At 42.6% G+C, this 72089-nt stretch overlaps 1 protein-coding gene across 1 annotated transcript; it reads right to left on the reverse strand.

Moving 5' to 3' along the window:
* Positions 1-381: 381 nt before the first annotated feature.
* On the reverse strand, positions 382-16467 carry LOC139416137 (ETS homologous factor-like). Its single transcript, XM_071164465.1, has 9 exons — positions 16318-16467; positions 6857-6962; positions 6404-6661; positions 6008-6064; positions 3402-3443; positions 3234-3296; positions 2666-2695; positions 2317-2512; positions 382-642 (listed from the first exon to the last, which is right to left on the reverse strand). Exons 2-9 carry the CDS (start codon positions 6951-6953, stop codon positions 543-545), a joined length of 843 nt encoding a protein of 280 aa, XP_071020566.1. The 5' UTR covers positions 6954-6962; positions 16318-16467; the 3' UTR covers positions 382-542.
* Between the last annotated feature and the right edge of the window lie 55622 nt (positions 16468-72089).

A 72089-nucleotide genomic window follows, 5' to 3' on the forward strand; every position in this document is an offset into this window, starting at 1 on the left:
ACATTCTCTGAACTATTTGAGAACATTCCCAATGTCAAAGTAGTTGGAGAACATTCCTAGAACATTACCAAAATTGACATTAAATCCAACCATGTTTGAACTTTTAGGAAACATTCAGTTAAAGTAATGAAATACCAAGATTATAAAAAAAAAAAATCAAAGTTCCTTTAAATGTGCCGAGAATGTTCCACAGTCACGCAACTATCCTGCACCATTCCCAGAAAGTTGTAGGAAGGTTGTATGCAAAATAACCATATGACAACCCCGCTGTCACCAAGCTCTAAGAAACATTTGGTTCTCAGAACATTTATGTGCTAGCTGGGTAAGCAATTAAATGTAAAATGTAGTCTTGCTTAACCAAATGTAAACATATCATACAAAAACTCCTACAAATGTCAAGAGTTGCAACAAGGCATTCTGCTCCTCTTTGTAAAACAACAACATAGTAACACATCACAGTGACACATTAAAATAAAAAACAAACATAAATAGACAGGCAAAAAAAAGGCACAAAATAGTGGAGAGGTGTGCTCCAGACTCTTTTACTTTTCTGACTCCCTCCATCCTTGTGCATTTTTCCCAAACTTGTAGACCAGCCTTCGGCCATCCACGTGTTCCAGGATTTCCCGTTTGTAGTAATATCTGGAAAGGTATGGACAGGGAGGTTAATGGAACAGCCAAAATGACTGCCTTCTTAAGATGCGAACCAGGAAATATACAGTGGGGCAAAAAAGTATTTTAGTCAGCCACCAATTGTGCAAGTTCTCCCACTTAAAAAGGTGAGAGAGGCCTGTAATTGTCATCATAGGTACACTTCAACTATGACAGACAAAATGAGAAAAAAAATCCAGAAAATCACTGTGTAGGATTTTTTATGAATTTATTTGCAAATTATGGTGGAAAATAAGTATTTGGTCAATAACAAAAGTTTATCTCAATACTTTGTTATATACCCTTTGTTGGCAATGACAGAGGTCAAACGTTTTCTGTAAGTCTCCACAAGGTTTTCACACACTGTTGTTGGTATTTTGGCCCATTCCTCCATGCAGATCTCCTCTAGAGCAGTGATGTTTTGGGGCTGTTGCTGGGCAACACGGACTTCAACTCACTCCAAAGATTTTCTATGGGGTTGAGATCTGGAGACTGGTTAGGCCACTCCAGGACCTTGAAATGCTTCTTACGAAGCCACTCCTTCGTTGCCCGGGCGGTGTGTTTGGGATCATTGTCATGCTGAAAGACCCAGCCCCGTTTTATCTTCAATGCCCTTGCTGATGGAAGCAGGTTTTCACTCAAAATCTCACGATACATGGCCCCATTCATTCTTTCCTTTACACGGATCAGTCGTCCTGGTCCCTTTGCAGAAAAACAGCCCCAAAGCATGATGTTTCCACCCCTATGCTTCACAGTAGGTATGGTGTTCTTTGGATGCAACTCAACATTCTTTGTCCTCCAAACACGACGAGTTGAGTTTTTACCAAAAAGTTATATTTTGGTTTCATCTGACCATATGACATTCTCCCAATCTTCTTCTGGATCATCCAAATGCTCTCTAGCAAACTTCAGACGGGCCTGGACATGTACTGGCTTAAGCAGGGGGACACGTCTGGCACTGCAGGATTTGAGTCCCTGGCGGCGTAGTGTGTTACTGATGGTAGGCTTTTTACTTTGGTCCCAGCTCTCTGCAGGTCATTCACTAGGTCCCCCCGTGTGGTTCTGGGATTTTTGCTCACCGTTCTTGTGATCATTTTGACCCGACGGGGTGAGATCTTGCATGGAGCCCCATATCGAGGGAGATTATCAGTGGTCTTGTATGTCTTCCGTTTCCTAATAATTGCTCCCACAGTTGATTTCTTCAAACCTGGTGCAGGTCTACAATTTTGTTTCTGGTGTCCTTTGACAGCTCTTTGGTCTTGGCCATAGTGGAGTTTGGACAGTGACTGTTTAAGGTTGTGGACAGGTGTCTTTTATACTGATAACAAGTTCAAACAGATGCCATCAATACAGGTAACGAGTGGAGGACAGAGGAGCCTCTTAAAGAAGAAGTTACGGGTCTGTGAGAGCCAGAAATCTTGCTTGTTTGTAGGTGACCAAATACATATTTTCCACCATAATTTGCAAATAAATTCATTAAAAATCCTACAATGTGATTTTCTGGATTTTTTTCTCATTTTGTCTGTCATAGTTGAAGTGTACCTATGATGAAAATTACAGGCCTCTCTCATCTTTTTAAGTGGGAGAACTTGCACAATTGTTGGCTGACTAAATACTTTTTTGCCCCACTGTACATCAAAACACCCAAATTCCTTCAGTCTTTACCTCATAGCTCGGCTGAGCTTCTCGTAGGTCATGCTGCTGTTGTTCTTCTTCTTGCCCCACAGCTGAGCAACAGCCTCTGAATTGAGGAAACGGAACACGCCATCTGTCCGGTCCTCCCACTTGAGCAGGCCTGAGTTCCGCTCTGGGTTCAAAAGAATGTCCCTAATGAACTCCCACAGGTGGGTCCCCCGGAGGTCTGAGGAGAAACACATGAGTGGTGGCATTAGAACAATCTACTGCATATCAGTTATAGCATAGGCAAAACATTCAGCATGTAGCCATCATCTGATTGAGCATTTACATTAAAAGATAATGAACGATAGTATTGAAGATGATAAATACTACTCACTGTGTTTTTTGATCTGATGAGGGCGACTGTCTGAAAGTAAATTAATAGTGATGCTCACAGCAAGTTAAAATGAAGACATTCAATATATTTGGTACATGTGACAATCAAACTAACTAGTGGGTCTAGCATCATAGTAGTCCAACCAACTAATCAAACAGAGCTTTAACCCATACGTGTTTAACACTTGTACTGCTGTCTTACTCATTCCATATGAATTCTATGGAACCCAATACTGTACAATTACATGGGTGTGGGAAACATTTACAGGATGAGTTTGTTCAGTTGTATCGTCATACATTGTTTGCTCAGTCGCATTGTTTAGTGAAGGAGTAAACTCAGCTGGCCCATTCCCAAAACTGTCACTTACTGAACGTTCATGGACTTCAATAGCCTTGAATTGCCACTTTGCTCAATGATGTCTTATGTTTCAAATTCACATTGGTGCAGCAAAAATGTATTTGGGGACTAGGCTACTGGAGATCTAGATCTAAGTCTTCTTATGGCTTGGGTGTTGTTCCAATGTCTTTGTTTACATAATGTTTATAGGTTTTCAGTCCTCATCCTTTACCTGGACTTGAGGTAGTGGGTGATGCCACAGGTGCGAGACATTGACATGAGGGATCAAAAATGTCTAAAAAGTAAAGACATGTCAACATATAAAAAATGATGCTGTCCGTAAGTTTGTTAAAATGTTGCATTTTTAAGTCTCTCCTATCCATTTCAATGTGGTACCTACCTGCAGGATATATGCTAGGTTCTGGGAATGGACAAGGGAAATCTGAGGAGAGGAGAGCACATAAAGCTTACATTTACTTAAAAAGAGGCATAAAGTAACATCTCAAGAGTTTATTGAAATCACAGACTAGATTTTTTATAAATATACAGTACCAGTCAAAAGTGTGGACACCTACTGATTCCAGGTTTTTATTTTATTTTTACTATTTTCAACATTGTAGAATAGTAGTGAAGACATCAGAACTATGAAATAACACATACGGAATCATGTAGTAACCAAAAAAGTGCTAAACAAATCAAAATATATTTTCTATTTCAGCTTCTTCAAAGTAGCCACGCTATGCTTTGACAGCTTTGCATACTCTTGGCATTATTTAACCAGCTTCATGAGGTAGTCACCTGGAATGCATTTTAGTTACCGGTGTGCCTTGTTAATAGTTATTTTGTGGAATTTCTTTAATTCTTTTCTGCGTTTGAGCCAATCAGTTGTGTTGTGACAAGGTAGGGGTGGTATACAGAAGATAGCCGTATTTGGTAAAATACCAAGTAAATATTATGGCAAGAACAGCTGAAATAAGAATAAAATGACAGTCCATTAGTACTTTAAGGCATGAAGGTCAGTCAATGTGGAAAATTTCAAGAACTTTGAAAGTTTGTTGCAAAAACCATCGAGAGCTATGATGAAACTGGCTCTCATGAGGACCGCCACAGGAAAGGAAGACCCAGAGTTACCTCTGTTGCAGAGGATAAGTTAGTTACCAACCTCAGAAATTGCATCCCAAATAAATGCTTCACAGAGTTCAAGTAACAGACGTATCTCAACATCGACTGTGTGAATCAGAAGAAGCAAAGAAATCACTACTAAAGGACACCAGTAATAAGAGACTTGCTTGGGCCAAGAAACATGAGCAATGGACATTAGACCGGTGGAAATCTGTCCTTAGGTCTGATGAGTCCAAATTTGAGATTTTTGGAAGACACAGAGTAGGTGAACGGATGATCTCTGCGTGTGTAGTTCCCACCATGATGCATGGATGAGGAGGAGGTGTGATAGTGTGGGGGTGCTTTTCTGGTGACACTGTCAGTGATTTACTTACAATTCAAGGCACACTTAACCAGCATGACGACCACAGAATTCTGCAGCAATACACCATCTCATCTCATTTGCGCTTAGTGGGATTATCATTTGTTTTTCAACAGGAAAATGGCCTAAAACACACCTCCAGGCTGTGTAAGGGCTATTTGACCAAGAAGGAGAGTAATGGAGTGCTGCATCAGATGACCTGGCTTCCACAATCACCCGGACTCAACCCAAATGAATGGCTTGGGATGAGTTGGACCACAGTGAAGGAGTGAAGGAAGAGCAGCCAACAAGTGCTCAGCATATGTGGGAACTCCTTGAAGATGGTTGGGAAAGCATTCCAGGTGAAGCTGATTGAGAGAATGCCAAGATTGTGCAAGCTGTTATCAAGGCAAAGCATGTCTACCTTGAATAATCTAAAATATATTATATACTTTTTTGTTACTATATGATTCCATATGTGTTATTTCATAGTTTTGATGTCTTCACTAAAATGTAGAATATATAAAGAAAAACCCATGAGTAGGTGTGTCCAAACTTTTGAATAGTACTGTATATTCTTAGACCGCAAATTGACCGCAGAAGCCTAAACAGATATATTTGTCTAAAACATAATGATTTCAACCAAATTATTTCATTTAAAAAAAACTTTTTACACCCCTTTATTCCCAATTGTCATGATATCCAGTTGGTAGTTAGACTTGTCCCATCGTTGCAACTCCCGTACGGACATAATTTCAAACCTTGATTACATTTGGGAATATTGTCCTGCTTATGGTGCTGTCTTTTGGATAGGATGTTAAAACGCTTGTGCTGACACTCTGTAGTCATTTAAATTCCCATGGCGGTTATTGTAAAAGTAGAGGTGTTCACCCCGGTGTTATGGCTAAATTCCCAACCTGGCCACATTCCATCATGGCCACCTAATCATCCTCCTCATTCTTAATTGGCATATATCACTCCTCACCTCTCCACATGATAACTGATGTGTGGTGAGAGTTCTAGTACAAAATGGTCGCCGTGTATAACTGAAGTGGGTGCTACACATTGATGGCGGATGAGGTGAGTTGAGTTTCCCCCTTCTACTGTATGCAAAGCGCTTTGAGTACCTCAGTATTCATTATTATTATTTGTATACGATCACATATGTCTCTCTATTATGCGTGTGAATGCTTGGGAAAATATTTCCAAATTAAAATCACTTGGAACTGCTTTTTTGTTGTTTTTAGTCTTTTAATTCCAACAATGTAAATTCAACAAAACATTATTATTTTTTTTGTTGTTGTTGCTTGGGGCCAAATAAAACTACCCCCAGGCCAAATCCAGCACAAGGCCCGCCAGTTTGGGAACCCTGATCTAGATTCTCTATAGACTCCCCGTTCTCTAAGAGGGTCTGAAGCATTGTATATATTCTATAACTTTATATATTACAATTTTATAAGCATACAACAGTGCATTTTGAATAAAGGACGTGAAAACAATGTACTACATCCTCTCTGGGTTTGTATGCTTTTGATAGCTCTTACCATCTGGCTCTGATTTGATAATGTCCACTGGGTTAAACTCCATTCCAGGATACTGTCCTGTGTAGGGATGACAGGGAGAAACAAGAGGTCATTGTTATTTCACTGACAGTAACAACAACCTTCTTTATTTTGTGTTGTATGTAATCCAACTTGATGCTTAAATCCTTGATCCTTCCACCGTACACTGGTTCAACTGTCTTTTCTTGTTTGTTTGTGGTTTTCTAACCAACTCAAATAATGTTGAAATTAAATAATACATTCAAAGATCTGAAGACCAAATTTATCACTAACAGTATGTTTTTACAATACATGGCCAGACCTGGCCTCCATTCTGATTAATATAAGACACTAACAATAACAGAGGACGTTACAGCTTTGTCCAATGTGTGAACCTACCCCTCCATTTGAGCTCGTTGAGGCTTTGGTAGAGGATAGGCCCCACGGTGCCCGCGGCCCGTGTGAAGTCCTGGTAGGTCATGCTGCACAGTTGATGGCCGTCCACGTCAAAGTTCTGGAAGTGGATGCTGGCAGCGTCAATCTGGTGCATGTCCACCATCTGCTGCAGCCACTGCCACACCAGGTACTTTGACCAATACTGAGGCTTGTAGTCCTGGGACCACAGGCGACTGGTGTAACCGGGCATCACTGTGGAAACTGGGGATAGGGTTGAAGATAGAGATTAGGTGCGTTTTGTAATAGCTGTGAGTAGCATATCAAATATTTAATCTTCGAGTGTGCTGGGGGTTTTGTGAAAAAATATTAACTCTGGCTAACCCAGGTACTTGTAAATAATTAAACCAGCAGAGCAATTTACTGAAAGAGCCATTGAGTAACCAAACAAGTCCTCACTGTCTGGGCAGGGGTAGGAGCTCCATGTTGTGGGCAGCTGGCTCTCAATGCTGGCAGTGGAAGGGATGCTCATGATACAGGTGGTATGACGGACCATGGTCCAGAGCTGGGGGAGAAAGACACGTACAGTCAGTAGGGAGTAAAACTCCAAACAAGGTGATTGGTAGGCTGCCATGTAATCACACACAGAGCACATAGACAGTGTTATTCCCCATAGTGAGTTGAGATGTTTGCAAATGAGATATTTCTAAATTACAACATTGACAGTTGTGAAAGTGCAGGAGTTAGTATAGGGAGAGTGTGGGTGTCTGTTTTGCATACATACACAGTGCATTCGGAAAGTATTTAGACCCCTTGAATTCAACTATTTGTTATGCTACAGCCTTATTATAAAAATGATTAAATTGTTTTTTTCCCCTTCATCAATCTACACACAATACCCCATAATAACAAAGTAAAAACAGGTTTTTAGAATTTTATGCAAATTAACAATAAATAAAAAATGATATCACATGTACATAAGTATTCAGACCCTTTACTTAGTATTTATTTGAAACACCTTAGGGAGTTATCACAGCCTCGAGTCTTCTTGGATATGACGCTACAAGCTTGGCACACCTGTATTTGGTGTTGGCGCCCCCCCTTGGGTTGTGCCGTGGCGGAGGTCTTTGTGGGCTATACTCGGCCTTGTCTCAGGATGGTAGGTTGGTGGTTGAAGATATCCCTCTAGTGGTGTGGGGGCTGTGCTTTGGCAAAGTGGGTGGGGTTATATCCTTCCTGTTTGGCCCTGTCCGGGGGTGTCCTCGGATGGGGCCACAGTGTCTCCTGACCCCTCCTGTCTCAGCCGCCAGTATTTATGCTGCAGTAGTTTATGTTTCGGGGGTATAGAGTCAGTTTGTTATATCTGGAGTACTTCTCCTGTCCTATTCGGTGTCCTGTGTGAATTTAAGTGTGGTCTCTCTAATTCTCTCTTTCTCTCTTTCTTTCTCTCTCTCGGACCTGAGCTCTAGGACCATGCCTCAGGACTACCTGACATGATGACTCCTTGCTGTCCCCAGTCCACCTGGTCGTGCTGCTGCTCCAGTTTCAACTGTTCTGCCTTATTATTATTGGACCATGCTGGTCACTCATGAACATTTGAACATCTTGGCCATGTTCTGTTATAATCTCCACCCGGCACATCCAGAAGAGGACTGGCCACCCCACATAGCCTGGTTCCTCTCTAGGTTTCTTCCTAGGTTTTGGCCTTTCTAGGGAGTTTTTCCTAGCCACCGTGCTTCTACACCTGCATTGCTTGCTGTTTGGGGTGTTAGGCTGGGTTTCTGTACAGCACTTTGATATATCAGCTGATGTACGAAGGGCTATAGAAATACATTTGATTTGATTTGATATTTGGGGAGTTTCTCCCATTCTTCTCTGCAGATCCTCTCAAGCTCTGTCATGTTGGATGGGGAGCGTTGCAGCACATCTATTTTCAGGTCTCTCCAGAGATGTTCAATCGTATTCAAGTCCGGGCTCTGGCTGGGCCACTTAAGGATCTCTCTGTACTTTGCTCCGTTCATCTTTCCCTCGATCTTGACTAGTCCAGTCCCTGCTGTTGAAAAACATCCCCACAGCATGTTGCTACCACAACCACGCTTCACCGTAGGGATGGTGCCAGGTTTCCTCCATACATGATGCTTGGCATTCAGGCCAAAGAGTTCAATCTTGGTTTCATCAGACCAGAGAATCTTGTTTCTCATGGTCTGATAGTCTTTAGGTGCCTTTTGGCAAACTCTAAGCATGCTGTCATGTGCCTTTTACTGAGGAGTGGCTTCCGTCTGGCCACTCTACCATAAAGGCCTGATTGGTGGAGTGCTGCAGTGATAGTTGTCCTTCTGGAACGTTTCCCATCTCTCCAGATGAACTCTGAAGCTCTGTCAGAATGACCATTGGGTTCTTGGTCACCTCCCTGACGAAGGCACTTCTCCCTTGATTGCTCAGTTAGGAAGATTCTTGTTGGTTCCAAACTTCTTCCATTTAAGAAAAATATAGGCCACTATGTTCTTGGAGACCTTCAATGCTACAGACATTGTTTGGTACCCTTCCCCAGATCTGTGCCTCAACAAAATTCTGTCTCTGAGCTCCACGGACAATTCCTTCAACCTCATGGCTTGGTTTTTGCTCTGACATGCACTGTCAACTGTGGGACCTTATATAGACATATGTGCCTTTCCAAATTATGTCCAATTAATTGAATTTATCACAAGTTAACTCCAAGTTGTAGAAACATCTCAAGGATTATAAATTGAAACAGGACAAACCTGAGCATAATTTTGAGTCTCAAAGGGTCTGAATGCTTATGTAAATAAGGTGTTTGTTTTTTATTTATTTTAATACATTTGTAAAAAAAAATCTGTTTTTTTGCTTCATCATTATGGGTATTGTGTGCAGATTAATGAGGGATTTAAAAAAAAATCAATTTTAGAATAAGGGTGTAACGTGACAAAATGGGGAAAAGTCAAGGGGTCTGAATACTTTCTGATTGCACTGTATGCCTATTTGTTTTTCTGATGGTAGAATGAATGGGGTTAGTTGCATTCAATGACGTGATACTCCCGGTGTTTGGAAGGCGGCCCATGTACTTTCCCTTCACAAAGGTTGCGGCCTATTTCTAATCTTTCTTGCCAAGCTAAAATATTAGAATCCTTGATTCATTCTCAGCTAAGATCTTTGTTATCTTTGAAATGTATTCTAAATGCACACTACATGACGAAAAGTATGTGGACCATTTGCATTAATTATGAGTTGGTGCTCAATTTACTGCTATAACAGACTCCACTCTTCTGGGAATGCTTTCCACTAGAATGTGGAACATTGTTGCTAGGACCTGCTTCCATTCAGACACAAGAGCATTAGCAAGGTCTGGCAATGATGTTGGGCGATTAGGCTTGGCAAGCAGTCAGCATTCTGATTCATCCCAAAGGTGTCCGATGAGGTTGAGGTCAGGGCTCTGTGTAGGCAAATCAAGTTCTTCCACACCGATCTCGACAAACCATTTCTGTATGGACCTCGCTTTGTGCACGGGGCATTGTCATGCTGAAACAGGAAAGGGCCTTCCTTAAACTGTTGCCACAAAGTTGGAAGCACAGATTTGTGTAGAATGTCATTGTATGATGTAGCATTAAGATTTCCCATCACTTGAACTAAGGGGCCTAGTTGGAACCATGAAAAATAGCTCCAGACCGTTATTTGTCCTCCACCAAGCTTTACAATTGGCACTGTGCGTTGGGGTAGGTAACGTTCCCCTGGCTTCCGCCAAACCCAGATTCATCCTTCGGACTTCCAGGCGGTGAAGCGTGATTCATCACTCCAGAGAACACGTTTCCACTGCTCCAGATTCCAATGGCGACGAGCTTTACACAACTTCAGCCAACTCTTGGCATTGCGCATGGTGATCGTAGGCTTGTGTACAGCTGCTCGCCCTTGAAAACCCATTTCATTAAACTCCCGATGAACAGTTCTTGTGCTGACGTTGTTTCCAGAGGCAGTTTGGAACTCACTAGTGAGTGTTGGAACTGAGGACAGCACTACGTGCTTCAGCACTCGGTGATCCCATTCTGTGTTGCTCTTTAGAAAGGCCATTTTACTGCAAATGTTTGAGCATGGAGATTGCATGGCTTTTTTTATACACCTGTTTATACACCTGGCAGCAACGGTGTGTCTGAAATAGTCCAATCTACTAATTTGAAGGGGTGTCCACAATTTTTTTATACACAGTATAGTGTTCATCATTCAGGTTTTTGATCAGGTCATAGCACAATTTCTGCTTCATCCCTAGGTATAAATGATGTGGTTACCTGCATGGATAAAAATCAACATTATTCTGCCCTCTTCATTGACCTGGTAAAGGCTTTCGAAACTGTTGATCACTCAATGCTAATTCAGAGGCTTTCCTCAATTGGCCTAGAACAGGTTGCATGTAATTGGCTTAAAAATTGCTTGACAGATAGAACTCGATGTATATCTACTGATGGTGTTAAATCAGGTTCCCTTACAGAAGGAGTCCCGCAGCAATCGATTCTGGGTCCTGTGCTTTTTACTGTTAACATTAACTATCGACCATCGTTAAAAAAATGTGACCTAAACTTGTATGCCGATGATACTGTTGTGTATGCTATTGCCCCCACAGTTGAAAAGGCTCTATCTATACTACAGTCTTCCTTCATTGTATTATACAAAAACTTTATTGACCAGAAATGAGTACTGACTAAAGGTCAAACTAAATATATTTTGTTCTCTAGAGCGCATACAATTAAGTCTGATGATTTATGCATATGCACTTTGGATGGTGTCTATTGATCGTGTCCGTGCTTACAAATATCTGGGAATCTGGATTGATGAAAAGCTGTCTTTTAAAAAGCATAATGATGAGTTAAGAAGTTGAGAATTAAAATTGGCTTCTTCTATAGAAATAGGTATTGCCTCTGGCTAAATAGTATAAAGCAGATTACTCAGTCGATGTTCCTATCGGTCCTACACTATGACGACATCATCTATATGGACACAGCTGCCACTTCTTTAAAGCCATTAGATGCAGTTTATCATAACGCACTGCACTTTATTACGGGCGACAAATTTAGTACTAATCACTGCATTCTCCACCAGCAAGTTGGTTGGCCCCATTTTGACTTTAATGACACATTTAAAGTTGACAAACAAGTTAATGAAGGTCCAAAGAATTGAAGTTCCATTGTAAAAGTAAATGCAACACAAATAACATCAGTGAATATTTATAGAAAGACAGTAGTGCTACAGTACTGTATGTGAACCATGGTATACAATCCCTTGACTGTCTGTGAAGTGTTGGCCATAGTGGGTCAACAACATGGTTACGTTCATTGAACTGTTGTTGAGAAAACCGTTCACCACAACCATATTTGCATTCAATATGTAAATATATACTATGTGCTGAGGTGTATTTATGTCTGTAATAAAGCCCTTTTGTGGGGAAAAAGTCATTCTGATTGGCTGGGCCTGGCTCCCCATTGCGCACCTGTCCAGTCATGTGAAATCCATAGATTAGGGCCAAATGAATCTATTTCCTTATATGAACTGTAGCTCAATAAAATCTTTGAAATTGTTACATGTTGCATTCATTGTTTTGTTCAGTATACATTATTAAAGTTGGAGGTCGGCACTGAGGCCTGTGACGAGTATATAAGAGGAAGGCGGAGTGTCTGCACCACAGTACTTGCAATGACTTTGTCACATATTTTAGTGTTTGTTGAGTCCAGGGGTTTCCAAACTTTTCTGTTTCGTGACCAAGCAATTGAGGTTTCTTTTGAGTCTCAACCCACCATAAAGTTTGAACAGTGAAAAAAACATACAATAACCAAAGAATAAGCAAAACATGTATTAATAATAAATTATACTGTCTTCCTCAATCCAAAACCAGTTTCCCAAGAACTTGAGTCAAGATCCCTGAGTATGATTTTCACTAGAGGTATATGGCCTTTGACAGTTCAGGCCAAGTGTTGGGTTCAGATCTAGATCCTATTGACATCTTGCCAAGCCTTGCCAAATGTACGCTTTAGGTTACCATCAGTGCAGTCTACTGTCTGTTTGCCTGCTGTCTAGTCTAAGCAGCCTAAAGACTGTACATGTGAGTAGACTGCTGGCATTGTATTCCTGAATGTTTAGTTAGGGACATGCTATCATCAGGTCTAGTTTCTATAGTCTCCTGGACGGTTGAAGGTTAACTTGTTAACGATACATGGTGTGTACTATTCAGGGATGAGTCATAAAGTTCCATGTTAGCTAGACAAAGTGCTTTGGAAACTCACCTCTGATCAATATTCACTGACTGTGCATATCACCAAATAAACAAAGTTTCATAACATAATTATGTAAAACCATGAGGAAAGACTTAAAGATGAAGGAAGTGAACAGACAATAGTATGATCACTGATCAATGTCACTTCAGGTAAGCAACAAGCAAGTGCAGGCAGGTCACTCTTTCCTGGCTCTGAAGTGTCTGAGGACAGATACACTGTGGAGTTTTATATCAACTGATGCAAGTTACAACCAATGCTAGGTGATTACTGTAGAGTAGGTTATAATCAGGTACAGTCATTCAACCTAAAACAAAACAGCAGTGATTGAAAGTACCCAACTGTCACACTTGAGTGAAAGAAAAGATACCTTAATAGAAAATGACTCAAGTAAAAGTGAAAGTTACCTAGTTAAAAACTACTTGAGTAAAAGTCTACAATTATTTTGTTTTAAATATACTTTAGTTTTAAAGTACATAGTAATTGCAAAAAATACTTAAGTATCAAAAGTAAAAGTAAAAATAATTCCTTATGTTAAGTAAACCAGACGGCATGTGTTTTTTAAATACTTTTTTTACGGATAGCCAGGGGCACACTCCAACACTCAGACATATTTTACAAACGTAGCATTTGTTTTTAGTGAGTCCACAAGATCAGAGACAGTAGAGATGACCATTGATGTTCTCTTGATACGTTTGTGATTTGGAACATTTTCCTGTCCTGCCAACCTTTCAAAATCGAATGAGTACCTTTTGGTGTACAGGGAAAATGTACGTAGTAAAAAGTAAATAATTTTCTTTAGGAATGTATTGAAGTAAATGTTGTAAAAAATATATAAATAGTAAAGTACAGATACCCCCAAAAAACTACTCAATTAAAAATACTTTAAAGTACTACTTCAACTGTGCGAGACGGAATCTAAAATAAAAACCCAGAAAATCACATTGTATGATTTTTAAGTAATTAATTAGCATTTTATTGCATGACATAAGTATTTGATCACCTACCAACCAGTAGGAATTCCAGCTCTCACAGACCTGTTAGTTTTTCTTTAAGAAGCCCTCCTGTTCTCAACTCGTTACCTGTATAAAAGACACCTGTCCACATTCTCAATCAAACAGACTCCAACCTCTCCACAATGGCCAAGACCAGTGAGCTGTGTAAGGACGTCGGGGTTAAAATTGTAGACCTACACAAGTCTGGGATGGGCTACAAGACAATAGGCAAGCAGCTTGGTGAGAAGGCAACAACTCTTGGCGCATTATAAGAAAATGGAAGAAGTTCAAGATGACGATCAATCACCCTCGGTCTGGGGCTACATGCAAGATCTCACCCCATGGGGCATCAATGATCACGAGGAAGGTGAGGGATCAGCCCAGAACTACACGGCAGGACCTGGTTAATGACCTGAAGAGAGCTGGGACCACAGTCTCAAAGAAAACCATTAGTAACACACTACGCCGTCATGGATTAAAATCCTGCAGCGCACACAAGGTCCCCCTTCTCAAGCGAGCGCATGTCCAGGCCCGTCTGAGGTTTGCCAATGACCATCTGGATTATCCAGAGGAGGAATGGGAGAAGGTCATGTGGTCTGATGAGACAAAAGTAGAGCTTTTTGGTCTAAACTCCACTCACCGTGTTTGGAGGAAGAGGAAGAATGAGTACAACCCCAAGAACACCATCCCAACCGTGAAGCATGGAGGTGGAAACCTCATTCTTTGGGGATGCTTTTCTGCAAAGCGGACAGGACGACTGCACCATATTCAGGGGAGGATGGATGGGGCCATGTTTCGCGAGATCTTGGCCAACAACCTCCTTCCCTCAGTAAGAGCATTGAAGATGGGTCGTGGCTAGGTCTTCCAGCATGACAAAGACCCAAAACACACAGCCAGGGCAACTAAGGAGTGGCTCCGTAAGAAGCATCGCAAGGTCCTGGAGTGGCCTAGCCAGTCTCCAGACCTGAACCCAATAGAATATCTTTGGAGGGAGCTGAAAGTCCGTATTGCCAAGCGACTGCCCTGAAACCTGAAGGATCTGGAGGTCTGTATGGAGGAGTGGGCCAAAATCCCTGCTGCAGTGTGTGCAAACCTGGTCAAGAACTATAGAAAACGTATGATCTCTGTAATTGCAAACAAAGGTTTCTGTACCAAATATTAAGTTCTGCTTTTCTGATGTATCAAATACTTATGTCATGCAATAAAATGCAAATTAATTACTTAAAAATCATACAATGTGATTTTCTGGATTTTGTTTTAGATTCCGTCTCTCACAGCATTGCTTTATAACATTTTCCAAGAGCATGCTGGAATAGAACCAATAGAACATTATGGATAATCATTTGAAAACATGAATAATATATGTTGCTCATTTTAGAAGGTTGTTTTTGCATATTTATGTGGTATAAAAAGAGCTGACCAGCATTTTGTTGTACGTCTCTTTCAAAGGGACAGTTTTTTTCTCAAAGCAAAACAGAGCCCTTACGTTGTAGAATAATAGTGAAGACATCAAAACTATGAAATAACACATTTGGAATCAAATTAGTAACCAAAAAAGGGTTAAAAACAAATCAAAATATATTTTAAATTTGAGAGTATTCAAAGTACCCACCCTTTTGCCTTGATGACAACTTTGCACGCTGTTGTTATTCTCTCAACCAGCTTCATGAGGTAGTCATCTTGAATGCATTTCAATTAACATATGGGCATTGTTAACTTAATTTGTGGAATTTCTTTCCTTCTTAATGCATTTGAGCTCATCAGTTGTGTTGTGACAAGGTAGGGGTGGTATACAGAAGATAGACCTATCTGGTAAAAGACCAAGTCCATGTTATGGCAAGAACAGCTCAAAAAAGCAAAAAGAAAGGACAGTCCATCATAACTCTTTTAATTTTAAGACATGAACGTCAGTCAATTCTGAAAATGTCAAGAACTTTGAAAGTTTCTTCAAGGTCAAATTGCTGCAAAGAAACCACTACTACACCAAAAGTAAGAAGAGACTTGCTTGAGCCAAGAAACTCAAGCAATGGTAATTAGACAGGTAGAAATCTGTCCTTTGGTCTGATGAGTCCAAATTTGAGATGAATTGAAGAATCTTCAATATAAAATCTATTTTGATTTGATTTTTGGTTACTACATGATCCCATGTGTGTTATTTACTATTAATCTGCAATGTAGAAAATAGTAAAAATGAAGTAAATGAGTAGGTCTGTCCAAACATTTGACTGGCACTGTTGATTTGCCCATGACCACGTTTACCTTGTAAACCAACGCATATGCCTTTCTCTTCAGGAATTCAAAAGCAAGCCACACAATTATTTCAAATCAGCCATCTTCTTTAACACCATATGAACAGCTCTTTAAAAGTTTTATGCTTGAAAAAGTTGAAGAAGCATTGCTGGCAATCAAAGCTTGACACAGTTAGACACATGAATCCAAACAAGCACAATCTAGTTTGAAAAGACAATTAAAGTAATGCCTACATTGCTTTGTTACAGTTAAAATACCTACTGTCTGATTAATGAAAACACCCATTCATTCCTATGCCCAGCCATTTGACATTAGATTGATTTCACTCCATTCAGTCATTATAACAGCAACTAACAACAGGAGCAAATCTGGTTGCCTAAAAATGCCTAGCATGTTTTCCTACCAGAGCTGTGGAATGGAGTCCGACCAGGCCTGTGTTCAATGGGTGTGTTGTCTCTCTCTCTCTCGCTCGTTCTTCTCTCAGATGACTTTAGGTGGGTAGCTACAGTAGCTGTGCTTCTGTACACAGGTGGGTGAAGTGTTGTTGTCAGTGCTTGCAGTTGTGCCTTTCCAACTCCAAAAACAAACATAAAAAAGTGCTTGCCCACACACACCAAGGTGCTGCTCCAGCAGTGGGTATTTTATGCTGTCAGCTTCCTTGTCCTATCCTTATCTCTCTCCAATTGGCTACGAGGGTAAGTTCATGCAAGTTAGTAATTTCGATTTGGGTGACGGAGTGAATAACAGCACACACCTGTCATAGCTTTTACTTTCACTCTGTTCACTCACTCACACACACACACACACACACACACACACACACACACACACACACACACACACACACACACACACACACACACACACACACACACACACACACACACACACACACACACACTCACACACACTCACTCACTCACTCACTCACTCACTCACTCACACACACACACACACACACACACTTGTAAAACTAACCTTGTGGGGACACACAATTCAGTTCCATTCAAAATAAATAAAAAAATAACCATAACCTAAACCCCAAAACCTAACCCTAAACCTAACCCTAGCTCTGAAACCTAATTCTAACCCTAACACTAATTCTAGCCTTAACCCTAGACCCCCTAGAAATAACATTTGACCTTGTGGGTGCTCACTTAAAATTACACAACAACTAGGTCAGTCAACATTTACTAGACCGTATTTCCACAGTTCATGGTTGCCATTGCACTCAGGTCAGGTCCATCAACAGTGAAATTACCACGCAGGCGTACTAATAACAGAGTGATAGCACTGTAATAACAGAAATATAGGGATATTGAAAACATGAACTTAACAATGGGGACTAACAAAATGTCCCCAGTTGGTCAAAGTGCGGTTCACACACACACACACACACACACACACACACACACACACACACACACACACACACACACACACACACACACACACACACACACACACACACACACACACACACACACACTTCCAAGTATTTAAAGTTAAACATTTAGAGTTAAACAGTCAATTAAAGTTGTCGATTTACTTGCATGTTACAGAAAGCTAAATTGTAGCTGGTCCTGTCAGATAACATGGCACACGTTAGCCCTTTTCTAACCTCACCAGGTGGCAGTGATTACATCCTGGCACAACTTCTGCAGCCAATTAAAATCGTAGATGTAGTTGGACATGTTCCAACACTGGTCAAATTGCTCTCTGTGTAAAGTGCCTAGTTCATGTAATTGTCACAGATTATGGCAAGGGTTCGAATCTCACATGAGTCCCCCCCCCCCTTTGACATTTAGATTTACATGTATCCTATTAGGTTAGTGTGTTGAAGAGGGATGTAGCCTACAGCCAACAAATGGACTTACATTTCAGCCTTGCACACAAACACACTGCTATTGCCTAATAATGATATTGCATAGGCTATGTTACATGGACATGTCCAACAAAATATTTTATATGCATTTTTATAATCATCTGCTTTGTCACAAATGTGTTATTTCACTGGAGGTGTGCAGAAGAAATAGTCTGCACTCTCGTTATCATCCTACAGATGGCAGTATTGCAGCTTGAATCGACAGTCAATTTTGGAAGACACTTGGCTGTCATTAATATATTCTTATGTAGGTTACACTTACAATGTTTTATAGTTTATGCAATATTAAAATAACCCACTTTGTCACATGCGTTTTGAATCGAGAATCAATTTTTTCAACAGTTTTTTCCTCAACAAAAAAGCTTGATGGGCTTGTATCCATGGTTAAAAAGCAGTATCAATTACAATGCAACCGCTTTAACAGTGTGTGGCACCCAGAGGGGATGAGGATTGTTATAGCCTACATGACTGCTATTTGACAAATCCATAATTGTCTACATTTTTTTTTTTACAATGTGTGATAAACGTTCTTGTAAGGACCTCATTTATCTTTTTTCCCATAGAAACTCATTGATGTGTTTGAAACAGATAAAAAAAAAAATGTAAAAAAATATTTTGCCATATGCAAAAACTTGAAAATGTTGTCTAACGTTAATAGGTTGTAGCCTAGTCAAGGATGCATCAATGCAATATTGGAAAAAAACATTGTGTTACAGACCAACTGAACAAGTAAACCTTGAGTATGTACATTAAAAAATTCAATTTAGCATAGGGCTAACTTGTTCTATGTTATCTGATGGGATCAGCGACAATTTATTGTTTGGTCAAATGCAAGTAAATCAACTATTTTCATTGACTGATATGCGTACGATTGCATGAGAACCTGTATAAGGTGAATGGGTGCTTATGTTCACAAGTATGGCCCCAGAATGTCTCCAGGTGGTATGAAGTTCACAATGACTCAACGCTGATGATTTTTCTACTGTCAGAACCTTTGGCAAAATATATCTAACTGTAACCTTTCGAAGCTAACTGCAAGAACAATGGCCAACATGTTCCTTTTGTATTATAGATGTTTTTTTTATTGTCCTTACCCATAACTGTATTTCATTCTACTAATTGTCATCTAGAGAATCATGTTTCCATATGAATACTTCAACATGATGGCACTGAATCAGTGTAAGCATAGCCTTTGTTACAGTAATGTTCCCTCTGATGAAGAAAGTAAAAAGGGCAAACACCCATCTGTGTGTTTAGGATGCTAACCATGTCTCATCTTAGCGGGAGAGCACTCTGGATGGAGAGGGATGGAAGATGCGTTGACCAGTCAAGGTGTGTGCTGTTCAGTGTTGTGGATACTCTGTTATCCTGCCAGAACCAGCCCCTTGAAGGTGACACATTGCTGTGCTCAGAGCCTCTGCCTATTTGTTTACACTTCAACATAGTTGCCTCTTCTGTCTGACACACAGACACCAGCTGAGTGACACATGAGCATAGTGAGATGAGAGTTCAATATCATCTGATGCTGGCTGGTTGCCTTTGTTAGAGCTGATGTGTGGCATGTGGAGAGCTTCTACTGCTGCTCCTACCGTTTGTTTCTCTTTGTCTTATCCATGGAAACATCAGTAGCTGATGGAATGGATAGTCTGTATTACTGTGTTATTCAGAGATACTGTCATCCTCTATTCAAATCCACCAAACTCTATTGGCAACCTAATGATCCAACAGAACATTCAATTAATATTTTATGTATCTTACTTTGATCTCTGCAAACATAGTTTGAAGAACCAGCAGTAAATACAATCAGAAAAGTGTGTAAAGAGAATTGGATATGTCACATGCAGACCTTTAAGCGTGTCAACCTTTTTACTTTTAGTAGTCATCTTTTGACAATGATCAGAAGAAGTACAAATAGTCTATTTCTGCTTGCCGCCAATTAGGGTTTTGACAAATGTAACGTTGCCACTGATCTAAGTTCTAAGTATAGCCCATAACACAAACACAGAACTCTCTCTGGCATTCAGCAGAGCACAGATTGGAGCACTAACAGCTTCATGATGTTGATTGAAGAATGAGAAATGTTGGAACTGTCTAATGGGCTCAAGCAAAGAGAAGTCAGAGAGGCAAGTATACGTCAAGTATATTCCAACAAAGTCTATCCAAGTCATGCATGATTCACATAGCTATCATTCTCCAACACAACTATTTCCTTATGGTAAGGAAGGGGCAGAACTGTATATTTTCTGTATTGCCCACGTGGACAGACTACCTGTGATCCCTACCGGCTGAACATGAGTCCTTAGTCCTGGGTGGTGCTGAGTGGATTGCTGCTCTCTGCTGGCCTAGTAACTCTTTGCAGTTGCCTACTACATTTGACTGGGACCAGTTCCCACGGCACTGCTGCCTCAGAGGTAATGAATGAGGAAACCCAGCATTACCATAATGGTCTCTGAGAACCACCTGTTCCTGTCCCCATCCCCGTCCCTGTCTCCCCAAGCTACTCAGCCTGCTTCGTAAAACCCACCACTCCTGATCCCTAGCCCAAATCCCTATCTTCCTAATACCTGCATGACTCCCCGACTAGCCCCCAGCCTCTCCCACATCCCCTCTGCTGCCTATTTGTAAGACAGTTGCTATTTGCCTGCTGTTTTGGAGCAGTTTTTCATACTCCTTGTAAAGGGTAAAGTCCCTCCAGGGTGTAATTTGGGACCTAAGTCGCACTTGGTGACGTCCCACTGTATATGCCTGACCAGATTAATACGCACATCAGTGGGGAACTGGAGTCACATGCAATTCATTACAGCCGATGGCTTGGCCTGCTTTCCCCTCTCTCACACTCAACTTCTCCCTTTTTTCCCCTTGCTCTCATGTCGCTGTCACCATTTTTTGCCAAGTCGTTAGAAGAGTCGAGTATTTGGCAACTCATTTCATGCATCTTTGTTCAGCCTTTTCCAGGTGGATGGGTGACTGTGGATGATACAGAGGTCCATTGGGGGGAAAGGGAGAGAGAAGAGAGACAGAGAAGGTGAGATCAAACTATTTTATATCAACTCTATGCAGGCTGTGTGAGTTGGCCTACAAAAGCAGTGAAAAGTGGAGTACATTCTACTTTTTTCACTGTACATTCTACTGTACATTCTACTTCTTTCACTTAATTCTTTCAGATTTTTAAATAGATACAAAAAATCCTATATGAAAGTTTAGAGTGCTACATTTCTACAGTATTGAATCATATATATCAGGCCTAAGGGGACAATAATTCACTCTAAGGGCCCTCTCTGAAGACCCTAATAACTCATTCCAGTCAGCAGTTATGGCCATCACTTTGACAGGGGACAAGATAGCTGTCATTCTGGCTAGGCGAGACAGGAGTGCAGGAGTAGGTACAGGAGCTGCCGCCGCTCTGCAATGCTCTAATGAGCACAGAACACATTAAATGGCGTACGCCTATTACAGTCGTCAAATCCCCCCATCCTCCTCTCCTCCTCTGCCCTACCCTGTTCATTTGCTGCTTATCACCCCTGTTGGTGTCATCTGTAATATTTCACATTTTGATTAGCATATGATCCACGGGGGAACAAGACAAATCATTTTATTAGCGTCAATTAGAGCTATAAATGACGATTTATCTGGCTAAATTGTAATTTTACGTGTTCTCCCTCCCAGAAAACGAGAGAGAACAATGGCCTTGTACTGCTTACTTTGTTGCAGGTGCATTGCAGTAATGAGCAGCAATGGCGTAAGTTTAGTTTTAGAAGTGGGGGGGACATAAGTTGGCGGGGGGTCTGGGGTCCTCAATTTTTTTGGTGTATCTAATGCTAATTTCCTGCATTTCTTCACAATCTAATGACCCATGGCCCTTCTAACAGTCTCTACTTAGAACAACAAAAAGTAAGCAAAAATACTGATAGTCATCAAGCTAGGTAAGCGATAATTTTTAAATATGTTTAAGTGATTGATAATACTGAACTAGATCAATGATAATTAAATAATCAATATAGTTTTGCAACTTTAACCAATAGCCTAACAAATTAATAACTATTTCAAATATAGTACAAAGTGACTTAACTTTTGATTGTCTTTATTATGACATCCTCTACATCAAATTTCAGCCATCCCGAGCCACCTGGAAAAAGTTTAATTAAAACATACATTAACATACATAAACAGTACATCCTCCATATCATAGGCCTAATTGTACTGTAGCTCTTTTTAATTGCACACAATATAGCTGGGTCACCCCGTCCTGTCCCTAGGGGTCGACGGCCCTGCATCGCCCCAACGCAACACACCCCACTCTGCTTTAGAATCTTAGTGAAACATTCATTATTGGTTTCAGGTGTGCTAGGCCAAGGCCAAAGGGACAAGTAACAGTAAAACAGACCCCCAGGGCCAGGACTGAACAGCCCAGCAGCAAATGATTGCCTTAATACAGTGGAGCAAAAAAAGTATTTAGTCAGCCACCAATTGTGCAAGTTCTCCCACTTAAAAAGATGAGAGAGGCCTGTAATTTTCATCATAGGTACACTTCAACTATGACAGACAAAATGAGAAAAAAAAAATCCAGAAAATCTAATTGTAGGATTTTTAATGAATTTATTCGCAAATTATGGTGGAAAACAAGTATTTGGTCAATAACAAAAGTTTATCTCAATACTTTGTTATATACCCTTTGTTGGCAATGACAGAGGTCAAATGTTTTCTGTAAGTCTCATGTTTAACCCGTGTTTGGGGCATTTGTTTTTTAGCACCCAGTGTTTCGTGGGGTGGCCTATGTTCGCCGTGTGTGCATTAAAGAACTCTCTGTTTCCTGCGCCTGACTTCATACCCACGACACCCAGATCGTTACAGAATCCCGCACCATGTAATGGAGTCAGAAGGAGCAGCGGCCAACCCTCTCCCATCGATGGAGGAACGGGTTCTCCACCACACCACCATCCTCCATCGGATCGGCTATGGATCAAATGATGGAGAGAATGGACCGATGGGAGAGGAGTGGTCTCCTCTCTCCACCTTCGGCTTCCCCAGCTCAAGACTCCCCATCCCCCGGCTCCAGCGCTCTCCAACTTATGCTCCTGAGGGATTATGATGGAGCGGCGGCGGGGTGCCAGGGGTTCTTACTCCAGCTGGAACTGTACCTGGCCACCGTAAGACCCACTCCCTCGGGAGCGGAGAGGGTGAGTGTCCTCAACTCCTGCCTGACGGGTCGTGCTCTGGAATGCTCAGAGAGGACACACGGCCGATCGGTGCTGGGGGGGGATCCATCTGGGAGTCGAGATGGCAGGCGGAACGCTTCTCGGTCACCCCAGGTGTGTCAGCACCAAACTCACCCAGAACCCCCTGTTGGTCACATGTTTGTCTTGATTTTTTTCCTTACCTTTTTTCCCGCTTCCCAGCATAAGGCGCTAGTCGATTCAGGTGCAGGTGGGAACTTTATGCATCGCGGCCCTTAAGTTAGGTGTTCCGCTTGTGCCGATAGTTTCTCCCTTTCCCGTGCACTACCTAGATAGCAGGCCATTAGGGTCAGGGGTGGTCAGGGAGGCCACGGTTCCACTGGACATGGTGACGCGGGGGAATCATAGGGAGCGTATTAGTCTCTATATTATTGATTCGCCTGCGTTTCCAGTGGTGCTAGCGATTCCCTGGCTGGCCCGTCACAATCCTAAGATTTCGTGGAGACAGGGGGTTCTCCAGGGGTAGTCAGAGGAGTGTTCTGGAAGGTGTCTGGGAGTTTCCATCGGCGCCACGTCGGTGGAGAGTCCAGACCAGGGTTCCACGGTGCGCATTCCCCCCCGAGTATGCCGATCTGGCAATCGCTTTCAGTAAAAAGAAAGCGACTAAATTACCACCTCACCGACGGGGAGGGGATTGTACGATAGATCTCCAGGTAAACGCTGTGCTTCCCAAGAGTCACGTGTACCCTTTGTCCCAGGAGGAGATGTTGGCTATGGAGACATATGTCATGGAGTCTCTGGGACAGGCTCTCCATCTCACCCGTCTCCTCGAGTTTCTTTTTTTGTGAAGAAAAAGGAGGGGGTTTGCGTCAGTGTATTGATTACAAAGGTCTAAATGCCATCACAGTGGGGTTTAGTTACCCACTACCTCTCATCGCTACGGCGGTGGAATCATTTCACAGAGCGCAGTTCTTCACAAAACTGGATCTCAGGAGCGCGTATAGTCTGGTGCGTATTCGGAAGGGAGACGAGTGGAAAACAGCGTTTAGTACCACATCGGGCCACTATGAGTACCTCGTCATGCCGTATGGGTTAAAGAATGCTCCAGCCGTCTTTCAATCCTTTGTTGATGAGATTCTCAGGGACCTGCACGGGCAGGGAGTGGTTGTTTTTATGGATGACATTCTGATCTACTCAGCCATCTGCGCCGCGCATCTGTCTCTGGTACGCAAGGTGCTTGGTAGACTGCTGGAGCATGACCTATACGTCAAGGCTGAGAAGTGTGTGTTCTCCAAGCGAGCCGTCTCCTTCCTGGGTTATCGCATTTCCACCTCGGGGGTGGTGATGGAATGTGACCGTGCGTAATTGGCCGACTCCGACCCCGGTTAAAGAGGTGCAGCGGTTTTGGGTTTTGCCAAATACTACCGGAGGTTTATCCGGGGTTTTGGCCAGGTAGCGGATACCATTACCTCACTGCTCAAGGGGGTCCCGGTGCGGTTGCGATGGTCAGCAGAGGCGGACGGAGCTTTCAACATGTTGAAGGCGCTGTTCACGGATGGACCCGTGTTGGCTCACCCGGACCCCTCTCTAGCATTCATAGTGAAGGTGGACGCATCCAAGGCTGGGGTGGGTGCCGTGCTATCACAGTGCTCAGGTACGCCACCAAAACTCAGCCCCTGCGCTTTCTTCTCGAGGAAGCTCAGTCCAGCGGAGCGTAACTATGATGTGGGGGACCGGGAGTTGTTAGCGGTAGTCAGGGCTCTGAAGGTGTGGAGACACTGGCTTGAGGGGGCTAAGCACCCCTTTCTCATCTGGACCGACCACCGGAATCTGGAGTTTATTCGGGCAGCTAGGAGACTGAACCCACGTCAGGCAAGGTGGGTCATGTTCTTCACCCGATTCCGGTTTACGTTACGGGCTCCCAGAACGTAAAAGCTGACGCACTGTCCCGCCTTTACGACAAGGAGGATCGGTCCACCGAACCTACTCCCATCCTTCCTGCCTCGAGGATGATGGCACCAGTGGTATGTGAGGTGAACTCGGACATTGAGCGGGCGTTACAGGCGGAGCCCGCACCTCCTCAGGGTCCAGCAGGGTGGAATTACGTGCCGCTTGTTGTCCGGAACCAACTGATTCGGTGGGCTCACGTCCTACCCTGCTCGGGTCACCCTGGGGTGGCGAGGACAGTGCGGAGTCTTCGGGGGAGGTATTGGTAGCCCACCTTGGCTAGGGACATTAGGGTTTATGTCTCTTCCTGTTTGTTATGCGCCCAGAGTAAGGCTCCTAGGCACCTTCCTAGAGGGAAGTTACAACCCCTCCCCGTTCCCCAACGGCCATGGTCTCACCTATCCGTAGATTTCCTGACCGATCTCCCCCATGTCTCAGTGGAACACATGGTTTTGGTGATTGTGGGTCGGTTCTCTAAGTCCTGCCGTCTCCTCCCATTGCCCGATATCCCTACAGCCCTACAGACTGTGGAGGCATTATTCACCCACGTCTTCCGGCACTACGGGGTGCCGAAGGACATCGTCTTTGATCGGGGTCCCCAGTTCACGTCCCGAGTATGGAGGGCATTCATGGAGCGTCTGGGGGTCTCGGTCAGACTGACCTCCGGTTATCACCCCGAGAGTAATGGGCAGGTGGAGAGAGTGAACCAGGAGGTGGGTAGGTTTCTGCGGTCGTATTGCCAGGACCGGCCAGGGGAGTGGGCGAGATACATCCCCTGGGCTGAGAAGGCCCAGAACTCACTGCGCCACTCCTCTACTAACGTGTCCCCATTTCAGTGTGTGTCGGGGTACCAGTCGGTCCTGGCACCATGGCATCCGAGCCAGACCGAGTCTCCTGCGGTGGAGGAATGGGTGCAGCGCTCCAAGGAGACCTGGAGGGCCATCCAGGAATCCCTCCAACAAGCTAGTGGACGGCAGAAAAGGAGTGCTGACCGCCACCGCAGTGAGGCCCCCGTGTTTGCACCGGGGGACAGTGTCTGGCTCTCGACCCGAAACCTGCCCCTCTGCTTGCCCTGCCGGAAGCTGGGACCGCAGTGTGTGGGGGCCTTCAAAGTCCTGAGGAGAATAAATGAGGTGTGTTATCGATTACAACTCCCTTCATATTATTGTATTAACCCGTTGTTTTATGTGCGTCTCCTCAGGCCGGTGGCAGCTGGTCCCCTGCAGGACGGTGAGGTGCCGGAGGTCCCTCCTCCCCCTCTGGACATCGAGGGGTCCCCGGCATACACGATACGGGCCATTCTGGACTCGAGACGCCGGGTGAGGAGCCTGCAGTACCTCATGGACTGGGAGGGGTACGGTCCGGAGAAAAGTTGCTTGGTACCGGTGGGGGACATCTTGGGTCTGTCAATGTTGAGGGATTTTCATCGCCCCCATCCGGATCGCCCTGCGCCTCGTCCTCTGGGTCGACCTCGAGGCCGGTGGCTCCAGCCGCGCGTCAGGGGGGGGGGGGGGGAGGGGTACTGTCATGACCCGACCGAAGGTGGCTCCCCTTCCTGTTCGGGTGGCGCTCGGCGGTCGTCGTTGCTGGCCTACTAGCTGCCACTGATTCTTTCCTCCCCCTCTTTGTCTGTTTATTGGTTACACCTGTTATGCGTTTGTGGTGATTAGTTGGGCTTTATTAGTCAGCATGTTTCTTTGTGCGGGATTGTTTGTTGTAACATTTGTGTATGTTGGAGACGAAGGTGTTTGTTCCTGTTCGTGTGTTTTGCTGGACTGCTTTAGTCCCTGTGTTTGGGGCATTTGTTTTTTAGCACCCAGTGTTTTGTGGGGTGGCCTATATTCAATGTGTGTGCATTAAAGAGCACCACCTTGAACTCTCTGTTTCCTGCGCCCGACTTCACACCCACTACACCCAGATCGTTACAGTTACACAGTTTCTTCTGATAACATTCTCCAGTATCAACATTTTCAAGCAAACAAAAACAGGGAGAACGGAGAATCTGTAGACATGCTGAGATAAAAGAACATACTCTTTGACAGAATTCAGCCAGTCTTCACAAGACCATAATATATGATGTCCCCTTTTGTGTTTCACACCTCCAGCAGAAGAATAACATTTCTGAGTGCATGATATTCAGTTTCACTGGCATATGGTAGGTTCTATGGATGGTATTAAACTCCAGAAATGTATGTCTGAGATGATATGAACATGACTGGGCATTCTAACATATCTGTATTCATTCATCATCATCAATAGCATCTCCCAAATCTTCCTCACATTTTTGTTTTACATGTTTTGTTTCACTGGGAAAAGCCTCTATCAACCCTTGATGCAGTTTGGAAATCAACTTCAGAGGTTTGTGAAACTGCCTTAAAATAATTTCAATCTTGGAAGCTTCTTGCTTTTCCAGTGTTTGCTGCACAGAGACAAAAATTCACCTCTGCGCCATCACAGACTGGTCTTCCCTGGTTGCCTGACCCTGATGGGACCCCTGTCACCATCTGATCCTGCTCAGATGAGGCATGACAAATAATTACCTGGGTGTACATTTATATATTATCCAAGAATAGAATCAATGGTTCAATAATTGAAATTACCATTATTCCCAGACCCCAGACTGTAGCCTGCCCATCAACTTAAGATGGAACTTTATATCATTCACTATACTGCAAAATTCACCTGAGCTCCGTAGACTGGTCTTCCAAGGGTGTCTGACACTGTAAGGACACTTGTCACCATCTGATCCTGCTAAGACTGACTGTGAACCATGACAGTGAAGCCTGTAGAGCTGTACATACCGTTCCTATCAGGAATCAAGGTAAGACACATGTGCAGACTGTGTGAAGTAACAATGTTTATTGTAACCACAGGGGCAGGCAAACGACAGGTCAAGGCAGGCAGGGGTCAATAATCCAGAGCAGACGCCAAGGTACAGGACGGCAGGCAGGCTCCGTGTCAGGTCAGGCAGAGGTCGGTAATCCAGAGGTGGAGCAAAGGTACAGGACGCCTGGCAGGCTCAGGGTCAGAGATAGGCAGTGGTCAGGCAGGCGGGTAAAGGGTCAGGACAGGCAAAGGTCAAAACATAGGAGGGCGAGAAAAGAGAGACTAGGGAAAAACAGGAGCTGAGACGAAAACGCTGGTAGGCTTGAACAAACAAGATAAACTGGCAACAGACAGACAGAAAACACAGGTATAAATACACAGGGGAAAATGGGGAAGAATGCGACACTTGAAGGGGGGTCGGGGCAAGCACAAGGACAGGTGAAACAGATCAGGGCGTGACTGTGCCATTGTGAAAATTAGGGAAATAGCTAGGGAATCTGACAAATCAATAGATTGCTATATTGACTAATAAAAACTCAAATTGTGCTGAAAAAAGTTGGAATATTGGTCTTCAGTAGTTTGGCCACTGGTTTCATCGTTTGATTCAGGTTTACTGTGACTGAGAATAAAAAAATAGCATAGCCACAACAGCTGTTAGATACAGAGTACAGCACATGATAGCTCTCCCCAGGTTCTGCAAATGTCTAAGACATCCTGTAACTCATATAGCCTCTCCCAGTCCTCCTTGCGTGAGTTTCCCTGGCAACAACATTTTAATACATCTACCCTCCCCTTGACAGCAGCAACCAACTTGTCAGCAATTGCTGGCCTGCAGGTAGCCTAGTGGTTAGAGTGTGGAACTAGTAATCAAAAGATTGCAAGATCAAATCCCTGAGCTGACAAGATTAACATCTCTAATTCTGCCCCTGAACAAGGCAGTTAACCTACTGTTCCTAGGCCATCACTGAAAATAAAAATGTGTTCTTAACTGACCTGCCTAGTTAAATAAAAAAACTAAAAAAACTTGACCTTTAATCACAAGTATAGGGTCATAGCAAGTCCAAGCATCTTCTGACAAGTGACTGTTTTCATCAGGCCTGCAGCAGCCTTGTGTTCTCAGAAAACCAGTTGTATTCTCAGATAGACAGGTGGGGTCCAGACAGGAGGAGTATGAACATAGGCGGTTTCTGCCTTGTCATAGTGTCTGAAGGGCACAACACTCAAAACAGGTGTTAACACACACACACACACACACACTCTCCTAAATACGAGACCTTACAGTTTATCATAACACAATTTATTAACCCTTTAAAAGGTATGAGGCCTTGGTTTAACCCCTTCACTAGCTAGATCTGAACTGACTGTGGTAGCTACTAGCTAGTTAACTATCTGCTCATAGTTTATTCATCTTATTCGAGAGGGAATGAAGCATTAGCTAATGTAACATGTCAGTTACACTACTAGCTCTTGGAATAATAATTTTTTTCTGTCAAACAGCAGTTATCTTGCCAGCTAGATCAGTTAACTAAAGATTAGCCAGTTTCCTCTCTGCTTGCTTTTACAACTAATATAAAAAGTTTAACACACACAGACAGCAGCTGCCTCTCTTCATCTCTCATGCTGGTCCTATACTCCAGCCTTTCAGAAGCTTTGCCTTCACACAGCCTGTCCGCACGCTGTGTGGTCCATGGGGTCCTAAATCCAGCCTGCTGAAGCCAGAAAACAGTCTACCCGACTGCTCTGAGGCATCAGCATGGCCCTAAAGCACACTGCTGCTGTGTTTTGTATCACATTACAATGATTTAAAAAAAAAAGTAATTTCAGAATGTTGGGGGGTCATGTCCTCCCCGTCCCAAGTGAAAGTTGCGCGCCTGATGAGCAGCACAAGAGAAGAGTGAATTATTCAGAATGCTTTTCCTTTCTTTGGTGAATAGTGAGCTGGTATATTTGTTGAATGTCTAACTGGACGACCAGATAAAGATTTGTCTGTGTGTGTGTGTGTGTGTGCGTGTTTGTGTGTGTGTATTTATGTTGTTTATGATGATGACAGGTCAGGTCGCTGTATTTAAAGTACCAATGATTTTATATTAGTTTAGGTTGGCAGACTGGTACCTGGAATGTGAGAGTGTGGATCACTTAAACACCCACAGGAGACGCTGTTGTGTCACAAACAGCAGTGGATTTCTGAAAACATGGAGGATCCAAATAAGAGAAACACAGGAGCATCCGAAATGCCAATAAATAAGTGATGACGCCACTGAATGCTTCTAGTCATACATGCATTCAAGAACTGTACCCTAGGATGCTCTATGTAACATAATGTATAAGTAACACATGAGGTTGGAGGAAATGGGTAATGGCTGGTGTGGAAAAAGTGGAATGGTATCAGATACATCAAACACGTGGTGAATTGCCATACTATTCGCTCTGTTCCAGCCATTAATATGAGCCGTCCTCCCCTCAGCAGCCTCCACTGATAAGTAATGATGATACAGTAAGTACAGTCTGGTACTCACTGTGTATCTAACTCATGTACTATGTAAATGCATTGCTTTTGCTTAATGACAGAGATAGAAAGGAAAAGGAAAGGAGAGAGAGAGTAAGGAAAAGGAGCGATAGACGAGAGACGAGAGAGCGAGAGTGGGAGAGCGATAGACAGGGAGAGCGAGAGTCCTAGGCCATACAAGAAACGTTTTGTTGGCTTTTGTTTTGTCTGATTCCACTGCTGCTCTATATTCATGATCGTAAATTACTAATCAAGGACTCTATCTCACAGCAGATGTCAATGCTCTCCCAGTGATACCTCTCTCTCTCTTTTGGATAAAAGTGGTACTGTACAGAACGTGGAAGAAGAGAAGCAGAAGAAAAAACAAGATCAAGAAGGAGAGAGACAAGGGTTTGGATGAGAGGAACAATTACCATGGGTGAGTCAGGTGTTGTAAGTAATTATATGTGTTGATCGTGACAGGGAGGCTGTTGAGAGTGGTAATGGGATCCCTGCTGCTTAATGGACATGTCACTGGTCTGTGAAGAGCTGGCAGAGAGACTCATTACCTGATGACCAGGGGCTGCCCACTTGCATGTTGGTGTGTGTGTCTGTGTATGGCATTGTGCCCTGGGTAAATGTGAACTAGCTCAACCGATACGTTGTCTGAGGATGCACATACTGTACCATATCCCTCAATATATGCATCTGAAAATGACTTGATAGTACATAGAGAAGTTTCCTTGGGCCAAAACAATACCGCTCTCTTCGAACAGTACTGAGAGACTTGTCCTTTTGACTTCCTGGAAGAGAATACAGATGAATCTATAGATAACCTAGACAGTGCTCTCCAGTGTGAAAGACATTTAGCCTATATATCAACTTTTGCTACCGTAAAAGTCCCTGGTCTGACAGGTGCTGCTGGAGTCTCTATTCATAGGTGAATCGTGAAGCAAGTTGCTAGGTTGCAAGTTGCCACAATCAAACATAAAAATTATGTGCATAATCTTGGCTTTGAAGGATGCTGAGAGACTGCCGTAGACCGTTATACGTACTCCCAATGGCAGTCCTGACTGACTGACTGACTGAGAATACATTCTCTCCTCGGGTTTCTGTGTTTCATAAATCACTGTCAGATGGTTGTGGAATGGCTTTCTAGCCCTGTAGATTACCATAACAATGATTATCTGGCAGCAAAACATTTGCTAAAAGGTTGTTTTGCAAATGCCAGAACAACATCTAACAACATTTTTAATTAATTGCAGTTTTGATGAAGTGTTTATCTACAGATACAAATGAACTGGAGTTGAAGATAGCAGATTATGCAGCTCTATTAGCTCTACTGTTCTGTATTGCTACTCATCAATAACTATCATAGTTGACACCAATAGCTTCAGTATGGAAATGTGCCATACCAATTCCACAACGTTGAAGCCATGTCGTTTGTAGTCATTGGTGTGTCCTGTTTCTCTCTTATATGCTGACCACACCACTCGCGTTGTGTGCATGCTATTCAATAGGTTAATCTAAACTGCTTGCGAGCGTTTGCATAGCCAGGCACTGAAATAGAACTTATATTTTTGACAAGTCCCGCCTCTCCCATTTCCTCATTGGTTTTTAGGAGTATATACCCACATGGGTGATTGAAAGATGAATTGAGGTCCAAACTCCATTCCAGTTGGTTGTGGTAATGCACCTTAAAGTTGGTTGCCAACTGACATATAAAGTCCACAGACGAAGAAGACAACTATTGAAGGAGGAAAGATTACTAGAAACTATTAGTTTCCTCTTTTATCTGTGGATTAAATGTTGAAGTAGAGAACACATGATTTTGTGTGACTCAAAATGGATAACAATTCTACAAGATCCAGAAAAAAGGACCTTGTGCATTTCTTGGTGAATAACAAGCCAATGTTTATATCACAGGAAAAAAAATAGCTAGCAACAGCAAGCTAGCTAGCTAAATGTCCATTCATGTGTTTTGACCTGTCCCCAAATTAATATAGTTGGTTCAGAGTTTGTTTTGATATTTCAACCTGCATGTCTTGGATCGTGTCTGGTGTGGATGTACAAAATCAACTTGCGTGTGAAAGAGCACGATCATTTCCAAGGGTATCACTCCCCAGAGGGATCTAGACTGGATCCAGACATTGAATGCCGTTCTTAAGGGAGGGGGATAGATGGAGCGGACACATCCTTCACTATCTCACTCCTCTCGGTCTCTTCCATTCACCCTTTCTTTGTGAACAGCAAAAAGACTGAGATAGATTATTAGAGTTAATCCGAGTAGAATGAGGAAAAGTGCTGAGGTGAGACAGCAGAAATGACCTCTCACTTGATCCTGCCTGCTCTGCCCTCCCTCTCTCAGGCTCCTTTGTATTCCTCCTGTACTGGGTGATAGAGAAAGAGGGAGGGAGGGAGGGAGGGAGGGAGGGGAGGGGAGGGGAGGACGGAAGACAGTGGAGTAGGGGTAAGCACAAGTCTCCGTGACAGAGAGAACATTTCAATTTCAAATTACATTCTCTTCCTCATAAAAATCCAGCACCTCAACTTTCATCATTGATTTTGTCCCAATTTAGCAAATGAGTACACACTTAGAAAAAAGGGTTCCAAAAGGGTTCTTCGGCTGCCCCCATAGGGCAACCCTTTTTGGTTCTAGGTAGAACCTTTTTAGGACTACAGTTGCAGTTGAGAGTTCTCATTCCATGACTTAAAAGGCGTGCATGAATTTGATCTGTGTGTGTGTATACTTTAGAGTGTGTGTCTGGCTGGATGTCCATACCGATGTTAGGTGTTTCATGTGGCTGAAACATGTGGCTGACATTGAGGACCAGTGCAAGGGGGAGCCATCCAGCCAGTCAACTTACACTCACACTCTTACAATAAACACATTGTTCATTTCTCTTAAAGGGAGAGTGGGGTAAGTTGAGCCACCCTTGTTTATAGGAAACCATTCACAAAATTGTCCAAATATTTAGGAAGAGGTTTATTTGGAATTCAAGGCACACTTAACCAGCATGGCTACCACAGCATTCTGCAGCGATACGCCAACTTTTCGCTTAATTGGACTATCGTTTCTTTTTCAACAGGACAATGACCCAACACACCTCCAGGCTGTGTAAGGGCTATTTGACGAAGAAAGAGAGTGATGGAGTGCTGCGTAAGATGACCTGGCCTCCACAACCAAATGACCTCAACCCAATTGAGATGGTTTGGAATGAGTTGGACTGCAGAGTTAAGGAAAAGCAGCTAACTGTCACGTGTGCTCCCTCTCCGGCCTCTAGGTCACCAGTCTGCTCGTCATGTCGCACACCTGTTAAAATCATAACGCGTAATTGCGCATTATGACACTCATCTGGACTCCATATCTTTGATTACCTGCCCTTTATATGTCACTCCCTTTGGTTTCTTCCCGAGTCGTCATTGTATCTGTTTCTGTTCCATATCGGTGCACTGTTTGTTTAATTTGTTTATTACATTTATTCACTCCGTGAACTTGCTTCCCGACTCTCAGAATGCATCGTTACAGAATGACAACTCACCAAAGGGAAGCATTTGTGTTTTGTTTTTGTTTTGGAGGTGATGTCAGGTCTGGGTGTCTGGGCCGGAGCTATCTGGAAGGCCTCAGTCGGTTTGTCGGATTTCCATGCCTTGGTGGGTTCGTCGGGTTCTTGTGCCTCGACTGAGGCAACTGGGGAAGTCTCAGCCGGCTCATTAGGCTCTCTATTTGTTTCTGTTCCATGTCGGTGCACTGTTTGTTTAATTTATTTATTCAATATATTCACTCCCTGAACTTGCTTCCTGACCCTCAGCGTGCATAGTTACATCAACAAGTGCTCAGCATCTGTGGGAACTCCTTCAAGACTGTTGGAAAAGCATTCCAGGTGAAGCTGGTTGAGAGAATGCCAAGAGTGTGCAAAGCTGTCATCAAGGCAAAGGGTGGCTACTTTGAAGAATCTGAAATATAACATATATTTTGATTTGTTTAACACTTTTTTGGTTACTGCATGATTCCATTTGTGTTACTTCATAGTTTTGCTGTCTACACTATTATTCTACAATGTAGAACATAGTAAGAATACGAAGAAAAACCCTTGAATGAGTAGGTGTGTCCAAACTTTTGACTGGTACCGTATATATCTTTGCAAGAAAGAATACTATATTGCGTTATTTGTATTCCTATATCCCTTAATGGAATGATGCTGAATGCAAAACATGGCTCAACATACCCCACTCTCCCCCCTATACCTCTCTTACCCTCCTTTGTTCCCCCTTCCTCTGTCACGTTCTGACCTGTATTTCCTTTGTTTTGTATTTATTTAGTATGGTCAGGGCGTGAGTTGGGTGGGCAGTCTATGTTTGTTTTTCTATGTTTTGGGTTATTTCTATGTTTCGGCCTAGTATGGTTCTCAATCAGAGGCAGGTGTCATTAGTTGTCTCTGATTGAGAATCATACTTAGGTAGCCTGGGTTTCACTGTGTGTTTGTGGGTGATTGTTCCTGTCTCTGTGTTTTGCACCAGATAGGGCTGTTTTGGGTTTTCACATTTCATTGTTTTGTAGTTTATTCATGTTTAGTTTTCCTTTATTAAACAAACATGAATCATCACCACGCTGCATTTTGGTCCGCCTCTACTTCACCTAAGGAAAACCCTTACATCCTCTCTCTCTTTTTGGACCTTTGTCCCTCCCTCTCTGCCATCTCTCACTCTCTCTCCCTTTAAGAATATATAATATATAATATATATACAGTGCATTAGGAAAGTATTCAGACCCCTTGAATGTTTTCCACATTTTGTTTCGTTAAATTGTTTGTTTCCCCTTGTCTATCTACTACACACAATAACCCATAATGACAAAGCAAATGTATTACAACTAAACTGATATATCACATTTACTTAACCTACACACAAAACAGTTTTAGAAACTGTAGAGTGTTTTCTTTCCAACTCTACCAATTATATGCATATCCTAGCTTCTGGTCCTGAGTAACAAAATACTTCCCCCTACCCAAGAGAGGTTAAAATCATGTTCAATCAATCATATTTATCACAGATATACTCCAATCATCTGAAAGGGTGATCAATGAAAACAGGATGCACCTGAGCTGAGTCTCATGGCAAAGGGTCTGAATACTTATTTATTTTTGTATTATTATTTGAAAAAAAATCTAAAATCCTGCTTTGCTTTGTCATTATGGGGTATTGTGTGTAGATTGATGAGGAAAAATGTTTATTTCATCCATTTTAGAATAAGTCTGTAATGTAACAAAATGTGGAAAAATGGAAGGAATGCTTTCTGAATGCACTGTATGTTGTCTGTGTCCATGGGAACAACAAAGCACACAGACCACACCGGTAAAACCTTGGATAATGGGCTGAAGTTTGCGGCCTGAAAGTTGGGCCTGGGTGAAGGGAGGTTCGAGTTGCCCAATTTGTATCTGTTATCCCACACTAGTGGAGTTGCCAACAACCAGATGCATTCGGTTTTCAAGGATACAGCTGTTTGAACCTAGCGTCCTTTTCCACTGAAAACCAGATGTGTGTACTCCGCTCAGGCGTTTCTTTGACACCTGCTACATGTGGTTATTGTTTTCCTGACGGGAAGAGGGTGATAGGCTGTTCTGGTCAGAGGGGAGAAGATCTTAAGCAGCAGGTCCTTCTATAGGATTGTGTGGTGTGCAATGCATCTATGGAATAAAAACAGTTTTGAGTTTGAGGAGGTAATACTGGTATGGTGGAGAGTTTGTGCATGATAAATGTAGATATTGAATGAAAATAAAAACAGAACTATCTTGTTCAAATCACTCATAAAGCAAATATTTTCATGATGCACACACACACACACACACACACACACACACACACACACACACACACACACACACACACACACACACACACACACACACACACACACACACACACACACACACACACACACACACACACACACACAAACCAAATACCCATCCACCCCCCCCAGCCACATTTTCTCACTTCTAAAGCATCTGTCACCTCAGAGGTTGATCATGGTGTTTTACCAGACATTGACAGCCGCTCTCCCTTCTTTGTTTTCCTCTTAGCAGATCTATTCTCCCCTTGTCTCCCAGCATCACTGTCCCACACAAGCTCCCTCTGGCCTACAGGCGGTCAAGGGCTTTAATAAAGGGTTCATTCGATTTTATTTTTGTTCATATTGCAGTCAGCCTGTGAAGTTGATACACCTGTCACAGCTGGGCCTGGCCCAAGGTCCAAACGTTAATAGGGTCCATAAACACAGGAAAATCCGTCAGATGACAGCCTGTCAGAAGCCAACCGTTCACTGTCTGCGGCTCGCTAAAGCAAACTCCTTAAATAGGTGTCTGGGGGGGGTCATTGTCTCTGAGGGCAGCCCTGTGGGAAGGTGTATAATAAAAGAAAGACAATGAAAACTAAGTGTTTGTGGCACATCCTTGCCTATGGCTTCTGTTGTAACTTCTGTTGTAACTCTGTCGGATAGGAGTGAGTGTGTGTGTGCATTCATGTGTTGTCTGTAAGTCTCTCCTTGGATCCATACATATTTTACTATGGGATGTATGGCCCAGGTGACCAGTGTGGTAACATACATGTATTAGATCTGTGTAGAAATCAAGAAAGACACCAATAGATATGGATGCAACATAATGGAAACGCCTTACATTCTGACTACACCGGCCACTCGCATGCCTCCACATGTGCCATCGTCCACATGTTGATTTTGTTCATCCACACCAGACACGATCATGGCATGCAGGGTAAAATATCAAAACCAACTGTGAACAAACTATATTAATTTGGGGCATGTCGAAACACGTAAAACATTCATGGACATTTAGCGAGCTTGCTATAGCTAATTTGTCCTGGGAGATTTAACCTGAAATATAATTTTAGAATTCACCCAGAGGCGTACAAACTCTGACAATTAACACTAGAAAAACTGGGCATCGAGCAATCCCATTCTGTGTCAATGTATTATAACAGTCAAATAAATACATTTCATATTTGCTATTGCAAAAATCATAATTTGGTTGTGTTTATGAAGGTCCAAGGTAAGATTAAAATCTAAAAAAAAGCTTTTTCAATGTTTTATTTTATGTTGGCTATATGTAAAAAATGAAAAACCCCATAATTTAATTGTTATATAGAAATGCATTATTATTTTGTTAAAGCAGGTCTTAGGAAACAAACAAAATAATTCACTGTATTTCATTAGAACAGAAGGGAAGAACTTAACTTGATGGCATGACAATGATGCTCTCTGCACTTCTAGTGTTAATAAACAGATAAAAGGGGAAACCTTGTGCTTTTTTAGTTAGTTAGCTATAATTAACCTCTAGCGACGAGCAATCCCGTATCCGGGAGCGTAACCATAGCCTCAAGCTCAATACCATAACGCAACATTTCTTATTCATGAAAATCGCAAATGAAATGAAATAAATATATTCCAACACAAGCTTAGCCTTTTGTTAACAACACTGTCATCTCAGATTTTCAAAATATGCTTTTCAACCAAAGCTACACAAGCATTTGTGTAAGAGTATTGATAGCCTAGCATAGCATTAAGCCTAGCATTCAGCAGGCAACATTTTCACAAAAACAAGAATAAAGGTAAATAAAATAATTTACCTTTGAAGAACTTCGGATGTTTTCAATGACGAGACTCTTGGTTAGATAGCAAATTATTTGTGTAGACGAAATAGCTCCGTTTTGTTCATCACGTTTGGCTAAGAAAAATACAGGAAAATGCAGTCACTTACAACACCAAACTTTTTTCCAAATTAGCTCCATAATATCGACAGAAACATAGCAAACGTTGTTTAGAATCAATCCTCAAGGTGTTTTTCACATATCTATTCGATAATCTATCAGTGGTGGCAGCTGGCTTCTCATCAGAAACAAACGGAAAAATACTGCAGCTAGAGATTACGCAATAATTGCAACGGAGGACACCAAGCGACCACCTGGTAGATGTAGTCTCTTATGGTCAATCTTCCAATGATATGCCTACAAATACGTCACAATGCTGTAGACACCTTGGGGAAAACTTGGAAAACGTAAGCTGACTCCTAGCTCCTCCACAGCCATATAAGGAGTCATTGCCATGAGGCGGTTTCAAAAAATGCGGCACTTCCTGATTGGATTTGTATCTGGGTTTCGCCTGTAACATCAGTTATGTGGCACTCACAGACAATATCTTTGCAGTTTTGGAAACGTCAGAGTGTTTTCTTTCCAAAGCTGTCAATTATATGCATAGTCAAGCATCTTTTCGTGACAAAATATCTTGTTTAAAATGGGAACGTTTTTCATCCAAAAATTAAAAGAGCGCCCCCTATATCGAAGAAGTTAATCTTTCCTCGTTCATGTCTTATATACACACATGGGTTTGTATGCTCCTGAAAGCCAATGAGTAGATGGGAGAGGCCGGACTCGCAGTGCGTCAAGCATCTCAAATAGAACCAAGTTTTATTTTAATGCTTGGCTACGCAGATGCTCACTGACTTGTGTGAGCAGTGTGGATGAAAATATTGAACAACATTGTCGTGACTTTACTTTCATTAATCTGATGACTGTTATTTATTTAATCCACTAACTATGTTTAATTGTTACCCGATTAAATTAATAATGTAACAATTAACTCATTAGGATTGGAGGCACCACGGAAGAAGTTGTTTAGAGGGTTACCATCTCCCGAATTAAACTCTATAAGGTCTTTAACTATTTCATTGATAAACAATCATCTTTTCAAATCTTCTTTCAGACCAGTCGTAAACTTCTTGAATATGGAAATACCCAGCCTTGCTCATTATTCAGGCCTACACAAATTGGTTTAATTATTTATTTAATAGATAACTAAATAATAACACAGAATAAACCTACACCCTTTACATGAGACAAAGGTCCCTAGTGGACTGACAAAATATGACGGCTTATTAAACAGAGATGGAGAGCGGGAAATAGAGAGAGAAAAAAAGGAACATCGAGATATTTAAGAATTATTCTCACAGTAACGTTAATCATATAGTTTGCACATGAACCTCCGCCCGTTTGGAATAAGAAATCATGAATATATTTGTGTGAAATGCATTCCTTTGTCATTTATCTCTGTCAGAACCAAGTCATCTTGGAAAAGTTTTGTCACAATGTCCTTCTTAGTTGTCCAGTCTCCATTGGTTGTTCATTCCTCAGAATAGCTACTTAGTTGTACCAGTGATTGTCTGAGATGAGCTTCTCGCCTCTTCCTCCTCGTGTTGGCATTCAGGATTCAGAACACAATGGACATGAGCTGCAGCTCTTTGTCTCTATGGTTCAAAAGGAATGTGAGTTAATTTCTTAATTTCTTCGTGTTGAGGTTCAAAGCGTCAACCATTCCAAACTTGCAGCTTTCCGCTTCACGTTTCCTGGTCTAATGTTAACAAGGCTTTTTATGCACTCTGGCCAATGGGAAAGGTGCTGTCCATCTGACACACTCTTCTGACCTCACTCGGTGCATGGCTACCTCTTAAGGGTCGGACCCTATTTTTCAATTTTCGCCTAAAATTATATACCCAAATCTAACTGCTTGTAGCTTAGGCCCGAAAGCCAGGATATGCATATTCTTGATACGATTTGAAAGGAAAACACTTTGAAGTTTGTGGAAATGTGAAATTAATGTAGGAGAATATAACACATTAGATTTGGTAAAGGGTAATACAAAGAAAAAGCATGCATTTTTTTCTTCTTCAGTCATCTTTGAAATGCTAGAGAACAGTCACAATGTATTATTTCAGGTTAGGTGCATTTTCGACTTTGGCCACTAGATGGCAGCAGTGTATGTGCACCGTTTTAGACAGATCCGTTTTGGCCATATCAGATATTACTATGTCCTGGGAAATGTTCTTGTTACTTACAACCTCATGCCTATCACATTAGTGCACGTTAGCTCAACCGGGTGCGGCGGGGGGGAGGCACACCGATCCCGTAGAGGTTAAATTATGAGCTTAGCCATGGCTTGGCCATGGAAAAATACAGCAACCTTTCCGTTAGCCATGATTGGCTGAGATAATGGGTGGGTTGGACATGCCGAGAGATGAGTTTGGATTGGTCTGCCATGTAGCACGCTTCTGTCTACAATATGAGCTGGCCAGTATGTGTAGGTAATCCTTTCTAACACAACTTTTTGAAAGATACCACGTAGTAGAACTGCATAAGTGTTGCTCTCCACTTTCTGGAGGACAGAGTTTTGAAATCAGTGGAATTAGAGTATGATAACTAAGGAGCTGGAGAAAATTCTGCCGTTTGATATCAAATATGCAAACGGAGTCGAAAACAGAACACACAGAAGGCTGTTGTATAAAACACCAGTCTCCGGATTACGTCTTCAAACTAAGGGCAACCATGGCATCCATCACAGAGAGGGAGAAACATCCATCCATATAAGAGTCTAGCTAGCTACATTTTCAGATATTACACATGTCTAATTTTGACAGAAAGTCGTTTTCATTTCAAGATAGTGTACTGTTAGCTAGCTAGCTAATGTTAGCTGGCTGGCTAGCTAGCCTGTATGATCTGTGTAGTAATATTATTCCTATCTCAGAGCCATTGCATTGCTAGTTATAGCCTAATGTTAGCTAGCTAACATTGAACCTGGTTGGTTAGCTACCTGCAGATTCATGCAGGGTAGTAACATTATGAGTTGGGATTATGGTTCATTGTTTATCTAGCTATCTACATGTCTAAACAAAAGACTCCACTATGAAAGTAAATATTTCAATAGAATGTTTATGACATCACTGCGACAACTGTCGCTAGTATAGCTGGTACATCCGCTCTGGCTATCTACTTCGATTTCAGAGCACTCTCATCTAAGTGTGCCAAAGCACAGAGTAACTGACGAATTTACGAATGCTCAACACTCGATGAATATGGCCAATGTCAGTAATCTTTGGCAAAAAAAGCGTAAGAAAATTGTTGCCAGCACCACAGTTGCAGTCACCAATGCTCTGGATAACATAAAAACAGCCTAACCAGCTCTGCTAGGGCGAGTAAAATGGTCAGAGTGAGCTGTTCTCTCATTTTTGTCCGGAAGTAGCTAGCAAACTAGCCAACATTAGCCAGTTTGCTTTGGTGCTTGACTGCTGTTGTTATGTCAGAACGCTGGGATCAACCCTACTTTTCGTCCAGAGCGTCCAGTGTGCGCTCTGAATGCTCCGAGAGCGAAACACACTGAATTTACAAAGATCGAGAGCACACTCTGGCACTCCAGATTAAATTGACGAACACACCCGTAGTATAAATCCTCTTAAAGAGCGTGTGAATTTTTTCAGCTTTTTGTTAAAAATCGCACAAAATTTCAACGTCCTGCTACTCATGCCAGGAATATAGTATATGCATATGATTAGTATGTGTGGATATAAAACACTCTGAAGTTTCTAAAACAGGTTAAAGCATGTCTGTGACTATAACAGAACGTGTGTAGCAGCCAAAACCCCAAGGAAAACTGTTCACAAAAAAAAATATCCCTCCGGCAGTTCTCTAATATTGTCTATAGCAAGGGAAAATAGATAGCGCCCAGTTTACAGTTCTTACTGCTTCCACACGATGTCGCCAGTGTTGGGAATTGGGTTGAAGTTAATCGTTGGTGGAATGATGAATAGGCACTTCCTGTCTCGGGTACACCGGGGGAAGTTATGAAAGAGAGAATATCGACCATGATTTCAAGACTTGCTGCTATTGAATACAGATCGCCCCGTGATCAATTTGATCGACTATTAACGTTTACTAATACCTAAAGTTGGATTACAAAAGTAGTTTGAAGTGTTTTGTCAAAGTTTATAGGCAACTTTTTTAATTTAAAAAAATGACGTTGCGTTTTGGAAAGCTGTTTTTTCCTGGATCAGACAGGCTTCATAAATGGACATTTTGGGTATACATGGACGGATTTAATCGAAAAAAAGACCCAATTGTGATGTTTATGGGACATATTGGAGTGCCAACAAAGAAGCTCGTCAAAGGTAATGAATGTTTTATATTTTATTTCTGCGTTTTGTGTAGCGCCGGCTACGCTAATTCTTTTGTTTACGTCCCCTTCAGGTATTTCGGGGGGTTGTATGCTATCAGATAATAGCTTCTCATGCTTTCGCCGAAAAGCATTTTAAAAATCTGACATGTTGGCTAGATTCACAACGAGTGTAGCTTTAATTGAGTACCCTGCATGTGTGTTTTAATGAAAGTTTGAGTTTTATCGAGTACTATTAGTTGTCACTCTGAAATTTCCCCTGATGTTGATCCCTGTACAGGGACAGCAGCCACCAGCTTTTTGTCTTGAAATCTTTGGTTGTTTAGTACATAGCCTCACAAATGAATCCTTAAAGAGATGGGTGGGGCTAAAGCTTAGAAGGGTGTGAACGATGATGAATGGGTGTAGACAAAGATGTGCTCTCCAGTAGGTAACAAAACATTCAAGGGCCATTTTCTCAAAAGTGAGGTGTTTATCAACTTTCAAAGTATAATTCATTTCCCATTATTCCTCAACTGTAGTGTATGATATGCAATTTTCCACCTTCGGTGGTAGTCGTGACAGTACCCCCCCTCCCTGGCGCGCGGCTCCTGCAGTGCACCGACACCGGCCTCGAGGGCGACCCGGATGGCGAGGTGCAGGGCGATCCGGGTGGAGGCAATGGAAATCCCTCAGCAGTGATGGATCCAAGATGTCCCCCACCGGTACCCAGCACCTCTCCTCCGGAGCGTACCCCTCCCAGTCAACGAGGTACTGTAGGCCCCTCACCCGGCGTCTAGACTCCAGAATAGAACGTACTGTGTACGCCGGGAACCTCTCGATGTCCAGAGGGGGCGGAGGGACCTCCGGCACCTCACCTTCCTGCAGGGGACCAGCTACCACCGGCCTGAGGAGAGACACATGAAACGAGGGGTTAATACGATAGTAAGAAGGGCTGTAACCCATAACACACCTCGTTTATCCTCTTCAGGACAGCTTCCGGCAGTGCAGGCGGAGGTGCAGGTTTCGGGTCGAAAGCCAGACCCTGTCCTCCGGTGATAACACGGAGGCCTCACTGCGGTGGCGGTCAGCACTCCTTTTCTGCCGCCCACCAGCTTGTTTGACTGATTCCTGGACAGCCCTCCAGGTTGCACTCCAGGTTTCACCTGCTCCTCCACCGCAGGAGCTTCCGTCTGGCTCTGATGCCACAGTGCCAGGACTGGCTGGTAGCCCAACACGCACTGAAAAGGCGACATGTTCGTGGAGGAGTGGCGGAGTGTGTTCTGAGCCACCTCCGCCCATTTGACGTACCTCGCCCATTCTCCTGGCCGGTCCTGGCATTACGACTGCAGAAACCTACCCACATCTTGGTTCACTCTCTCCACCGGCCCATTACTCGCGGGGTGATACCTGAACGCTCCATGAATGCCCTCCAAACTCGGGACGTGAACTGGGCACCACGATCAGAAACGATGTCCTCAGGCACCCCGTAGTGCCGGAAGACGTGGGTAAACTGGGCATCCGGAGTCTGTAGGACCGAAAGGGAGACCGGGCAACGGGAGGAGACGGCAGAGCTTAGAAAACCAGTCCACAACAACCAGGATCATAGTGTTCCCCTGAGACAGGGGAAGATCGGTGAGAAAATCCACCTGACAGATGGGACCACGGCCATTGTGGAACGGGTAGGGCTGTAACTTCCCTCTAGGCAGGTGTCTAGGAGCCTTACTCTGAGCGTACACCGAACAGGAGGAGACATAAAACCTCACGTTCTAAGCTAAGGTGGGCCACCAGTACTTTCCCCTAAGACCCCGCACTGTCCTCTCAACACCCAGATGACCCGAAGAGGGTAGCGTATGAGCCCACCGAATCAATTGATCACGAACACCAAGCGGCACGTACTGAAGACCCGCTGGACACTGTGGCGGCGCAGGTTCCAATCGTAACGCCAGCTCAATGTCCGCGACCACCTCCCATACCACCGGTGCCACCAGACATGTAGCTGGAAGGATGGGAGTAGGATCGATGGACCAATCCTCAGTGTCATAGAGCGGGACAGCGCATCAGCCTTCGTGTTAAAACTATTTAGGGATAGGCGGGAGGCAAATGTCTCAACTGGCCAATTGCCAGGGAAAATGCAGAGCGCCAGATTCAAATAAAATACTATAAAATTCAAACTTTCATTAAATCACACATGTAAGATACTTAATTAAAGCTACAGTTGTTGTGAATCCAGCCATCCAGTCAGATTTTAAAAATGCTTTTCGGCGAAAGCATAAGAAGCTATTATCTGATAGCCTGCACCATCTGCACCAGCAGTAAACAAAGGAGTTATCATATTTCAACCCTGCAGGCGCTACACAAATCGCTGAAATAAAATCTAAAACATGCCTTACCTTTGACGAGCTTCTTTTGTTGGCACTCCAATATGTCCCATAAACATCACAATTGGTCCTTTTGTTCGATTAATTCTGTCCATATATATCCAAAATGTCCATTTATAAAGCGCGTTTGATCCAGAAAAAAACAGCTTACAAAAAACGCAACGTCACTACAAAATATTTCAAAAGTTGCCTATAAACTTTGCCTAAATATTTCAAACTACTTTTGTAATACAACTTTAGGTATTTTTAAATGTTAATAATCGATCAAATTGAAGACAGGGCAATCTGTGTTCAATACAGGAATGAAAACAAACCAGCGCCACTTTTCACGTCTTGCGCAACTCACAAAAGTGTACCCAGTTCCTAGTTGGGCTACTTCTTCATTGCACAAAGGAATAACCTCAACCAAATTCCAAAGATTGGTGTAATCCAGTGGAAAACAGGTCCCTAAGAAATATCCCTTGACAATAACAAGGCAGGGAACAGAGACAGGAAAGAAATGTTAAAAATTATGAACAGTTAGTCCTAGGGGTTTAGCCTGCTACATAAGTTATGTTATACTCATAGACATGATTCAAACAGTTTTAGAAAATTCAGAGTGTTGTCTATCCAATATGCATATCTTATATTCTTGGCCAGATTATACGCGCTTCTGAGTACAGTTTGGTGGGGAAAGAAAAAGCCAAATCGGCATATTCTGAGGGAATGCGCACAGTGGAAACCTGGTCTGGACTCTCAACACCCCTGGAGAGCCCCCTGTTTCCAAGAATTCCTAGGATTGAGACTAGCCAGCCAGGCCAATAAGGAAGACACTAATCCGCTCCCCATGATCCCCCTGCGTTACCATGTCCAGTGGAACCGTGGCCTCCCTAACCAGCCCTGACCCTAACGGTTGGCTATCTAAGGAGTGCACAGGGAAGGGTGGATCTATAGGCACCAGCAGAATCCCTAACCTACGAGCGAGTCCGTGATCCATAAAGTTCCAAGCTGCGCCTGAATCGACTAGCGCCTTATGCTGGAGAGAGGGAGAAAACTCAGGTAAAGAGATTAGTAAAAACAAGTGACCAACAGGGAGCTATGGGTGAGTTTGATGCTGACTCACCTGGTGTGACCGAGAAGTGCTCTGTCTGCCCTCTCGACTCCCAGACAAGCTCCTCCAGCACCGGTCGACCACAGCTGGTGCAGGAGGAGCCTCCTCCTCTGGTTCCCCTCGATGCGGCCCCCCTAACTCCATAGGTATTGGAGCTGGAGAGCCGAGAGGTGGAACTAACAGGGCCCGTTCTGAATGCCCGCGGACAGCTAGCAGGTTGTCCAGTCGGATCGACATGTCTATGAGCTCGTCGAGGGAGAGGGAGGCGTCCCGACAAGCTAGCTCCCTGCGGACGTCCTCCCGGAGGCTACACCTGTAGTGGTCCATCAGGGCCCTGTCATTCCACCCCGCCCCAGCGGCCAATGTCCGAAACTCCAGCGCGAAGTCTTGCGCGCTCCTCGTCTCCTGCCTAAGGAGTGAACTCTGGGTAGTGGTCCCTTGCGGAGTCTGTTCTGTACCAAACCGCGTTGGCCCACTCCAGGCCTCTGCCCGTCAGGTAGGAGACGAGGACACTCACATCCTCCTCACCAGAGGGAGTCGGGCGAACGGTAGCCAGGTATAGATCGAGCTGGACAAGAATCCCTTGCACCCAGCCACCGCTCCATCATACATCCTTGGGGGCGCGAGACGAAGAGTGCTGGATCCTGACGCCGCCGGAGGTGTCGGTTGAGTAGTCGAAGGAGGAGCTGTAGGCGCGGTAGGGAGACCACTCCTCTCCCATTGGTCCATTCTCTCCATCATCTGGTCCATCACTGACCCAATTCTATGGAGGATGGCCGTGTGATGGATGACACGCTCCTCCATAGATGGGAGAGGGGTTGCAGCTGCTCCTGCTGACTCCATACTTGGAGGGGGAATCCGTTACTTAACTAGGAGAGTTGGTGCAGAGTCACGCGCAGAGAGCAGAGGTTTAAGGAAAACCGTATTTATTCCGGTGAGAAAAGGTCATGCCAAAACAACAGGCGAATAAATGACCGGCCCAAAACAGGACACAAACAGGACACAAAACAGGACACAAACAGTAAACAGATAAATACAAATAATACCATCCACAAAACAGAACAGAGAAACAAGCCCACACAAAAGCAGGTGGGCATAACAGCGTTAAATAGCCCTAAACCAAACCAGAAAACGAGGAACAGGTGAAACCATTACATAACCAACAGAAAAGGAAGAGGGAAACGGTGGCAGCTAGTAGTCCGGTGACGACGACCGCCGAGCGCCGCCCGAACAGGAAGGAGAGACACCTTCGGTGGAAATCTTGACAATATATATATACTGTAAATATATAAAAAGTTAATCTCTCCCTCCATCGAGTATGATATACAGCTGAAGTCGGACATTCACATACACTTTGGTTTGAGTCATTAAAACTTGTTTTTCAACCACTCCACAAATGTATTGTTAACAAACTATAGTTTTGGCAAGTCAGTTAGGACATCTACCTCCTAGTCATCTTTCAAACAATTGTTTACAGGCAGATTATTTCACTTATAATTCACTGTATCACAATTCCAGTGGGTCAGAAGTTCATGAGAACTATGTTGACTGTTCCTTTAAACAGCTTGGAAAATTCCAGAAAATTATGTCATGGCTTTAGACATGGTTCATCCTTGGGAGCAATTTCCAAACACCTGAAGGTACCACGTTCATCTGTACAAACAATAGTACCCAAGTATAAACACCATGGGACCATGCAGCAGTCATTCTGTCTCCTAGAGATGAACGTACTTTGTTGCGAAAAGTGCAAATCAATCCCAGAACAACAGCAAAGGACCTTGTGAAGATGCTGGAGGAAACAGGTACGAAAGTATCTATATCCACAGTAAAACAAGTCCAATATCGACATAACCAGAAAGGCCGCTCAGCAAGGAAGAAGCCACTGCTCCAAAACCGCCCAAAAAAGCCAGACTACGGTTTGCAACTGCACATGGGGACAAAGATCGGACTTTTGGAGAAATGACCTCTGGTCTGATGAAACAAAAATAGAACTGTTTGGCCATAATGACCATCATTATGTTTGGAGGAACAAGGGGAGGCTTGCAAGCCGAAGAACACCACCCCAACCACGAAGCACGGGGGTGGCAGCATCATGTTGTGGCAGTGCTTTGCTGCAGGAGGGACTGGTGCACTTCACAACATAGATGGCATCATGAGGTGGTGAAATGATGTGGACATATTGAAGCAACATCTAAAGACATCAGTCAGGAAGTTTAAGCTTGAGGACCACGAAGTCAAGGTATTGGAGTGGCCATCACGAAGACCTGACCTGAATCCCATAGAAAATGTGTGGGCAGAACTGAAAAAGTGTGTGCGAGCAAGGAGGCCTACAAACCTGACTCAGTTACACCAGCTCTGTCAGGAGGAATTGGCCAAAATTCACCCAACTTATTGTGGGAAGCTTGTGGAAGGCTACCCGAAACGTTTGACCCAAGTTAAACAATTTAAAGGCAATGCACCAAATACTAATTGAGTGTATGTAAACTTCTGAACCACTGGGGATGTGATGAAAGAAATAAAAGAAAGAAATAAAAGCTGAAATAAATCATTCTCTCCACTGTTATTCTGACATTTCACGTTCTTAAAATAAAGTGGTGATCCTAACTGACCTAAGACAGGGAATTTTTACTAGGGTTAAATGTCAGGAATTGTGAAAAACTGAGTTTAAATGTATTTGGCTAAGGTGTATGTAAACTTCCGACTTCCACTGTATATACATATATATATATATATATATATATATATATATATATATATATATATATATATATATATATATACAGTATATATATATATAGTATATCCTGACAGAGACATGGATAACCCCAGAAAACACTGCTACTCCAGCAGCACTGTCTTCATCTGATTATGTTTTGTCTCATAGTACAAGAGCATCTGGTCTTCACGGTGGTGGCACAGTCAACTCATTTTTCCTGTGGAGATTTTCTCTTTTCTCCCTCTCTCACCTGTCCATCTCCTCATCTGAATTCCACTAAAGCTCAACACTATTGTCCTCTATTGCCCACCAGGTTTCCTTGTAGAGTTCCTCAATGAACATGACACCTTGATAAGCTATTTTCCTGACGATGGCTCCGATTATTTTTACTTGGCGACTTCAACCTTCCGACGTCTGCCTTTGATTATTTCCTTTCGAACTCTCTCTTTCCCCACCTTGCCTCTTTTGACCTCCCCTTTCACAATCCCCTCCAACTCACAAGGCAGGCAATACCCTTTACCTCATCTTTACTAGATGCTGCTCCCCTACTAATCTCACTGAAACCCCCCTCCAGGTCTCTGATCACTACTTTGTTTCCTTTTCTGTTTCCTTTTCTTCCAACCCTAACCACTCAGCCCCTACCCATATGGTCATTCTCCATTGCAATCTTTGCTCTCTCTCATCTCTCCCTTCTGCTAAATCATTCTCCTGATTCTGATTTTTTCACCCTACCCTCTTCCCTTTCCGCATCCTATGACTCACACCGTTACCTTTCCTACCAGCCTACCAACCTTTCCTGCTCCGTGGCTGAGGAACTCATTGTGAGCTTACAGAACAGGGCTGCGGGCAGCTGAGCAAAAATGGAGGAAAAATAAACATCCGCAGGACCTATCATCCTTTCACTCCCTCCTCTCTACCTTTTCTCCCTCTGTATCCACTGCTTAAACCACTTTCTACTCTAAATTTCAAGCTTCTGCCTCTAATCCTAGGAAACTCTTTCCCAACTTCTCCTCCCTCCTTAATCCTCCACCCCTCCCCCTCGCTCTCTGTGGACAACTTTGTCAACCACTTTGAAAAAAGGTTGAAGACATCTGCTACTCATTCATTACGCCTATTGAGTATACTTGTCTCAATCACACATTACTAACCTACCCCTTGACATCTTTCTCCCCTCTTTTTCCAGATGACATTCTGTGACTAGTGAGGTCTGGCTGCCCACCAACCTGCCTGCCTGACCCAATCCCATCCTCCCTTCTCCAGACCGTCTCTGAAAACCGTCTGCCATTCCTCACTTCCCTCATCAACTCATCACTGACCAATAACTGCGTCCCCTCTGACTTCAAAGTAGTTTGAGTTACACCCGTCCTCAAGAAACCAACAATCAACTCAACTGACGTCAAAAATTATAGACTTGTCTCCCGTCTTACTTTTATTTCCAAAACACTTGAGCGTGCTGTCTCTGATCAACTTTCTCATTATCTCTCTCAGAACGATCTTCTTGACTCTAACCAGTCAGGCTTCAAGACGGGCCACTCAACCGAGACTGCTCTTCTCTGTGTCACAGAGGCTCTCCCCACTGCCAAAGCTGACTCTCTCTCCTCTATTCTCATCCTCTTAGAACCTCCGCTGCCTTCGACACAATGAACCATCAGATCCTTCTCTCCACCCTCTCAGGGCTGGGTGTCTCAGGCACTGCTCACTCTTGGATTGCAGGCCAGTCCTACCTGGTGATGTGTAGAGGATCTGTACACTCACTTCTGGTGTCACCCAGGGCTTGTTTCTAGGCCCTCTCCTCTTATCTCTATCCACAAGTCATTCAGCTCCATCATGTCCTCACATGGTCTCTTCAATCATTGCCATGCGGATGATACTCCACTACTTTTCTCTTTCCCCCCTTCTGAAACCTAGGTGGCGACACATATCTCTGTGTGCTTGGCAGATATTTTAACTTGGATGCTAGCCCACCACCTCAACAAGACGGAACTGCTCTTCCTCCTGGGGAAGGCCTGCCCGCTCAAAGACCTCTCCATCACAGTTGAAAACTCCACAGTGTCGCCCTTCTAGAGTGCAAAGAACCCTGGTGTGACCCTGGACAAAACCCTGTCATTCCATGAAAACATCAAAGCTCCTACAGGTTCATGCTTTACAACATCCGTAGAGTATGACCCTATCTCACACAGGAAGTGGCGCAGGTCCTAATCCAGGTACTTGTCCTCTCCTATCTGGACTACTGCAACTTGTTGTTGGCTGGGTGTTCCCCGCTTGTGCCATCAAACCAGTGCAACTCAGCCTACCTGGTTTTCAACCTTTCCAAGTTCTCTCATGTCACCACACTCCTCCACACAATCCACTGGCTTCCAGTTGAAGCTTGCATCCACTACAAGACCACGGTGCATACCGACAGAACAGCAAGAGGATCTGCCTCGCCCTAACTTCAGGCTATGCTCAAACCCTACACGCCAATCCGAACACTCCGTTTTGCCACCTCAGGTCTCTTGGGTAGTTATATTCTGTTTAGTGGTTTGCACCTTACATGACTGTTTCGATTTCATTTAGTCTCTTGTTATTTTGTTTAGTGTTCAGTGTAAATAAAAAACATGAACACTTGCCACGCTGCGCTTTGGTCTGACTACTCTTCATCCGACGATGAAAATCATTACAGAACTACCCACAAACGGACCCTCCAGAGGCACCCTTCAGTCCTGAGCTTTCAGAGGCGCCCTTCAGTCCGGAGCTTCCAGAGGTGCCCTTCAGTCCGGAGCTTCCAGAGGCGCCCTTCAGTCCGGAGCCTCCAGAGGCGCCCTTCAGTCCGGAGCATCCAGAGGCGCCCTTCAGTCCGGAGCTTCCAGAGGCGCCCTTCAGTCCGGAGCTTCCAGAGGCGCCCTTCAGTCCGGAGCCTCCAGAGGCGCCCTTCAGTCCGGAGCTTCCAGAGGTGCCCTTCAGTCCGGAGCTTCCAGAGGCGCCCTTCAGTCCGGAGCCTCCAGAGGCGCCCTTCAGTCCGGAGCATCCAGAGGCGCCCTTCAGTCCGGAGCTTCCAGAGGCGCCCTTCAGTCCGGAGCTTCCAGAGGCGCCCTTCAGTCCGGAGCCTCCAGAGGCGCACTTCAGTCCGGAGCTTCCAGAGGTGCCCTTCAGTCCGGAGCTTCCAGAGGCGCGCTTCAGTCCAGAGCTTCCAGAGACGCCCTCCAGTCCGGGGCCCGCTATGAGGGTCCCCAGTCCGGGGCCCGCTACGAGGGTCCCCAGTCCGGGGTCGGCGGCAAGGGTCCCCGCTCTAGAGGTGCCACCTAAGTGGGCCAAGCCAGAGGTGGAGCGGAGTCTACGTCCCTCACCAGAGCCGCCACCGCGGAGAAATTCCCACCCAGACCCTCCCCTATAGGTTAAGGTTTTGCGGCCGGAGTCCGCACCTGTGGGGGGGGGGTGTACTACTGTCAAGCCCTGATCTTAGAGCTTTTTATGTCTCTATTTTGGTTTGGTCACGGTGTGATTTGGGTTTTTAGCTTTTTCCCACAGGGTTTTTGTGGGTAGTTATTTTCTGTTTAGTGTTTTGCACCTTACAGGACTGTTTCGGTTTCATTTATTCTCTTGTTATTTTGTTTAGTGTTCAGTGTAAATAAAAAACATGAACACTTACCACGCTCCACTTTGGTCCGACTAATCTTCATCCGACGACGTAAATCGTTACACTCAGAGAGTTTTGAATTGTCAAGAGGAGTTAAACAAGGGTGTTCATTGTCACCATATGTATTCGATATGGCTATGGAAATCAGATCCAATAACAACATTAGAGGATTAGAAATCCAAGGCTTAAAAACAAAGGTGTCCATGTATGCCGATGACTCATGTTTTATGTTAAGTCCGCAAGCTAGATCCCTGCAATGTTTCATTAAAGATCTAGATACATTTTCTGTAACCTAATTATGATAAGTGTACAATATTACGTATTGGATCCTTAAAAAATACAACTTTTACATTACCCTGCAGCTTACCTATAAAATGGGCTGATGGTGAAGTAGACATACTCTGTATTCATATCACCAAAGATATAAATAAGCTCTCCACAGTGAATTTCAATAGAAAACTTTTAAAAAATAGACACGATCCTGCAACAATGGAGAGGTAAATACCTGTCTATTTATGGAAAAAAATGCCTTGATTAACTCTTTAGTCGTTCTGCCCCTGAACAGGCAGTTAACCCACTGTTCCTAGGCCGTCATAGAAAATAAGAATTTGTTATTAACTGACTTGCCTTGTTAAATAAAGGTAAAAAAACTCCTTAGTTATATCTCAGTTTACTCACTTACTTATGGTGCTGACCACTCCTGATGATTTGTTTTTCAAATCATATGAGCAAAAAATATTTAGCTTTATCTGGGACGCTAAACCAGACAAAATAAAACAAGCCTATCTATATAATGAATATGAATTGGGTGGGTTGAGATTATTCAATATAAAAACCTCTTTCTAAAAGCTTCTCTCATTAAAAAGTTTTATTTGTACGCTAAATGGTTCTCAAGTAGATTAATAAGAAAAGCGTATCCATTGTTTAAAAATTGCCTTTTTGCCTTTGTGCAGATTTCCATGTCTCATTTTCGATAATTGAAAATTATACTTTTTTCAAAGTATCTGTCTTTTTCAAACAAGCATTGCAGAGCTTGCTACAATGTCAATTTCATCCCCCTCAAAAGGTAGAACAAATATTACATCAAATATTATGGCTGAACTCAAATGTGCTGGTTGATAAAATACCTGGTATTATGGGAAATATGTTTGAAAAGGGTATTTAGTTTTTAAATTATATTGTAAATTGTAATGTTAGAGTTATGTCCTTCATGGAGTTATCAGAATTGTACGGGAAGGTCTCCTAAATCCAAGAGTACAACCAATTGATGACAGCATTGATCCAAAAATGGAGGAGGCGGGTGGCAGCGGGAGGAGGCAGGGAACTAGTCTGTCTGCCCAATATAAAGGATCAAAACTGTCAGAGGAATAAAAATAGCATAAATATGAAAGTATACCAGTTTCATTTGAGGACCAGGATGTTGACAACTGTGCCATACAGATTCCAAAATAGTTGGGAAGAGATTTTTGATGTACCAACAAAATGTTGAATATTGGGGCATATAAATTATTGAAGCTCTGCAGATTTTGTTGTGTGGATACAGAATCAATCGACCATTTACTGTGGTATTGCCCTTAGGTAGCCTGTTTCTGGTCTCAGGTTCAGGAATGGCTGAAAATGCATAGCATTGATCTAAAATTGACTCTATGAAATAGTACTGTTATGAGATCTGGAGTGACCGGGTCAGTCAATAGATGGGATGGGGGAAGCTGAGGGTTGGTATTTGGAATTGGAGACAAGTGGGAGTGGAGTTGCTGTGTGAGAGAGAATAATGGTCAATAGATAAAGGGGAAAAAAAGTCTAAATGAAACATAATAAAAGTACATTTGAATGACACTAAGTGGCAGTGTTTTTACAACTAATGCCGGTTTGCAGGCTGATACCATGCAGGTGTTTGTACACATGCATATGCACACACTCTCATTCAAATTAACACATATAAGAACACACACATACATGTAATAGTGCCAGACATGCACACAAATATATACAGTAGGCATTGCTGTTATGATTTCAGTTGTCCTTGATGTCCTTTATTTTAAATGTATAATTTTGTAAAAAAAAAATTACATTGTTGTTTGCGGTTTTCTTCAGTCTTTTCCTTTTTTCTCTTCAGTTCATTCTCTTGGTTCTTGGTGCATTGGGGAAGGGGGGGGGTGAAATTAATTGTATTTTTTATTTTTTCCTACGGGGGGAGGGGGGGGACTGTGGGAGGGAGTCTCGAATGGTTGAGGGACAGCTATTGGGGAACTGTGGGGGGTTCTTGGAGGGTTCGGGTTTCACAAGATTGTGATCATGAAAAAGGAAATTATGACATATTTTATATCACTATCACACATAAGGATGGCTCTGTTGCGGAAAGACTGATAGATGTTTGATAGTGTCTTGATGCTGTATTGTTTGTCCTTCATGTTATAATACTTTAATGTTACCCCTTCCTTGTGGTTTTTGTAATACATAATAAAAAACTATGAAATTAAACATATGGAGTCATGTAGTAACCCAAAACGTTTTAAACAAATACAAATATATTTTATATTTGAGATTCTTCTAAGTAGCCACCCTTTGCCTTGATGACAACTTTGCCAACTCTTAGCATAGAGATAAATGCTGTTTTTCAGTCTGTCTGTCCCAATTGTTGATGTAGCTGTAAAGTGTAAAGGAACAAATAAGAATATGAACATATAAATATATGGATGAGCGATGGCCGAACGGCATAGGCAAGATGCAGTACAGTATATACAAATGAGATGAGTAATGTAGGGTATGTAAACATTAAATAAAGTGGCATTGTTTAAAGTGACAAGTGATACATTTATTACATCCCATCTTTAATTATTAAAGTGGCTAGAGATATTAGTCAGTACGTTGGCAGCAGCCACTCAATGTTAGTGATGGCTGTTTAAAAGTCTGATGGCCTTGAGATAGAAGCTGTTTTCAGTCTCTCAGTCCATAATTTGATGCACCTGTACTGACCTCGCCTTCTGGATGATAGTGGGGTGAAAAGGCAGTGGCTCGGGTGGTTGTTGTCCTTGATGATTTTTTTGGCCTTACTGTGACATCGGGTGGTGTAGATGTCCTGGAGGGCAGGTAGTTTGCCCCCGATGATGCGTTGTGCAGACCTTACTACCCTCTGGATTTGCCTTACGGTTGTGGGCAGAGCAGTTGCCGTACCAGGCAGCGATACAGCCCGACAGGATGCTCTCGATTGTGCATCTGTAAAGGTTTGTTCGTGTGTTTGGTGACAAGCCAAATTTATTCAGCCTCCTGAGGATGAAGAGGCGCTGTTGCACCTTCTTCACCACGCTATCTGTGCGGGTGGACCATTTCAGTTTGTCCGTAATGTGGACGCCGAGGAACTTATAACTTTCCACCTTCTCCACTACTGTCCCGTCGATGAGGATAGGGAGGTGCTCCCTCTGCTGTTTCCTAAAGTCCACTATCATCTCCTTTGTTTTGTTGACATTAAGTGTGATGTTATTTTCCTGACACCACACTCCAAGGGCTCTCACATCCTCCCTGTAGGCCGTATCGTCATTGTTTGTAATCAAGCCTACCACTGTAGTGTCGTCTGCAAACTTGATGATTGAGTTGGAGGCGTGCATGGCCACACAGTCATGGGTGAACAGGGAGTACAGGAGAGGGCTGAGAATGCACCCTTGTGGGGCCCCAGTGTTGAGGATCAGCAGGGTGGAGATGTTGTTTCCTACCCTCACCACCTGAGGACATCCATCAGAAAGTCCAGGACCCAGTTGCACAGGGTGGGGTTGAAACCCAGGGTCTCGAGCTTAATGACGAGTTTGCAGGGTACTGTGGGGTTAAATGCTGAGCTGTAGTCGATGAACAGCATTCTTACATAGGTATTCTTCTTGTCCAGATGGGTTAGGGCAGTGCGCAGTGTGATTGCGATTGCAATTGCGATTGCATTGTCTGTGGACCTATTGGGGCTGAAAGCAAATTGGAGTGGGTCTAGGGTGTCAGGTAGGGTGGAGGTGATATGATCCTTGACTAGTCTCTCAACGCACTTCATCCTTTAGCTCAGTTACCTTAGCTTTCTTGGGAACAGGAACAATGGTGGCCCTCTTGAAGCATGTGGGATTGATTAGGGATTGATTGAATATGTCCGTAAACACACCAGCTAGCTGGTCTGAGCTTGCTCTAAAGACGTGGCTAGGGATGCCATCTGGGCCGGCAGCCTTGCGAGTGTTAACACGTTTAAATGTTTTACTCACGTTTGCTGCAGTGAAGGAGAGCCCGCATGTTTTGGTAGCGCGCCGGGTCGGTGGCACTGTGTTGTCCTCAAAGCGAGCAAAGAATTGGTTTTGTTTGTCTGGGAGCAAGACATCGTGGTCCGCTGCGGTGCTACTTTTCTTTTTGTAGTCCCTGATTGACTGTAGACCTTGTCACATACCTTTCTTGTCTGAGCCGTTGAATTGCGACTCTACTTTGTCTGGCCAATGCTGGTTTAGAAGCTAGGGAGATTATGTCAGTGAGTTGGCATCGTTGCGAAAGTTCGCTGGAGCAACATCCTGGCTGAAAACAAAGAGAACACTGCAGCACCATCAACACCCAAAAGGCTGAAGCAAGGCAGCAGAAGTAGTAGCACAGACTACGACAGATATTTCACCAATGCACATTCCAGGGGAATATACAGATAATTGTGACATAAAATATGTAGCTATAGCTACTGTGGTTGATAACAAAGATAATGTATGGTTTCATTTATTAAAATCAGCTCAAATGAATGTCATGGCTTTCTTTTGTCTGAACAGTGTCCTAACAAAAGAGCAATTATCACTTAAATAAAGGACAGCCTCTCTGTATGTATGACCCATGTAGACCACTACACATTTCAAGACAAGGGAACCCTGAGTGAGAGGAAAAGACAAATAAATCACTACAAAATAGAAGGGATTTGTGTGGTTTACACTATACCTTCTAAACGCTGGCTCTGGTGAAAGATAGCAATACTTTTTTTGACAGTCTAAATTTGCAGTGGCAGGTGATAGAGATGATAGTCAAATGTTCCTATTAATTGGAATGCAGAATGCTTTTTCTTGCATTTTCCAGTTGGTTTGCTCATCTGGAAATAATGGGGAAAAAGATCCAAAGATATTCAACTACAGCTAGTTCTCCTGTGTGTCACGACTTCCACCGAAGGTGGCTCCTCTCCCTGGTTGTCGTCACCGGTCTGCTAGCTGCCACCAATTCCTCTTTCTTTTCTGTTAGTTTTGTCTTGATTGTTTTCACCTGTTACTTATTTGTTGTTAATTATGGCCTATTTAAACTTGCAGGGCCCACCTGCTTTTGTGCAGGCTTATTCCCACTGTCAGTGGTGAAATTGCTTTGCTTACATATTTTGCTGTCTGTTATTCCCTGGTTTTGGGGACATACCTGATTATTGGTCATTTTGCCTGTTTGTTGGCTAGACCCAGCTTAATAAACGTATTCATTGGAAGCATTGCTCTCTGCGCCTGACTCCACACACACCACTCCTAGCTATCCGTGACACTGTGCTTCAAATTGCCAGTAATATATGAAAATACTATCAGTATGACAATACATTGATATGATAGTTATATTCCATGCCCATTCCACTTAATTTTCACATATTCAATTAAATGTTTTACTGTGCATCCATCATCATTCTTTCAGTGGTACTAACAGTCTATTTTAGTATGAGCTGTGTTAGGTTGATTAGGGAAGGTATAGAGTGGGAATAATTCACCAGTGCTCATAACTAGACATCAGTTCTTTAACTTGCATAATAAAGTGTGTGGCTTGAATCAGCAGTATGTATGTCTAATGTAATTGGACTGCAGAACTACAGCAAAATAGAGAAAAAAACGAGCCTAGCTGTGTTTATTTGTTTCCAGGAAATGTACCATGGTTTATAACAAAGCCTGTCCTATATGGCTTGATGGATCCAGCTTTAAAAAATACCGAACGGCTCAGTACATGAAGGGAATAGAGTGAGATGCAGCTGCAATATCACACTGAAGGTCATAAACAATGTTGCAGATTTAGATGCACATCTTATTGATGCAGTTTGCACCCTCTCAACCACCCCTACTCCTACTTCAAGCAGACAGTACATAGAGCACATAAGTGTGTGTGGGGGGGGGGGGGGGGGTGTAGCCTCGTGGAGACCCCAAAGGGTCTTGTGTTATCTCTCTTCCGTAATACCCCCCACCTGAAATGTCTCCATTTATCACCCTAATCGGTAAAAAAAGTTACAAAGCTTACGTATTTCATTTGATTACTGTGGGGCAATGGTACCTGATTGGCGCCAGTGATAGTGTCTTCTCCCATGGCCATCTTTTAGAATGAGAGTATGCTTCAGGTCATCTAAGCCTACCAGACCCAATCATAACTACTTTCATTGCACTGTACAGTACATTTGCCTACAAGCAAAGACAAAGGACAAAGTGAGATGAGTTTCGACTCTCTGACCAAATGTTGTTCTAGGTTCAGTTATCTAACATGTTGGTTATTTCACACCGAAATAAGGGAGTGGGAACAATTGATTTAATACATTTTTCAATAATACCTGTTCAGTGTGTCAAGTTCTTACCTGACTTGTTAGAGACATTTAGGCCTATAGTTCGTTATCAATAAAACTTCACAATATGGTGCAGAGCATTTGCTTTGGCTGCTGGGGTGCATGGAGCCCCTCAGCTCCACTAAATTCATTAACAACTGTGTGCCGTTTTCAAGGGATTGTTAAATAAATTGTATATTTGGTTTTAATATCATCACCTCTTGAAGAGCATAGTCAGAAATACACATTTCTGATTATTCGACATTCGAGTCCAGTAAATGTTTTGTCTTTTAGAGGGACTTACAGGAGCAATTGGGCATTAAGTGCCTTGCTCAAGGGCACATCAACAGGTTTTTCAGATAGTCGGCTTAGGGATTCAAACCAGCAATTTTTCGGTTATTGGCCCAACACCCTTAACCGCTAGGCTACCTGTCGCCCTATCATCAGAGCCATGCAGCAAGTAACTGCATGCTTTTCATGATCAGTAAACATCAATTGATCATGTATTTTCAGATATGTGAGGGTAGCCTATTCATTTTGTGTGTAGCTAGCTAGCTAATAAAACAACATGTGTCATTTAGCTTGCTTCATCAGAGATTACATCACTGGTGCCAAGCTTCCTGCCATCCAGGACCTCTATACCATGCTGTGTCAGAGAAAGGCCCTATAATTGCCCAAAACTCCAGCCATCCTAGTCATAGACTGTTCTCTCTGCTACTGCACGGCAAGCCGTACCAGAGTGCCAAGTCTAGGTCCAAATTTTAACAGCTTCTATCCTCATTCCACAATACTGTTGAACAGCTAATCAAATGGCTACCCAGACTATTTGCATTACCCCCCCCCCCCCCCTTGTTTGTTACGCTGCTGCTACTTGCTGTTTATTATCTATGCATAGTCACTTTATCCCTACCTACATGTACTACATATTACCTCAATTACCTCGACTAACATTGACCCGGTACTGGTACCCCCTGTATATGGACCGCATTATTGTTATTTTCTTGTGTTACTTTTTTAGTAAATATTTGTTTTATTTATTTTTCTTAAAACTCCATTGTTGGTTAAAGACTTTTAAGTAAACATTTCACGTTAAGGTGTATTCGGTGCAGGTGACAATTTAAATTTATTTGATTAGACTTTTGGAAAGAGCTTGACATCAGCATCCTAAAGTATCGAAACAATATGTAGTTTATTCCCTGAAAGTTAGCTTGTTTGTTATATGGATGTTATCTGTTGTTAGCTAGCTAGACATTTTGATGTGGTCCATCAATCAATGTAGCCTATCAGCAATCAGATTAAACAGTCTTAATTAAATCAATGTTAAAAAGGGAATAATGTTGGCTAACTTTGCTAGGAAGGACAAAGTTGATTGGAGAAAAAAGTACATTAGGTTTACTTACCACTATGTTTAGCCAAACGTTAATAAGTTTCTACCGGTAGCTCGCAAAGTAAACATAATCAGATAACAGTACATTGGCAAATGCGCAACCTGCTTCTACTTGACAGGCAGAGCACACAAGGAATGGGAAATTAACCTAAACAACTTTTATTTTATATCATTCAAATATCCAATTAATGATGGCCAACATTGAGAGATATCATGAGGCTACCCTTACATACCTGAAATGACTTGATCGATTGATGTTTACTGATCATGAAAAGAATGCAGTTACTTGTTGTATAACTCTGATGATAGAGATAAATGTGCACAATTGTTTCACATGAAATAATATAAAAAACGTAGTTCTGACTATGTTCTTCAAGAGTAAATTATATTACAACCAAATATACAAATATACCAAATAACAAAAATATAAATGCAACATGTAAAGTGTTGGTCCCATGTTTCATGAGATGAAATAAAATCCCAGAAATGTTCAATATGCATTAAAAGCTTCTCTCAAATTTTTGCCACACATGTGTTTATATCCCTGTTAGTGAGCATTTCTCCTATGCCAAGATAATACATCCACCTGACAGGTGGTGCATATCAATAAGCTGATTAAACAGCATGATCATTACACAGGTGCACCTTGTGCTCTGGACAATAAAAGCTCACTCTAAAATGTGCAGTTTTGTCACACAGCACAATGCCACAGATGTCTCATGTTTTGTGGACAGCGTGCATTTGGCATGCTGACTGCAGGAATGTACACCAGAGCTGTTACCAGATAATTTAATGTTAATTTATATACCATAAGCTGCCTCCAATGTGTTTTTTGAGAATTTGGCATTACGTCCAGTGGGCCTCACAACCTCAGACCACATGTAACCACGCCAGCCCAGGACCACAACATGTGGCTTCTTCACCTGCGGGATCGTCTGAGACCAGACACCTGGACAGCTGATGAAACGGAGAAGTATTTATGTCTTTAATAAAGCCCTGTGGGGAAAAACTCATTGGTTGGGCCTTTGCCCTCACAGGCCCACCCATGGCTGCGCCCCTGCCCAGTTATGTGATATCCATTGATTAGAGCCTAATTAAATTATTTTAATTTACTTATTTCCTATTATGAACTGTAACTCAGTAAAATCATTGAAATTCTTGCGGGTTGCGTTTACATTTTTGTGCAGTATAGGAAATTTAACAATCCCTTGAAAACGGCACGCAGTTGTCAATGGTTTTAGCGGAGCCCTCAGCAAGGCAAATCAAATGCTCTGCACTTTATTGTGATGTTTTATTGATAACGACCTATAGCTTGTGACATGTGGTTACATTCATGCTAGGTAGCTGACATTGCAACTGCCAGTGTTCAGCACACATCCTTTATACAAAGAATGCAGCATCCTACAATAAACCAAACCTTCCATCTCCAGCCCAGTCTGTCAATAGTTCCTGGTCAACCTCTACATCAGGGGTATTCAAATCTTAGCCTACAAGGTCAGCACTACTGCTGGTTTTCTTTAATACCTGAAAATTAATTCCACTCACATGGTATCTCAGGTTTAAGACAGTCCCTGATTAGAAGGGATGATTTTTTTAAACACAATGAAACTGTCTTCGAGGTCCAGATTTGAATTTGAGGGCTCTAAATAATGTCCTGTAATTCCTGTCCTCCGAACTGGGAGATTCTGAGACAGCATTCACCCGGCCTGGGGGTACAGGCAGGATTGCCCTTTTGTCGATGACTTTTACACTAATAACAGAGCTTTCCTGAAATATATTTTTATCCATCTCCCTAACGAGGTAACCTTTCCAGATATCCACTAATAATATTACCTTTCCCCCCGTGGGGTGCAGTGAGCGGGCTGCAAGGCCCAACCGCTGCTTGCCAGCCTGAGCTCAGGGACTCTTTAATATGAGTTAATATCAGAGCAGGAGCCCAGCACACAGAAATAAAATCACACGGACACACACACACACACACACACACACACACACACACACACACACACACACACACACACACACACACACACAGAGATAGGCACACATGCACACACACACACACACACCACACACACACACCACTCAGATCAATGTGATAAGGATCTCAGAGCAATTGCCGGCTCTACTGGGAAAATGAAGACAAAGAGGGTAAAATGGAGTGAGACAAATGAAGACAGCAAGATATAGAGAGGGACAGAGGGAGAGCATTGGAGAGAGAAATAGAGAAAATGGTTTATACCATTTCCAAGCCCTCCAGCCACACCATACGTATAGTATGGCTGTACCTCGTTCTGCTTTCTGAATGATATGCAGTACTCAGTTTCAAGTTTTAATATCACGTGCACAAGTACAGTGAAATGCTTTACATTCAAGTTCTAAATCCAACAATGCAGTAATCAATATCAATGTAGTATTAACAATAACATAAAATGAAACAAAAACACATAATAAGAAAAAATAAGAAAAACACAAGAAAGTAAAAAGCTATATACAGGGTCAGTTCCAAAACCATATTTACAATCTGCAGGGATACTTGAGTGATAGAGGTAGATATGTATAGGGTGGTGACTAGGCATCAGGATGTATGATAAACAGAGTAGCAGCTGCGTAAATGAAGATTGTATTGAGTGTGTGTGCGTGGGTGGGTGTAGAGTCAGTATACTGTAAATGTGTGTGCATGGTATGTATGTGTTGGAATGTCAGTGAGCGTGAGTGTGTAGAGTCCTGTCCTTTGAATTTGCATAGAAACAGTGCAAAAATGAAAATACATACAAGGGTCAACTCAGATAGTCCGTATAGCCATTTTGTTAGCTGTTCAGCAGTCTTGGGGAAAGAAGCTGTTCAGGAGCCTGTTGGTGTCAGACTTCATGCACCGGTAAAGGTTGCTGTGCGGAAGCAGAGAGAACAACTGTCTATGGCTTGGGTGGCTGGAGTCTTTAACAATTTTATGGGCCTCCCTTTCTCTGGTATTGTGATATTACACATGAAAGACCTGCTTAGGATGCTTGCCTTAGCGATCAGGAGCTTCCATTTTCAATGAGGATCTTGTTTTCAATCCTTTGAAGCACAGGGATCAAGTGAATTAGCACAAGTGAGTCACTGCAGTGAAAACATCCCCTAAATCATCTCTGGCTTTGTCACAAGTGCCTAGGAAAGAACACAGGATGCTGACGAAAGTGGCTGATGGAGCAGCTTCTCCCTAAGCCTGGCACACCGCATATTATTAAAATATATGTAGGAATAGCCTCCCACTGGGCACAAACTGTTTGAGTCAACGTTGTTTCAACGTAATTTGTCACAAATTGTGACCTGGAATGTAAATGGGGGAAAAAAGTAATCAATGGCCGGACTAGGGCAGGGGGCAGGACTGTACTCAGGCTGTGGAGTGGGGACTTAGTCCCTGAGCCGAGAAGTGAGCGGGTTACCGGTTGCACAGAGCCTGTTATAGGTTATCAGGTACTGTACACTGAGTATATTTGGGTCACCAGGTGCATGTGGTTCCTGTCTTAGTCAAAGTTGCCAGGGGAGGGGTGCTTGAGTTGAGTTGAGTTTGAGTTTATTTTTTATTTTTACAGGGACAGTGCACATTAATCAACGTTTCAGTAAAAGTGCCGGTTTTAGCCAGCCGTCTAATTTTCAACCGCAGTCCCTGGGCAGGTTATTAAAAACAATAACAATATAGACAATAGCAACATAGAACAAGCAAGACATAGCAACATAGGACAAGCAAGACATAGCATACAGACAGAGCAACATAGGACAAGCAAGACGTAGCATACAGACAGAGCAACATAAAACAAAAAGCAGCAAGACAAAATTCATAAAAGTAACAAAGTGTTTCCACACCTCACAAGCTTCAGACAACAAACAACATGGAAAGCGGCAACACACAGCTAGGGACCATGTTCACAAATCTGATTGACCTTTAGCCATGTCTTCAAGCATTTTGTGAAAGTGTGATATGTGGTGCAGTTATGTGTGTCTGATGGCAGTGTATTCCAGACATGGAATCTCTCACAGAGAATGCAGATTTACTAAAGGTGCTTTTCCTTAGGGGAACTATACAGTCACCTCTCATGGCAGACCTTATGGATCTGCTGCCATATGTCTGGGTTTTCTGTTTAACAAAAATATTGAGTGGAGGGGGAGCCAGGCCATTAAGGATCTTAAGTGTGGGGCCCTGGTTCAGTTGATGGGCGAGGTTGTGGAGGGGATGAGCCCCGACCGGGATGCGGTGATGGGTGACGACGGTTTAAACCAAGCTCATGCAGTCCAATGCTTGGTGAATTCTGCTTCACAATACTAGGAAGTGCCGACATCGAAGGATCAAAAAGTGACATCGCTAGATGGTAGGTAGGGAGAGTGGGAATCTCATTCATCCATTCCTGCGCGTCACTAATTAGTTGACTAGGCATTTGTCTACAAATAGTCATAGTTACTCCTGCCATTTATCCACATTTCATTTTCTTTCTTCACTTTGAAATGAAGAGCCACAGCCACCCCCAAAGGTGGTTTGAGTGCAGTTGCGCTTCGGTTTGCTGCTTTAAATATCATAAATATCATGACATTCAACACATCCCTAACGGTACCAGACTATTTAGGCTTATACCCGCCGTTTACCTGTGCTTCATTGAATTTCTTCATTTTGACATTCAGAGCACTGTGCAGAAATCACATCCCATGGTCCTCACCAGCTGTAAGTCAACTGCTAGGTGCAGGGCAAAGCAACCTGCCAGAGACCCAATGTGAACGGACCCAGCTTGCACCTTAGCTGGGGAGATAAATTAGAAGGGCTCGGCACGTGCCCAGAGCCGCTGCTGCCGACCTCCGTACCTGACCCCCCACTTGTCTGCCTTCAGCCCGCCGATTGTTGTTTGATGATAAAATTTCAAACGCAGGATTATGTCATCATGGTGACCAAATTTCAACATAGACAAACCTTCTAAAAAACATGTTGAATTTGCATCTTTAAATCAACATCAGATCTTCAGGCTGTATGCACTATTAGAAGAAAATGAAAGATATTGGCTGTGCAGCACCTCCTACTGGACAATTAATATATCTACAGCTCTGTCTTTGGTGTCCCATCCAGGATTTTAACCAAGCCCTGCTTAGCTTGGACTATTACCAATGTGCTATCATGAGAAAGATTGTTGAGCAATCTCCACCTTAAAACTAAATAGATTTACTCTTGCTATCAAAGTAATTCCAAACAGTAGAGGTTTTACAGTGAAAATGAAATGTGACCATACTCTATCATTCATATATCATCAATGATGCTATTTAGGCCTATTCATAGGTTGCACCTCATTCACTCGATTGCGTCAAGCCATTGTTATGAAAGTTCTCAAGCCGCCCTCTACCGGCAGCGCAATAGCGGTGCCCCAAAGTCGTGATAACGACTGTTTAGTCTAAATTAAACTATAGTGCCTGGAAATATGATTACATTGCTAAAGTAGTCAAATATTTAGTATGAAACAACTTTTACAGCATGATCATGTCATCAAATTGACTTTAGACAAATGGCAATGTTGTCATTAGTTAGCAAAGTTAATCAAAAATAGCTAGCAATGCTAATGTTAGCTAGCTAAAATCCGGTGACCTCCCTTCAATCTTAGCGAACTAGCTAATGTTATACTGCATCTGAAGTCAATCTGGCGAAATCAAAATGATGATAAAAGTTTTTCCTACTAAGGTATTTTAATGCACTTTCCATGACATTTTCATAGACGCTCATTGACAATGCATTGAGTAAAATACTCTGTTGGGCATCAGTACAAAACAAACGTGATACAATATTGTGACGAAACATGCAATCCATGAATAGCATTTGCAAAGTCATCAACAGCTATTGTTTCAATTCAACCGAGGATTCAACTAAAAATAGACCTCGGCAGAAGGTAATGGCAGAAGGTAATGGTGGACGGAAGGCAGGGTGGTTCAGTGGAATAGGTCGATATTATGGAGCTAATTTGGAATATTTTTCGCAGATTTCGTTACTGCAATTTCCAGGCGATTTCTTAGCCAAATGTGAAGAACAAACAGAGCTATTTTTTGGGGGAAAAAAGGAACATTTGCTATCTAACTGGGAGTCTCGTGAGTGAAAACATCCGAAGCTCATCAAAGGTAAACGATTTAATTTGATTGCTTTTCTGATTTCCGTGACCAAGTTACCTGCTGCTAGCTGGACAAAATGCTATGCTAGGCTATCGATAAACTTACACAAATGCTTGTCTAGCTTTGGCTGTAAAGCATATTTAGAAAATCTGAGATGACAGGGTGATTAACAAAAGGCTAAGCTGTGTCTCAATATATTTCATTTGTGATTTTCATGAATAAGAATATTTTCAAGGAATATTTATGTCCGTTGCGTTATGCTAATTAGTGTCAGATGATGACAACAGTCCCGTTCACGGGATGGGGTGTCACTAGAAGTTAATCTACCCATCATGACAGATTTCAAAAATGCTTTACAGCGAAAGCACAACATATGATTATGTTAGGTCATAGCCAAGTCATAAAAACACAGCCAATTTTCCAGCCAAAGATAGGAGTCACAAAAAGCAGAAATATAGATCAATTTAATCACTAACCTTTGATGATCGTCATTAGATGACACTCATAGGACATCATGTTACACAATACATGTATGTTTTGTTCGATAATGTGCATATTTATATCCAAAAATCTCAGTTTACATTGGCGCATTACGTGCAGTAATGTTTTGATTCCAAAACATCCAGTGATTTTGCAGAAATACTCATAATAAACAATGATAAAAGATACAAGTGTTATTCACAGAATTAAATATAGACTTCTCCTTAATGCAACCTCTGTGTCAGATTTTTTTTAAACTTCACAGAAAAAGCATAATTTGAGAACGGCGCTCAGAGCCCAATCCAGCCACAGAAATATCCGCCATTTTGGAGTCAACAGAAGTTAGAAATAACACTATAAATATTCACTTACCTTTGATGACCTTCCATCAGAAGGCACTCCTAGGAATCCCAGTTCGACAATAAATTACTGATTTGTCTCATTAAGTTCCATAAAGTCCATAATTGATGTTTAAATAGCCAATTGTTGTTAGTGTTTTCAGCCCAGTAATCCACGTTCATGAGGCGCGAGCACTTCGTCCAGACAAAAACTTGAAAATTTCCATTACACGTCGTAGAAACAAGTCAAACGATGTATGGAATCAATCTTTAGGATGTTTTTAACATAAAACATCAATAGTGTTCCAACCAGAGAATTCCTATGTCTGAAGAAAAGCACTGGAACGAGAGCTAACCCTGTCGGGAGTGCGCGTCACAAGCCTGAGAAACTCTGGCAGACCACTGACTTAAACAGGTCTCATGAGCCCCTCCTTTATAGTAGAATTCTAAAGACAGTTGACATCTAGTGGAAGCTGTAGGAAGTGCAACTTGACTCCATAGACACTGTGTATTCGGTAGGCCAAACTTTGAAAAACTACAAACCTCAGATATACCACTTCCTGGTTGGATTTTTCTCAGGTTTTCACCTGCCATGTGAGTTTTGTTATACTCACAGACATCATTCAAACAGTTTAAGAAACTTCAGAGTGTTTTATATCCAATACTAGTAATGATATGCATATTTTAGCATCTGGGACAGAGTAGGAAGCTGTTCACTCTGGGCAAGCTATTCACCCAAAAATTTAAATGCTGCCCCCTATCCCAAAAAGGTTAATTTCTTGCTGCACCCATCCCGTTAGCGGGATCATTTTTGTCAACATCCTCTGAATTACAAAGCGCTAAATTCCAATTAAATTACGAAAAATATTTAATTTTCATGAAATCACAAGTGCTATATAGCAAAACACATATTATCTTGTTGTTAACCTGTTAGAGCTCTAGGGGCGCTATTTCATTTTTGGATAAAAAACGTTCCCGTTTTAAGCGCGATATTTTGTCACGAAAAGATGCTCGACTATGCATATTCTAAAAACACTCTGAAGTTTCAGAATCTGCAAAGATTTTGTCTGTAAGTGCCCCAGAACTCATTCTACAGGCGAAACCAAGATGATGCATCACCCAGGAATTAGCAGAATTTCTGAAGCTCTGTTTTCCATTCTCTCCTTATATGGCTGTGATTGCGCAACGAATGAGCCTACACTTTCTGTCGTTCGCCCAAGGTCTTAGCAGCATTGTGACGTATTTGTAGGCATATCATTGGAAGATTGACCATAAGAGACTACATTTTCCAAGTGTCCGCCTGGTGTCCTGCGTCGAATTCGGTGCGCAATTGCCAGCTGCTTCTACTTTACCATTTGATTCAGGGGAGAAAGCATGTGTCCAAGAACGATGTATCAATGAAGAGATATGTGAAAAACACCTTGATGATTGATTCTAAACAACGTTTGCCATGTTTTCAGTCGATATTATGGAGTTAATTTGGAAAAAAGTTCGCGTTTTGAGGACTGAATTTTCGGATTTTTTTTGGTAGCCAAATGTGATGTATAAAACGGAGCTATTTCTAATACACAAGGAATCTTTTTGGAAAAACTGAGCATCTGCTATCTAACTGAGAGTATCCTCATTGAAAACATCAGAAGTTCTTCAAAGGTAAATGATTTTATTTGAAGGCTTTTATGTTTTTGTTAATGTTGCGTGCTGGATGCTAACGCTAATGCTAACGCTAAATGCTAACGCGAAATGCTAACGCTAGCTAGCTACTTTTACACAAATGATTGTTTTCCAATGGTTGAGAAGCATATTTTGAAAATCTGAGATGACAGTGTTGTTTACAAAAGGCTAAGCTTGAGAGATGGCATATTTATTTCATTTCATTTGCGATTTTCATAAATAGTTAACGTTGTGTTATGCTAATGAGCTTGCTGATAGATTTACACAATCCTGGATACAGGGGTTTTTTCATAGCTAAACGTGACGCAGAAAACGGAGCGATTTGTCCTAAACAAATAATCTTTCAGGAAAAACTGAACATTTGCTATCTGAGAGTCTCCTCATTGAAAACATCTGAAGTTCTTCAAAGGTAAATGATTTTATTTGAATGCTTTTCTGTTTTTTTGTGTAAATGTTGCCAGCTGAATGCTAATGCTAAATGCTACGTTAGCCATCAATACTGTTACACAAATGCTTGTTTTGCAATGGTTGAGAAGCATATTTTGAAAATCTGAGATGACAGTGTTGTTAACAAAAGGCTAAGCTTGAGAGCTAGCATATTTATTTCATTTCATTTGCGATTTTCATGAATAGTTAACGTTGCGTTATGGTAATGAGCTTGAGTCTGTATTCACGATCCCGGATCCGGGATGGGGAGATCAGAAAGGTTAATCCACCTTGCGTGTCAGATTTCAAAAACGCTTTTCGGCGAAAGCATACCAAGCGTTTATGTAAGGACATCTCTCTCAGCAGAAAAAACATTACAAACAGCTAGCAGCCAAGTAGATTGGTCACGAAAGTTAGAAAAGCAATAAAATTAATCGCTTACCTTTGATGATCTTCGGATGTTTGCACTCACGAGACTCCCAGTTACACAATAAATGTTCCTTTTGTTCCATAAAGATTATTTTATATCCAAAATACCTCCATTTGGTTGGCGCGTTATGTTCAGAAATCCACATGCTCGAGCGGTCACGATGGGGCATACGAAAATTCCAAATAGTATCCATTAAGTTCGTAGAAACATGTCAAACGTTTTATATAATCAATCCTCAGGTTGTTTTTACAATACATAATCGATAATATTTCAACCGGACTGTACCTTCTTCAATAAGAGAGAGAGAGAAAATGTCTGCTCCAAGCTGTTGCGCATGCAAAACGCTGCTGGCACCCAGCCGTACAATGATGCGATGTGATCTTTCTTTTCATTTTTCAAAATAAAAGTCATAGGAAAAGGAATCTGGTTGATGTCCCTTTAAATGGAGCAAAGGTAGGCAATGGAACAGAGAGCTTTCAGGAAAAACAGCACTTCAGGGTTAGATTTTCCTCAGGTTTTCCCCTGCAATATCAGTTTTGTTATACTCACAGACAATATTTTTGACAGTTTTGGAAACTTTGGAGTGTTGTCTATCCTAATCTGACAATGATATGCATATTCTAGATTCTGGGCCTGAGAAATAGGCAGTTTCATTTGGATACGGTTTTCATCCAAACATCAAAATACTGCCCCCTACACTCAACAGGTTAAAACCTATTCAGTCGGTCTACAAACAGGCTCTCAAAGTGCTTGATAGGAAGCCCAATAGCCATCATCACTGTTACATCCTCAGAAAGCATGAGCTCCCGAGTTGGGAAAATCTTGTGCAATACACTGACGCATGTCTTGTATTCAAGATCCTACATGGCCTGGTTCCCCCTCCGCTCAGTATTTTTCTAAAACAGAAAACCCAAACATATGGCAGCAGATCCACAAGGTCCTCCATGAGAGGTGACTGTATAGTTCCTTTAAGGAAAAGCACCTTTAGTAAATCCGCTTTCTCTGTGAGAGCTTCGCATGTCTGGAATACACTGCCATCATACACACATAACTGCACCACATATCACACTTTCACAAAATGCATGAAGACATGACTAAAGGTCAATCAGATTTGTGAACATAATCCCTAGCTGTGTATTGTCGCTTTCCATGTTGTCTGGTGTCTGTAGCTTGAGGTATGGAAACAATTTGTTGCTTTTATGGATTTTGTCTTGCTACTTTTTGTTCTATGTTGCTCTGTCTGTATGCTATGCCTTGCTTGTCTTGTTGTTCTGCGTGTGCTCACTGCTCAATGATTATCTATATTGTAATTGTTTTTAATAACCTGCCCAGGGACTGTGGTTGAAAATTAGCCGGCTGGCTAAAACCGGCACTTTTACTGAAACGTTGATTAATGTGCACTGTCCCTGTAAAAACAAAATAAATAAACTAAACTCAAACTCAACATTTGAAGAAAATGTAGCTTTTGCTTGAATCTTTTGTCTGTGCCACTGACTTAATCTAGCTTTAATTCCAATTTGTTTTCATATTTTGGAGTCATCTCAACCAAACATCTAGGTAAATTAAGAAAAGGACTACATCACATCAAACGTTATTTAAAGTGCATTTAAAGTTTGATTTGATTTGATCCTACTTTTTGGTTGAGATGAAGACGTGAATCCAACATATCAATTATTAATTTGAAGACAAAATGGAATTAAATCCCGTGTCATGACTCTCGTGCGAGGATCCGAAGGATCAGTTTACAGTGGGTCAGCTCTACAGTGTCCGCTCTCTCCCGCAGAGGGGGAAAGGGATGAAGTTGGCCCGGTTTTATGACATAACCTGATCGTAAATACCTGGCAGAAACTCTGCCTTTGGGCTCTGCAGTATTGAAAATTGAATGCCTGAGGGTTACAACAGAGAGACACTTGGCCAAATCTTTAACATAAAAAAGTTGGACATTGAACAATATTTAGAACGTAAATAAAGTGGGAAATGGTTGATGGGGCTCTAAACAATAATCATGTCAAATAAGTCACTGTTTTGTGATATCATTAAGGATGGTGAGACCAAATAATGATAATTCTACAAATGTATACATCCCAGGTATCAGATTTACATATAAATGTTGTGGAACTTATATGATGAAATGAGAATTATTTTCATGTAAAGTTTTACCCAGTCAGCAACCACGCCCACATGAGCACAGTCATCATGCCAAAAGGAGGGAATGCCCCTTTTTTCCAGGGTGTTTCTAAAGGACTCCTGAATAATTAACATATTACACCAGAGAACATGAGGATCATCCACGTTTTCTGGAGACTTGTGGGTGGAATGCTGATGACTTTGCCCACTGTATGTGTCCAGATTGAAGAGAAATTTGCACACAATGCATCCCTCCTGACCACCTCCTGAAGTGGTCAGTCAGATCTGAACACAATCTGACAACAATGCGACTTTTGTGCATCTAGACCTGTCTTTTCAGTGTGATCAGTGACTACTGGGACTCCAAATGAGACATCAGTATCACCTCTGTTTCCCCTGACAGATGACTGCTCACTTTATAGATGTAGTAAGTCATCTCGGAAGATAGCAAATTCCAATAAAACAACATCACGTTTTGAAGTTCACTTTCCTTGCTTTGTCGAATAACACTTTCATGAATCTAGCAAATAAGTTTTGTGGGTT

This window comes from Oncorhynchus clarkii, chromosome 1 (assembly GCF_045791955.1).
Source record: "Oncorhynchus clarkii lewisi isolate Uvic-CL-2024 chromosome 1, UVic_Ocla_1.0, whole genome shotgun sequence".
Taxonomy (NCBI): Eukaryota; Metazoa; Chordata; class Actinopteri; order Salmoniformes; family Salmonidae; genus Oncorhynchus; species Oncorhynchus clarkii.

Bases quoted from the DNA above. Each gene is read 5' to 3' on its own strand.
- LOC139416137 (XM_071164465.1), bottom strand. From the start codon at position 6,953: ATGGTCCGTCATACCACCTGTATCATGAGCATCCCTTCCACTGCCAGC. The intron at 6,662-6,856 runs GTGAGGACTTGT...CCCTATCCCCAG, and splicing joins CTCCTACCCCTGCCCAGACA to TTTCCACAGTGATGCCCGGT. The intron at 6,065-6,403 runs GTAGGTTCACAC...ATCCCTACACAG, and splicing joins CAACGAGCTCAAATGGAGGG to GACAGTATCCTGGAATGGAG.